General features: G+C 35.2%; 1 protein-coding gene and 2 long non-coding RNA genes across 10 annotated transcripts; 2 read left to right on the top strand and 1 right to left on the bottom strand.

The window, feature by feature from the left end:
- Positions 1–5,941: 5,941 nt before the first annotated feature.
- On the bottom strand, positions 5,942–6,706 carry LOC140035357 (uncharacterized). Its single transcript, XR_011839496.1, has 2 exons — positions 6,566–6,706; positions 5,942–6,272 (listed from the first exon to the last, which is right to left on the bottom strand). It is a non-coding gene; the product is annotated as an uncharacterized lncRNA (long non-coding RNA).
- On the top strand, positions 6,430–11,413 carry LOC113727374 (uncharacterized). Of its 4 annotated transcripts, none has more exons than XR_011839495.1 (3): positions 6,430–6,832; positions 8,305–10,913; positions 11,075–11,413. It is a non-coding gene; the product is annotated as an uncharacterized lncRNA (long non-coding RNA). The 4 variants fall into 4 exon arrangements; XR_011839494.1 differs by having other exon boundaries at positions 8,305–9,152; XR_003457794.2 differs by lacking the exons at positions 8,305–10,913; positions 11,075–11,413 and adding an exon at positions 7,442–7,861.
- A 2,343-nt stretch (positions 11,414–13,756) lies between these two features.
- On the top strand, positions 13,757–44,291 carry LOC140003730 (protein ZINC INDUCED FACILITATOR-LIKE 1-like). 5 transcript variants are annotated; one of them, XM_072076014.1, is made up of 18 exons: positions 13,757–14,124; positions 16,294–16,334; positions 17,284–17,344; positions 17,440–17,542; positions 17,627–17,729; positions 17,896–17,949; positions 18,371–18,433; positions 18,927–18,976; positions 19,068–19,143; positions 26,601–26,807; positions 27,069–27,156; positions 28,657–28,742; positions 28,849–28,956; positions 41,686–41,730; positions 41,848–41,936; positions 42,649–42,692; positions 43,338–43,464; positions 43,837–44,291. In XM_072076014.1, exons 1-17 carry the CDS (start codon positions 13,977–13,979, stop codon positions 43,382–43,384), a joined length of 1,413 nt encoding a protein of 470 aa, XP_071932115.1. In that variant the 5' UTR covers positions 13,757–13,976; the 3' UTR covers positions 43,385–43,464; positions 43,837–44,291. The 5 variants fall into 5 exon arrangements, with proteins under 5 accessions (XP_071932115.1, XP_027107302.1, XP_071932112.1 ...); XM_027251501.2 differs by lacking the exon at positions 43,338–43,464; XM_072076011.1 differs by lacking the exons at positions 43,338–43,464; positions 43,837–44,291 and adding an exon at positions 42,791–43,321.
- The last annotated feature ends 27,798 nt before the right edge of the window (positions 44,292–72,089 follow it).

A 72,089-nucleotide genomic window follows, 5' to 3' on the forward strand; every position in this document is an offset into this window, starting at 1 on the left:
ACAACACGGGTATCAACTCCCACGCATTGCGTGGGACTCTTTCCTAGTCTTACATATATAAAGCACGAATCGCTTGTGAACAGTGCAGAATGGACCGGTTATGCCGTTATTTTTGTGAGCTTGAGGGGCTTTTTGGTCTTTTGCTGATGGGTGGCAGTGGCTCTGCTGGCATTTTGCTTCTGTCCACGGGCTTTTTTGGAGTGGTGAGTGGACCGGTTATCCAGTAATTTTCACCAACTTATAGGGCATTTGGTATTGTTGGTGGGGCAAGAAAACGTTTCCTTTCCTTCTTCAGGTGTGGTTTCCTTTTGCTTCTGTCCGCTGGCTTTTTTGGAGTGGTGAGTGGACCGGTTATCCAGTAATTTTCACCAACTTATAGGGCATTTGGTATTGTTGGTGGGGCAAGAAAACGTTTCCTTTCCTTCTTCAGGTGTGGTTTCCTTTTGCGAGCAAAATTCGTAAATATCAGGCTAGCTTCTGGTTAACTGTCCGATTGTACGAAACATATTACATTCAAATTAGCACCATCAAATTAAAATTAACTCCTCTTACTAACAAAAAAAATTAAATTAACTCCGCTTGCGAAGTCTATTGCATGGAAATTAAGACCGCTTCACAAATTAAGATCAGTGGTGAGTGGGCGATCTAACCTTGCACTTTGCTGCAAGCTGCTGCCCGGTTGTTTCTTCAGTTAAAATGGTTAGAGGGTCTTCCTGTTTTGAAAAAATATATACATAAGGGTCCCATGTAAACAATTTTTTTTTTTTTTTTTGCAAAAGGATAAACTTTCTTCATAAAAAAGTATAATTTAACAAATGGATTATAGTTTTTGAACTTTTACAGTAGACCCAACTTTTTTCTTTTCGAGCATGAAAAAATGATTCAATAAATACATATTTTCTAACCTTAAACACGAGTTTATTACCCCATTTGGTAGAATAGTTCCACCAGTGATTTCTTAGCATTTTATTCTAACCTATCCTTAAACGCAAGTTGATTTGGAATTCACCATTTAAAGTTTTCAACTATCTCTTGATTTTGAATACCACTTTTATTTAAAAAGAAAAATAAAAGAGAAACTCACCTATTTTAGCACATGATTTAAGAACACAAAATAACCTATAATTTTGCAGCTGATGATACAGATTACCAAAAAAAAAAAATCATCAACCAAGTAAGAGAAAGAAACATCAAATAAGTAAGAATTATAAATCCAAAGAACCTAGAAAGTAGAAAAGAAAAATTTTAAACTCAAAAAATTATTAGATATTGTATATATCTAAGCCATTATCTTAGTGAAAATTCAAAGAGGTTCTTCCATGCTCCTCGTACTCACCACATAAAATGTTGCCTCCCATACAAATTATCAAAACCAAAATCATCAAAATCTCCACAAAAAAAAAAAGAGAGATAGACAGCCTAATAAAGGGAAGAACGAAAGAAAAATAAGAAAATATGCATATTCACCCTTGCAAGTTAAAATTGTTCAATATTGAGAGTACAAACTCATTTTCAATAAATGATGTCCTGTCCAAAGAAACCATTGTTGCTCCCGCCATTCTTGAACACTTTTAATCTATCAATCAAACAATCATCTGAATTGCAACAAAAAAAATAAGATCCAATATGAAATCCTGATTAGGAGACATGTATAGCCATATGCCTTTTAGTTCTACCTAATTTTAGGCATTACTTACTGATTAATGCTACATTAAGAATGTTAAACAATCATGCCTTTTAGTTTTGCTTAATTTTAGGCATTACTTACTGATTAATGTTATATTCAGAATGTAAGATAACTTGATTTTAAAGTCATGTTTATTTGTGCAATTAGGGAAAAACACACATGTGACATGACTACTATATCTAACAAAGAAAAAAAAAACACAAATATAACAGCAAAATAATGAGTCTCAGCTACCTGACGCATGGCGTCAGGGCTTAAAAACTAGTAGAGATATAAAGAAAGATAGTGTTAAAGGCACAAACCAATGTGTGCGCAACTCAAGGAATTCGTAAAAATTTTTATAAGCATATTTGTTGAAATCATTTTAAGGAAAATTTTTGTTTTAGGTTGACAATAACTATGTAGAAAATTCACTAAAAATAAAATCTATAAACAGATAATTATTTTGGTAGTAATTCATAACAACAATTGATAGTTGTTAATAAAAATTAAAGTTTCCTAAATAAGCTAAAAAAATTATAATAATAAGAAATACATGTTACTTGATAAAAGAACATATTGATAATGAGGGGTGGCAATTTTCGACACTACCTGAAAACATGACATGGATCTAATATAAAATTAATGGGTTTGGATTGAGGTTTCGCAGGTTAGGATAAAATTCCGTTTGAACTCAATGAACTCGAAAAAAAATAGGTCGAATTCAAGTCACCTACGTTGATAACATGTTTATAAATTAAAAATAATTTAATAAATATAAAAATATTTTATCCAACTAAACTAAGTTATTCTTTTTTCCCCAAAGTCATTAACCACTTAATCCCAAATGAATTTGTTTAACTTGTGTGAAGTTGGAATTATTAAGTTTGGATAAATGATATATAACATTATTTTCTATTTTTATAGTATCTTAATTTATTTTAGATCTAGTTTAGGATAAAACACTTTTATTGTGTTTTAATTTATTTCAGATCTGTTTTGGAATTATTTTATCAAAAATTTTATTATTTGATTATGTAATTAGCCTTGTGTGAAATTGGTTCTGCTAGAAACTAGAATAGTAAATTAATAAGTTGAAATTATGTTTCAGATTATTCGGGTTGACCCACCAACCTGAAATTTTTGGATATAGGTCAGGTATCTTGACCCGTCTTGGGTTGGCGGGTAGTGTTTGAGTCAACAAATTTTTTGTTGTATCTGAGGGTCAACCTGACCAGCCAATTCGTTTCTAACTCGATTGCCACCCCATTGATAATGGATACTTATCAAGAATAGTTTGGCAAGAATATAAAGTATTAGAATTTCTGTGTGTGCATAGACTATAGACTATAGACTATAGACTAATAGGAAGGGCACATATTCTGTGTGTGCACATTAAAGAAAAAGATAATTTCTTGGTGATTATTAAAAATTTTATTCTATAAATATATATATATATATACATCCTCACGCACACGCACACGCACACGCACATACCTATTTACTAGTTGAGAGATTCTAGAAGGTTTCCATAACATGTATCAAATCCTAATATTATTAAATTATTTTATTTTTTTAGTAAATTTGATTCATGTTATCCAATAGTTTTATGTTGGTTTAATTTAAATGTTTTAATCCCTAGCTAGTACGGGACATAAGTTCAAATGTCCAAATCCATGCATTATTCTAAACTTTAAATTATTTTAAATCGTTTGTAGTTCCCGTACTAGTATGTATGTATATATAAAGAAACGACACTACGGATGGTTTTTGTTAATTAGTAGCTTATTAGTGTAGCCATAGCAATTATTACGTAGGAGTGGAAAGTTTGACAAATAAGCTATCGACATATCATGATGAATCTTGAAATAGTAAATTTGAAATAATAAATAATGACACAAATTTTAGCACCTAAACTCAGGGACGGAGCCAGAAATTTATTTTTGGGGGGGCTGAAGTGTATTAAAATTTTTTTTTGTGACGAAATAAATATATTTAATAAGTAAAATTTAGAATCAATAATTATAAAAATAATAAAAACATATAATTATACATACCCAAAAATTTGTTATTGATTAACACTTGAAGTATTGGTAGTTGTTGCACTCGAATAACGAAGAGGAGGCAATTGCATTCTGCGAGTCTTCATCCGTTGAAAACGCTGCAATATTTGCTCATTTTCAATTGTTGCAAAAATATCCTTCTCGATGTATACAACCAGACAGTCATTCATCCACTCGTCTCCCATTTTGTTGCGCAAATCAGTCTTGACAATAAAGCCATATGTTCCCTTGCTAGCACATCCATACATTGCCCGATCAAGTTAAGGTGGTCATAAGAAAAATCATTTAGTATTAAATTACATGATAATGATATGCATCATCACCTGCATAATCAGTCAGTATGTACTAATCTTTTTTATTTTTATTCCTATTTTGTTGGGGGTGCTCAAAAAGGTTATGCAATAATAGTAAATACCTTATTTTGCCCATTTTATTCAATTTCATTGATACGCACGACGGATCTTTTGTGCTACTTTCTGTTTCACTTTTTATCATATTATTTTTTTCTCCTTCATAACATCACATTTTAATTCTTTTTTATTTCCTTAAAATCTAATAACTATTAATTAAATAATACAAAATTTAACACATTTCTATATGTAAATGGCTTAACCGGATGAAGATAATAGATGAAAATGTCTCTGGGTAAGATACCGTATTAAATCTAGGACCTTTTAATCAGTGAGATAAAGGCAGACATTAGACGAATGGGAAAGATGAGGCATCTAAGCTAGGCTAAATGATCAAATCGAATTGGGTAAAAAAAAAAAATCAAGTGAACAAAATAAGAAATTTTTTCAAAACGTTCAGCGGGTATTAGTATAGTTTGCCCAATTTAGTAAGTCTCCTAACTGGGCCGTTGGCAAGGAGCCCAAACGCCCAAGGGGCCCCTGTGTTATTTACGATGGTTTTCTTGGTCTCAGGACATATAAAAAAAAAAATTCTTGAATCTTGAACCTATATATAGGGGGTTTTCCGGCGGCTTGGGGGGGGCTTAAGCCCCCACCAGCCCCCCCTTAAATCCGTGCCTGCCTAAACTCAAGATTCATGTATTGTATATACTAAGCGTTGAGGGCACACTCGATCTCTTTGCAATTTTAAAACAAATTATTTCTTAAATGAAGGAATTTAGTAAAAGGTTTTCAAGAACCAAAAAAAATAAAAGGTCAATAACACTATGCCCTCCTCAATGAAAATAATAAGCACTTTACCTACTTGAGAATATTCTGTTTGGTATTTGTGTCGAGTATTCCACTTGCAAAGGTAGAAAAATGGACTGCTTAAATATGTTGACAATTTTATCATTTTGTTGTAATTTTATCTTCAATCAGCTTGATCCTATGTAATATATGTAATATTTATTAACATATGAAATTCAATAAATTGGTCGTTAATTAATCGGTAATCAAATTTTAATATCCATTCTCAAACTATTTTACCAAGCCTTAAAGGTTGGATATCAATTGGGTTTTTCCAAATTTCGTTTGTATCCGATCTACATAGGATTGGCCCTTTTTTCAATTTTTTTCGAAGTGAAACCTCTAAATATGTGTTTTTTTTTAAAGAAAGCCTCTGATGCTAAATATGACTTCTATTTCTCAATAAATGTCCTTTATATATTATTGCAATTGATTAAAAACACAAGGGTAAAACTGTTAACATATTTAAGCAGTTCATTTTCCTGCTTTTTTCAAAAGGAATACTTGTCACAATTTTGGATAGGAGTTTATTTGGATGATTTATTCGAGATAATTACTGTAGCACTTTTTGTGATATAATATATATGAGATAAAAAGGTGATTGAAATTTGTGAAGTAAATTTTTTTATTTCAAATCTTCCTAATCCAAACACATTATTTTCATTGAAGGGGGTAAAATGTCATTACCCCCTACATTCAAAAGGGTAAAATTTCATTAACCCAAAAAAATAAAACTTTAAATAGCTTTTGGATAGGATTCGCGTTTATTTGGGCATATCTGAGATAGGGGATACAACAGAAGGGAATTGGGGATACAACAACAGGAGGGCCTAATCTAATTGGACTTCTTTAACTGTCAAAATGATTTCTCAGTCTCTTTGATTAAAATTACGAATAGTTATCGGTAACAACCGTCGTAAATGATATAACATTTTTTAAATAAGACATAATTTTATTTAAATTATTTATAAAAGTTAATAATAGAGATACAATTAATATATATGGGATTCATATGAATAGTAATAAAATATCACATATTATAAAATGTATAAACAATTTACATAAAATTATGAAACATTTAAAAAAATAATGCATTGTTCAAAAATTTACACCAACCTCCCTGGCCGCTTCCTTTTTTTATTCCTCCCTCAATCTTGACATCTGTTCACAGATAATAACCGCTGTCAGCTTTTCTCACTGTGACGTGACTTTTAGATTTGAATATCTCCCTCTTGGTTAGTCGGTTACTAGCCGGTGCCTTGTCGCTCCCCAATTAATTGTTGGGATAATTTCAGAAACCTCCCCTGAGGTTTCTGACAGTTTCACTCCCCTCCCCTGTGGTTTCTGAAATTTCACAAACCTCCCTTGTCAGATGGTGAGGTCCCATTTCTTACATCATTGGTGCCAAAAAGACTTAAAGACCCTTACAATTTTGCTAATATTTCGTGATTATCTGAAAGCTATTAGTTAAGTTAGTTATAAACATAATTAATGTAATTAACCATAAATTAGAGTCCTAACAACCAAAATAGAAAAGGGAGTGTAGTGAAATGGAGCCAAACTTAGGCGCCATGATCTTGATCTGATTGACATAACAGCTTGAAAAAAATCTGTGCATATAGAAGCAAGAAACTTACTGGACTCCCAAACATTAACTGGAACTGGACCCCCTCCAAACATTAATTGAAGCCGAGGAAGAAGGGTCTGAGTACGAAGACCAGGAAGAAGAAGACGATGACGAAGACGACGACGATGATCAGGAGGAAGACGATCGGATTCTGCAGCCGCAGCCTGAGGTAAACGGTGACGGCAATAGAGATGGGCCCATTTCTGTTACCCTTACTGACCCGGATGTATTGGATTGCCCTATCTGCATTGAGCCCCTCAGCATCCCTGTTTTTCAGGTAATTTTCCATTTTTTCCCTTATTCAAAAATTGAATTACTTCGAATTATCAGGCATGCTTAGTATCGTTGTTGCTTATGCATTTTGATCAAAGCCCAATTAGGGCTAGCTAAGATAATGGATCAACTTTGAGGTAGCAGTAGTTGCGAAAGTGTGCTGCTGTTGATGTATTACAATTTAAATGTATTTGAAGTTGACATTACGAGTGGATAGGAGAACTTTAACTCTTGGCGTACTTAGTGGTTGGAGTTGGAATAGCAATTTCGAGCTGAATGTGTTCATTGTGTCACTTCTGTTCTATTGGTCCTTGGGCTTTGTATAGAATTGTAGGCTCTGTATGTTATCTGGAGGGTGGCTTCCGGCCGAACTCATTGGAATGGTGTTGATTGAATGCCATGGGTAACGACTACAATTGTAATCAAGTTTTTAGTTTGGACCAAAAAAAGTCAAAACTGTAACTGGAACTGGTCAGTTTCTCAAACATCCTTTTAGTGCAAATTAAGGAGCTTGCTGCTTGAACTTTGAAATGATTCCATTCAATTTGGGATTGTAGCTGCTGATTGAAAAAATTATCTTCTGCAAATATTAAATTTATTGCAATAATGTCAGGATACAGGGAGAGAGTTTTTGCAATCATTGGTGTCAAGGTGTATGCTGCTGGGCTATATGTGAATCAGTCAATTTCACTAGGATAAAACTGTTTGCATTTATCAAACCTGATTGAACAAGGAAAGAGAGGAGGGGGAAAAGTAAATTAAGAAGCTAATATTGATTGGAAACTGCAGCTCCTTTGGAAAAATCTCTGCAAATTGTTCTGGTGAGAGATATGGATGGTAAAACGTTTTGGGATGCCTTAGATGAAGCCATCTCTCCAAGAATTAAATCGCCTACTCCAGTTGATACCTCTGCTCTTTCTACATTTAGTACTCTGTGTAGACACCAAATTTTAAATAATTTTGTATGTTGCATCTAATTCATGAATTTTGTTTCAGATTGTTTGCATTTTAGTTCATTATTGTTTGTTTCGCACTTTTAGTTGTTATTTCATTTTAGTTTTGTTCATTTTTGTTTTTTTAGTTTGTCTAGTTCATTTGCTATTTATTTTTATTTGTCATTTTGGTTTTATTCATTTTTTAGTGTTAGTTTTAATTTTAGTTTTTAGTTTTGCTCTTTTTTAAGTTTAGCATAGAATTTCTCAAAAAGGAAAAGGAAAAACCATTCAAAAATATACTTTAGTTGTTTTTGTTTTAAATTCAATGTTTTTTATTTCTTTTAAATTCAACCTTTTGGCATTTTATTTTATTAAGTTATTTTGAAAAAAAAAGTGAAAAATGAGAAAAATAAAAAAAAAGGAAAAATGGAAAGTTGCATTTTGTTGTTTCTAGTTTATTTATTGTTTTTGTTATTATTATTATTGTTATTATTATTATCAATTTTGTTTAATTAATTAATTAGTTGAAAAAAAAAAAAAGAGGAAACGCGGCATGAAGCTGCGTATTTGCCGCAGCTTACAAGGACAGCCACGGAGGGCTGGATGCGAGGGCAAGGGCAAGCCCTTCATCCTCACCATTGGGGTGAGGGTTTAGGAGATTGGGGAGTTGATATAAAAGGAAAAAGAAAGCATCAGCCGCGGGAGGGAGTTTGAGAGAACAGCGGAAAGAAAAACTGAGCGACCGAGAGGAGAGAATCTGTTGGGGAGTCTGTAATGGCGAGGAGAGTTTTGGTGGCTAGGTTTCATGTGAGAGAGAAAGGGAGAGCTAGCAGGGCTGGGTAAGAGGAAGCAAGAAAGGTCGTGGGAAAAGAAAAAACTTCAAAAAGGAGAGAGCTTGGAGCTTCGGCAGAGGAGAAAGAAAAGAGCTTTGGGCAGGGAAGGAAAGAGAAGAGAACAAAAACAGGAGATAGAGAGAAAGTTGGAGAGGAGAAAGGAGATCTGAACCAGAAAGGAAAGCTTCGGCAAGAAAACCAGAAAAAGGAAAAACGCAAGGAATTCCTCTGCGAAACCCGCAACAAAGCTGATCTTTCAGCCTGCCTTCGCAAAGATTTTCTTCCCCGACCCAGCTTTATTCGTGAAGCCATCAATTTCTGTTCAATCTACAAGGTGATGGGAGCGATTTCTGTTCAGACATCTGGAGGGAAACACCACTGAAGGCTCATCAAATCTGGCCACAAACTGGCGCCTTCATCAATCTTGGAGCACCAGCGACGAAGCTTGCGACTTCATTTCTGGAATCAGTGCGACTTATTGGAAGGCTTCCATGGTCAATCTGCTTTGAAAAGGGTTCAAGTAGTTTCGCCTTGCTAGAGCATCGATTCAAGGGAGGTACACTCTATCCCTTATTTGCACTTCATTTGACCCTACGTGCTCCTACGTGTTATGTGAATATGCATGTCTACTTCGCTTTCCTTACCTTTCCTTAATTCCTTGCATTTATTTCATTTACTTTTGCTTTTTATTTAAGTTATTCATTATGGGGTATGTGTACACCTCTTGGCTTGTAATAGTTAGGGATTTAATTATTTTATTCCTTTTCCCCCTTTTAGATTGTAGTAGGGTCTCCCTAATGTAATAGATAGGGCTTGGAGGAGCATTCGATGAAGACCTATCGAAGTCATGTGCCTAGCTAGCAAATGTAATAGTTAGGGCTTTAATTGTCTTATGTGTCTTGCATGCTTAGTTACTACGTGTTAATTTGCTTTGTTAGGGTCTTACATCTAGTCGAGCATGCTAAATGTTATGTGCTATGTGTTTATAAGTGTTTGGCACGTCTACTCGCTTTCCATAGCCTGAATGAATGTGATGGATGAATGTACGTTTCCACTAGTCCAACGCTAGTCGGAATTCATAGAATGGGCTAGTCCAACGCTAGACCCTTAAGGATTTCCCCTCGTTAGTACATGTTTGCATGTTCATTACATGTCATGCATTCTTTTTAGTTTTATCATTTTACATGCCCCTCGAACCCCTTTTCCCTCCATTTTAGGATTTTTGCATTTCATGCTAGTTATAGGGTTCATTTGCTTGAGAGTCCCCTTAAATATGGGATATAGACGAGTGTGGCTTTTTCTAAGGCTTAGCACGCTTGTATTCCCTCTATAAAAGGGCAAATTGAGTCACGATTTAGGTCTCCCCGTACCCAATATGCATGAATTCCCTAGGCTCATGCATTTTTAAATCCACTCTACCATTTTATACCCTCATCACACTTTCATTTTTCCTCCCATTTTGCACACGTGCACCTTTATGTTTCTTCACTTACACACGAACACTTTTATCATCACTTGCACACATGCACTTCATATTATCATTTCACATACCATATCTTGCCCACTCACGTGCACATTTTCATTTACATATTTATTGTTTTTTTTATTACTTACTTTTTCAAACTCATGTCCTCACATTGCATACATGCATCCCATTCATTTGCATCCCACTCGCATTATTCGTGACTTCTTCAAAGGATCGTTATTGCGCTTCACAATTAATGTGATTGGCACCACTCAACCTTTGAAGAGAAATTTCCCCCAATATCCCTAGGTCTAGGGTTTGCATTCATGTAGTGCATCCAAATGTAATAAATTCTTTGGTTAAAACAAGAAAATTTTTGATTAAATCATGCAACTAGCCTTGGCTAGGTCAAAGGGGTGCCTTGGATTTTATCCTTGTCTTCCCCTTTGTCAAATGTGACTCCCGAACCTTTTTCTTTGGTTTACGTGGACTAGGAGTCGTTTAGAAAGGGTTTCTTACTACTTTTTCCTATTTTTCCTTTAAAAATTCATTTTAGCTGACTTGGTACACCTTAACTCATTACCAAGTGGCGACTCCGATTTTTTATTTAAAAAAATCCCTTTTAAACTATAATTTTGGGTCAAATCGTCGCATTCTCAAAACCCCTATTTAGACCCATTTTTCTTTTAAATCACAATTCATTTTCCAATCACAAATTGAATCAAAAAATACATTTTTAAACCATTTATTTATTTATCAAAAAAAATGGGGCGCGACACTCTGTTTCAAGGAAGGCCTCTTAATAAGGGTACCATTATCTTCTTGACTTGGCCGGACTCTGCCAAAATGCTTGTAAGTTGCATGTAGTAACATTCAATTTTCCTGCATTTCTTTATATGCTGATGGCTTTTTGCTAAAGATGTGTTTCCTCTTTTCTTCTTAGTCTTAAGCTTCTACTGTGCTATTTTTTTTCTTGTAAACATATCAGCTTGACTCTCTTAAAAAATCTGTAGGTTTCTGTATCGAGTGATGGGTTGCCTTCTGGTGTTGATGCAACTCCTGAGTCAACAAATGTGATATCAGCTCTTTTTGATGTATTTCCGGGAAGTGATTCAGTTTCTCCTACTCTTAAGGCTTCAGTGACCAGTGGATTGACAGCATTGCTGAATGGCTGAAGTAAAGAAAACAAGAGAGATTTTCTGCTCAGTTGTTTTAATTCCTGACACTCAATGTTCATCATAGCTTTCTACATGAATGAACTGCTCTAAATCTTGTTTTGTACACTATGAACACTTTGGAAAGAGCATTGCTCCACTAATCTAATAACCAGAAGTAAGAACCCTCCACTAAAACCTCCCCTGACGTTGTGTGCTTGTCTGTTGATTGGTCTCACTTACACCCCCTCAAGTTTCATTCTTCTTAAATTTCCTTCCAATTCTTCACATCAGATTAGCTCTCTAACCCAAGATAATGAGGGCATTTGTGGTAGACACTTGTTTCTCTCTCCAGATACTAATTTTTTATTGTTTGTATTTTTAAATTGGGTCTATTTTGGCATTGCCTATCAAGTTTTAGGGGAGGTTTGTGGAATTTCTGAAACCACAGGGGAGGGGAGTGAAACTGTCAGAAACCTCAGAGGAGGTTTCTGAAATTATCCCTTAATTGTTCTCCAATGCAACGTGACGTGTTGACTTGTCATTTGTCAAGCTTTTGTTCATTTTCCCGTCAATAGGAGAAGTTGTCTACCAGAGATGAACCTCATTTTGGCCCTAAGTTCTGCCCTCCCAGCCATGATTACACAGATGATTGAATTATTGTATGAAAAATATACAATTGAATAATTGTAGGAAAAATGATTGATTCAAAGCACACAATTGGCAGTCCAAGCTAAATTGTAATTTTTGTTCTATTTTGCCCTGATACATCTGCGTGTGATTATATTACTACGTTTATTCCACTTTGATAGTTTTATTTTTCTTATTTATCTGTATCAAATTAAAATTTACTTTTTAATTGAAAATTTAGTTAACTTGTATCTTCTTTAAAATACTCTTATTTAATATATTTTGTTATAACCTATCTTATTCATAAGTAGGTGACCTGAATGAAGTTATTCTTTTTTATCTAACTAAACTAAAGGCCTCGTTTGGCAAGTAAGTTTTTTGAATATTTATCTAAAATTTTACTGTAGATTACTGTAGAAATTTTCAAAAATTTTTTGAAGTGTGTGTTTTTTTTTAAATATTTTGAATTGTATATTTTAAAAACTTTGAAAAGTTTTTTGAGGTTACTGCAACTAAAGTTTTTAAAAACTTGTACCAGATAAACTTGGCAAAAATCTTGGCTGCCAAACAAGGCCTTAGTATTAAGTGTGGATAAATGATATATTACATTATTTTCTAAGTTATTCTTTTTTCCCCAAAGGTATTAATCACTTAATCCTAAATGAATTTGTTTAATTTGTGTGAAGTTCAAATTATTAAGTTTGGATAAATGATATATTACATTATTTTCTATTTTTATTATATTTTAATTTATTTTAGCTATAATTTGGGATAAAACACTTTTGTAGTGTTTTAATTTATTTTAGATCTGGTTTGAAATTGTTTTATCGAAATTTTATTATTTGATTATGTAATTAGCCTTGTGTGAAGTTAGAAATGATGTTTCAGGTCATTCAGATTGACCTGCCAACCTATTAATTTGAATTTTTTGGATTCGGATCAGGTATCCTAACCCATTTCGAGTTGCTAGGCTGTGTCCGAGTCAGCGACCCGACTGCGACCGACCGACTATATATGTTGTTTTACAGCAATAACTTTACAAGGAAGATTAAAAATGGAGCGGTAAGTAAGATTTTTGTATATTGAATTATGGGTGGCCGGCAGTGTTCTGTACATTGGTTGTCCTGATCTTTATGTTGACTACTGCAATCCTATCATGGTCCCAATCCAATCCTAATCCTGACTATTGGTATGTTATCATAATCCCCGCGACGTTACAAATAATGTCCAAGTGTACATATAGACATAATTGAAAACAAAACAAATCCCAATTCAAACTACTTGGAAAGTTGCACATGCATCTAATCACAGTGGTACAAATGTCACCACTATCTTGTCCATTAGCAGAATTTATCTAATTCTTCACAAGTTGAAGGGAAAATAGTTCCTAAACTTTTTACTATTATTGATTTAGTTCCTAATTTTTATTTCTAACTAATTTGATATGTGAACTTATTTTGCAGTTTCAATTAAAGACTTCCGTGATGGCTTCATCACCTATAAAATAATCTGACTTTTAATTGACAAACTAAACAAAGATATTTTAGGAACATCACTTATGGGGTTATAATAAATCAAGTAAATTGTGTAAAAAATCACAATATTAAACTTTAAAAAAGTTTTACTCGGTGATTTTTTACACAATTTAAAAGTTTTATTCAGTGGTTTTTTATAAAATTTATTTGTTTTATTATAGTCTCGTGATAATACCCTTGTTTAATTAGTCAATTAGGAGTTAGATCAGTTTTAGGTAGTGATGCCATTATGGAGGTCCTTAATTGAAATTACGAAATAAGTTCAAATATCAAATTAGTCAGAACTAAAAGTTAGGGACTAAATTGGCACTAATAAAAAATTTAGGGATGAAATTCGCTATTTATCCCAAGTTGAATCTATACAGACTTAAAACTATACCAGACACTTCCTTTGTCGAGTTCCACGTTTTTTCACTTGACAGACAACATGAGAATGACTGCCTTGAAAATGAGAGTTCTGATAAATAATTTTGATCCACAGACCATCCATGGCTAAGCCCTTTATTGGTTCCTATATTTGCGTCTAGTTATTTCATTTGTTTGATTACAGACAGGCGCTGTGGTAGTGGCGGTGGTGCTGAGAATTTGGTAAGAAAATGGCAAACAATGGGCTCCAAGAAACACTGCTGAAGAAACAGTACCATGAGAACTGCCCTGGTTGTGTGGTGGATGAGATGAAGGAGAGGCAGGAAGGTGTGCCCATCAAGAAGCTTTTAACCATGGGGACCATTGTGCTATCTGCAGGTAACTGAAGTTTCTTTAAATTTTGCTCTTCTCTTGCTGGATTGAATGTGAACTAAGCACATGTGATTACTGGAGTTTGGTTTTGGTTTTGGTTTGTTGGTCTGGTAGTTGGCCAGCTAGTCTTATTGGATATTGGGAGCGGGAGCAAATATATGAAAATTGTTCAGGGTGAGACTAGTGATCTGATCTGCCCTGTTGCATTTAGGATTTAATTTTGGTTCACGAGTTCGAGAAGTGGAGAAATAGAACTAGAGAAAGCAATTTCAACTCATGAATCTGAGAGTTTTAATCAAAGATAATTCCTTCATCTCTCGTATTGACCCTCAAGTGGTTTAATATTTTGATTTCTCCCTTCTCTGGCTGCAATAATATAGTCTAGAAGATGTGTGTTTAGTTTCCCTGAATTCTTGTTATCGCAGAAAAGAAACGGAAACGAAAACTCTATCTTTACTATCACTTACTTTGAGCAAGCTTCCGTAGAACATCCTGAAATTGTAGAAGAGAGAAAGCTTGTTATTATTTAAAATTCTGCTGTTCTTTTGAAACATCTCTGTGGCATATTGGATGACTCGTGCTTTATATTAACTGGTATGTTTCCTATTAACTCATGCTTTTCTATTAACTGGCTATAAAATGTCAAGAAAAAGGTCCTAAGGGCCTTAATTTTTTCATTCAAGGATCTTTAGAGATTTTTAATAACTAGCAGATGAATCTTATAGACAATGGCTGGAAAGACATAATATTTGATCCTTTCAATTTGGCCCGCTGAATTAAAGGCAGTCAATGGTATTGACTGAACAAAAATATCGCCGGGGCAGGATGAATGTGAGTGATTATTACAGCCAATGAATGACATTGACCCTTTCAAGAGAAAGGAAGCATTGTTTTCATACGGTTCTCTTTGTGCTTTGTGGGACCATGCATATCTGAATTTTTCAGGTAGGCATATACCAAATTTGTATTGATCTGGTGACATTTCTCTGTAGTGGGTAAAACAGAAGAGTGGACTAGTATTTTAATTGACCAGATGGAGATTCTGAATTCTGCATGGTAGTAAACATTTGTTCTTAGGTTGTGCTGTTGGACAGCTAAGAATGCTAATAAGAACGTCTCAATTCAATACAAGTGTCGAGAAATTGATTCCCATTGCAGATTCATGTGGATTCTGAAGGAAATCTACACTTTTAGGAATAACTTCTGCCTGAAATTAAGAGATCTTCTTCTTCATAGAGTTTGGTTTGGATGATATTAGTTCTGCCATGGGAGTGTTAGACAGAAGCGGGTTATTTTCTCTATTTTATCCTGTAATGGTTTCTTATTACCTTAGGTATGAAGTGGGAACCACTTTCATTTAATTCAGTTACGTTGCAATAACTTTTCTTTGTACGTTATGGGTTATTTTTTAAAAGATCCAACAAAAAAGATATAAAAGATGAACAGCTGGCATGTTTTTGCCTGAACATATGAACAAGCAAAATGTGGTTCGCTACCTCACATGGAAGCAGAAACTGAGATTAGATGATAGAACTGAACTATCAAGTCAAGTGACTTGGTTTGACTAAGCACAAATATCAAGAGGTTGAACTCTATATGAGATTGAAGAGAAATTTAAACCATGTGAGTTCACCACATTAGTTTATTCAAATTGGAGGAACAGAGAAAGATGTGTTGCTACTGCCAATTTTCATGCATTCAGTATTTAAACGAAATATTTATTTAAAGTTCAGACTCTGGTTTATGACTACTGTATTTGGTCACACCAAATTTTATAAGAGATTGAATTTGAACAGAGGAAATGAGACATAATAGTTTACAGCAAATAGTTTGTGTGTACATCATGTCTTTTCTTGGTTGCAACAATATTCTTTACTTACTCCCGTTTGGGGACATATTTTTTATCCTAGATGAGTAAATGGTTCATCTGGGATTTGTGACACAAACAAATACCTCTGGATATCTCTATATTATTGGCTCTTATTGCTTAGTTTTCCTTTTTCAAGTTAAATGTTTGGCATTTTTACAAAACCTTTATGTGTATAGCTTCGTAGTTATTTACAAATGTTTTTAGCACTTACATGAGGATTGGTTATTGTTTTATTGACAATTTCAGTTTTATTGCAAGGTCGTGCTCTGACATCTTTTTCTCTCTGTCTTTGGTTGCTTCCTCAGCACTACCAATTGCATCTCTTTATCCATTTCTTTATTTTATGGTAAGTATATTTTAGCCAAATTTGGTTGCACTGAACTTCTGTTCAATTTCTGTAAATGCCCTTCTATTTAATTGTCCTGAGTAGCTTAGTTTGAGAGTCTTTTGATTTACTTCTTATAAGGATTTGGCATGGGATTCCTTACTGTTTCATGTCAGATATCTTGTTAGTCTTTCAAACTTTCAGTGTTGAAATACCGATATTTTACTATTTCTGCCTCTGGAGAAATAAATTCATTTTCTCCTTTAGATATCCTGACCTATAAAATAAGCTTATTCTTTTAGAATTCTAATAGACCTACAAGAAGCTAGTGGTTTCAGGCTGGTGGCCTTTACTACAAAAACATGATCTGGAGATAACTAGACTTGAAAAACTATTTGCATCTACCTTCTTTTCCCTTACCAAATGGCAGATCTGCTTTACTGAAATTTCATTTTAAAACTTGACCTGTAAGAAATTGGCCAGTCATTGTAGTGTTAAAAGACACATATGTTGGCAATGCTTTGCATTTTTTACTTTTCCACAAATTTTGCAGTCTATGGAAGGAATTATCGAATCTGAACCAAATTATAATGTTTACTTGGAAACAGATACCATGTTGTTAGACACTGGGAGTCTGCACTCACTTTTGTGTCCCTTTAGCATTGATTTTGCTATAAAAACATGGAACTCTGGCAATTCAGACAAAAATGGGATTACATGACATTACTTTGTAATTGATTTTATATATGAATCCCACAGATTATTGGATATGGAACTTGTTTAATATAGGCTTTTGACTGTTAGAAATTAATCCCTTACTGATTCTACGGCTCATGCATTTATCTTTCATGAAGAAATTTCTTCTACTTCTTATTTTCCCTAATGTCATGGATGCATCTGTATTTTTACTCTTGAAAAGAGATTTCAGTTACAGATGTTTCAGTCTTTGATTTTACAATGTAACTTGCAGATAAGAGATTTCCATATTGCAAAGAGGGAGGAAGATATCAATTTTTATGCAGGCTATGTTGGTGAGTTTATTTCCCTCTACTTCAGTGATATTTTTCCACCAAGTATTGCATACTTGTCCTTGATAAATAGTCATACGTTGCCTATAATCATGAAGGTGCCTCATATATGCTTGGAAGAACTCTGACTTCCATATTTTGGGGAGTAGTGGCTGATCGATATGGTCGAAAACCTGTCATATTCACAGGGGTTATCGCTGTGTATGTCCACTTAATCGGTTTCAAATTAAGTTTTCTATTCTAACTGTGAATAGTTCAATAAGCCTTGGTAAATCTTGGTTTCAGATTTGTTTTCAATACTCTATTCGGTCTTAGTTTGAACTTCTGGATGGCAATTGGTACAAGGTTTCTGCTTGGTGCATTGAACGGTTTACTCGGACCAATGAAGGTATTACAAAATTCACGGGGTCCTTTACTCTTGGAAGTTCACAGCTGAACAATGAAGCCGTTATCCTAAGTTTATATGGATGCAACTGTCTTTCTTCTACTGTTCCCTGCATTTGCATTTACATAAAATCTAAAGACAGCAATGACTGAGATGCTGCAATTTCCAGGCATATGCAAGTGAGATTTTCCATCACAAGTATCAAGCTGTGGCACTCTCCTCTGTAAGCACCTCGGATCACTGTATACTTCAGATTTATAACTAGCTACTTAACTAGCAAAATTTGTATTATGCGATATGTCAGTTTACTAACATAATTATGGTGTGAGCTATCATTGACAAGATAGTTATCTATCGAGTAATATAACTTTGTCAAAACAACATATGTAGAACTAAAAAATGCACTATTTGAAAGTCAAATACAATAAACTGGAAGCAAAATAGCAATTAAACGATGACTTTGGACTGAAAGGCTGGAACTTCAGACAGGGTGAGTCTTGACCTGCCCAACTGTATCTTTGAACCATACTGGGATGTTCGATTGAGCCACACCAATGGTCTAGCCTTCATGTTTAAACTAGAATATGCTAAAATACTGACAATATATATATATATATATATATATATATATATATATTTTGCAGATCAGTGCATCGTGGGCCATAGGTTTGATCACTGGCCCAGCTTTGGGAGGTTTTCTTGCACAGGTACTCTAATTTGTTGTTTATGAACCCCCATTTACTTTTCTGCTGCTAATTTATCCCTTATCATATGCATATTAACTATTGGAAGCAGCCTTGACTCAAATACTACTGAAGATTTGGAGACACGTATTGACCAAATCCCCATTGCTAAAGTATCAAGTTTTGCTACCACTGATTTTTTATTCTTTGAATTTCTTTCATCAAGAAAAGATTCTTGCTTTTATTCTCGTTTCTTGATTTGTAGAGCAGTACTGTATGAAAACCGGGTTGGGATTTACTTTGACATAAGTAACTACAGTACAAGATTGGACTTAGTTTAGTGAACATTCACGCATAATGAGCTAAATGCCTACAACTAGAGCTTCCACATTCTATATGTGCAAAAGACTTTCAAATTCTTGAACTTGTGAAGCATGTATAAGTAGAGACTGGTTTATTTTGCACCACATCTTTTCAGTGTCATTAATGTGTTCTAATTTTTATTTCATGTGCCAAGCCCGCAGAAAAATATCCTGCCACATTTTCTCCAAATTCTATCTTTGGCAGGTAAACAATGCTCTGGTTGTGTATTAATATTTTCATAATGTTTTTGGGCTAATACTTTCTTATCCATAACGCTCCAAATATTATTTTTCAGATTTCCATACTTCCTGCCGTGCCTTTGCATATCGCTCTTTGCATTAATTGGGGCAATTTGTTGTTTTTGGCTACCGGTAAGTCTCCAGTATATACGTTGAATTCCAATTAGATTTTCTGTCATCCATATTGTTGATCATTTTGAGACGTGTCTTTATTTGGAACACTATTTTGCCATCACATCGCAGAGCTGATAATTATTTTTCAATATAATTCTTAGCTCTCTCCTACTTGTTGCAGCAGTTTACTCTAGAAAATTTAGTTATTGATATTGCTGAGCCCTTTTTAATGCTTCGCCCTCTAGTGAAAGCACTAAGAATCGTCTTTGCATTAGTCTACATTCCTGCTTGATTTTTTGAATGACCTAAAATCTGCATCCTTTAATCACTATAACTACTTGTGGTATATTGCCACATGTGAACCCTCAACACTTCATAAACAAAAATTAGCCGCATGGACATACTGATCTTGCATGAGAAAATTTAGTCACCATTTCTAACAACTTCTTTTGGAAAAAAATGACAATTAAAGTCAATGTCTCACAGGTTCTAGGATATTGCACTCGAATTTGAAACAACCTTTGTGTACCATTTAATACAAACTTAATACTCTGCAGTTGACTTTTGATCTTGAGGAACAGCCCAATCTGCATACCATTTGATTTGTGTATAAGTATGGCTCCGATACAACATAACTATACCTAGCTATCAGTACATGGAACTACATCCCACTGGAAAGGAGATATCTAGTCTACTCATAGAGTGATAATTGAGCTTTCCAACTTGTCTTACATACCTAGTTTGTTAACAATGCCTAAAGAGAGAGTTTAATGTTGAATTATCTTATAATTATCACCTGTGGTTATCCTATGATCTACTAAAACAACTATTCAACTTTGTCTGGAACTTGTTGGAAACATACTGAGTGGTTCACTCAGCATCTCTTGAGCCCAAACTTATGCAGAATTGCTGATAAAATGAATAAAGCAAGCTCTGGGAGACTGCTTTAGTCAACTCACCAGCTTGGAATCCTCCCCCTGAGCATCAACATAGGAGGTCACTTCATGTAAACCTCCTCATCATTTTATGTAAGCCCCCTCATCTTGTCACTTTTGTGATGAAAACTAAGAAAAAAGGAGAGAAATACTCTTCTTCATATATTTGGACTACATACTATACATATATATATATATACACACAAGTGTAATCTAATTTAGATCCTAAATTCATGCTAATCTAAATCAATCTACTACCTAATTATTATATGATACTATAATCATATGATACCTAATTAATACATGATACTATAATCATATCTTTCCTAATATTTATAATATCAAATCTTTCCATAATATATCTTCAACACTTCCCCTCAAGCTGGAGCATAGATGTTGCTCATGCCCAGTTTGTTACAAAGGTAATCAACTCGAACCCCATGTAGAGCCTTCGTAAAGAGATCTCCCAATTGTTCTCCAGTCCTTACAAATCCTGTAGAAATCAAGCCCTGCTGTATTTTCTCACGAACAAAATGACAATCTATTTCGATGTGTTTTGTTCGCTCATGAAATACGGGATTGGATGCAATATGAAGAGCCGCTTGGTTATCACACCACAATTTTGCAAGCATTGAGGTTTTGAGACCTACTTCAGTTAGAAGTTAATTTATCCACATGATTTCACACATCGATTGTGCCATAGCTTTATATTCTGACTCTACACTCGATCGCGAGACAACATTCTGCTTCTTACTCTTCCATGAGACCAGGTTTCCTCCAACAAAGACACAAAATCCAGTTGTGGATCTTCGATCTGCCCTGGATCCTGTCTAATCAGCATCTGAAAAACACTCAATCCTAGTATGACCATGATTTTTATACAGAATACCATGTCCAGGAGCTCCTTTTAAATAACACAAAATTTATTCTACAGCTGCCCAATGATTAACAGTAGGATTAGACACATATTGACTAACAATACTAACTGAATGCACGATATCTGGACGAGTCACTGTAAGATAATTCAACTTTCTAACCAATCTTCTATACCTCCCAGGATCTTCTAACAATTCACCTTTTGTGAGCTGCAAGTTAGGAATCATTGGGGTACTAGCTGGTTTAGCCCCCAATTTTCCTGTTTCAGATAGTAAGTCAAGAACATATTTTCTTTGGGACAGGAATATCCCCTTCCTACTCTTTGCTACCTCAATACCCAAAAAATACTTTAACAGTCCCAAATCCTTTGTTTGAAATTGACTATGGAGAAAAGTTTTAAGAGATAAAATACCTGTAGCATCATTCCCAGTGATAACAATATCATCCACATATACTACCAACAAAATAATACCCAGTTTCAGACTGTTTGTAGAAAACAGAATGATCAGATTTGCTTTTCTGCATCCCAAATCTTTCAACTGCTAGACTAAATTTTCCAAACCAAGCACGAGGACTTTGTTTCAGTCCATACAAGGACTTCCGAAGATGACAAACCTTCCCAGACTCCTCCTAAGCAACAAACCCTGGTGGTTGCTCCATATAAACTTCCTCTTGGAGGTCTCCATGAAGAAAGGCATTCTTGATATCTAGTTGATGCAAAGGCCAATTATGAGTGGCTGCCATAGAAATGAATAACCTGACAGATGTTAACTTAGCAACAGGGGAAAAAGTGTTAAAATAATCCTCTCTGTAGATTTGGGCATAGCCTTTGGCAACAAGGCGAGATTTCAACCGAGCAACCGACCCATCAGAATTGAATTTAATTGCAAAAACCCACTTCTCCCAATGGCCTTCTTCCCTGCAGGTAAATTTACTAAGTTCCAAGTATCATTACCATCTAGAGCATTCATCTCCTCTATCATAGCATTGCGCCATCCGGGATGGGATAGGGCTTCATGAACAGTTTTAGGAAGGGAGATAGAATCAATAGATGTAATAAAGGAACAAGAAGAGGTGAGTAAATGATTATAAGATACACACGAAGACACAGGATAAGTGCATTGTCGCTTACCTTTGCGAAGAGCAATAGGAAGATCATCACTTGAGACAGGATCTAGTAACGAAGGAACTGGTTCAGGGCATGCATCAGGAGACTTTTGTCGTCGAGAATATATTTGAGTAATTGGAGGTTTAGCAGGGAAAGAACTTGAGGATGTGATAGTATAGATTAACAAATCATCATCCTCCTGACATGAATGAGATGGGGATGGTAAAAGGTGTATTTTCAAGAAAAGTAACATCAACTGACACAATGTACCTGCCGAGATTAGGGCAATAACATCTATATCCTTTTTGGACATGGGAATAACCAAGAAAAATACATTTCAATGATTTGGGGTCTAATTTGGTGACTTGGGGACGAGAGTCACGGACAAAACATGTACACTCAAAGATTTTAAGTTCGATGGGAAACAAAGGTCTATTTGGAAAAAGAGTATTAAAAGGAGTCCCACCATTCAGAACAGATGAAGGTAGACGATTAATTAGAAAGCAAGTTGTGGACACTGCATCAGCCCAAAAATGTTTAGGAACATGCATTTGAAATGATAAGGCTCTTGCAGTTTCGAGCAAATGTCTATTCTTTCATTCTGCAACCCCGTTTTGGGATGGTGTATCCACACAAGAGGTTTGATGAATAATGCCATTTTGCACCATATAAGATTGAAAAGGTGCGAATAAATATTCTTTGGCATTGTCACTTCGCAATATTTGTACAGAACGCTTAAATTGGGTCTTAACCTCAGCACAAAAAGCACAAAAATGAGAAAACAACTCTGACCGATTTTTCATCAAATATAACCAAGTCATATGAGAATGGTCATCGATAAAAGTAACAAAATACTTGAATCCAGTTTTAGAAATGACTGGACTAGGTCCCCAGACATTTGAATGAACTAATGCAAAAGGAGCATCCGCTCGTTTATTGACTCTAGGACTCAGATTAACACGGTGATGTTTAGCAAACTGACAAGACTCACAATCTAATAAAGACAAACTCTGAAATTGTGGACAAAGTATCTTTAACAACGGGAGAGAAGGATGACCCAGCCTACAATGTGCTTCGAATGGAGTTACAATTCCAGAACAAGCTATGGACTTTGGTATCTATGTGTCAAGAATGTAAAGACCTCCAGATTCATGTCCTTTACCAATAATCTGCTTCGTCGTAAGATCCTGAAACAAGCAATAGTCAGGAAAGAATTGGGCAGAACAATTGAGGGCACGAGTAAGTTTGCTCACAGAAATTAGATTAAAAGACAACTCAGGCAAAACTTAAAGACAGATGACAATGAGATTAATGGAGTGGGGTTAACTAAGCCTGATCCAAGAACACGAGATTTTGACCCATCAGCTAAGGTAACTGTAGGTGCAGATGTGTGTGACTGAAAGGTAGAAAATAGACTAGAATTACCTGTCATATGATTTGTGGCACCAGAATTAATTACCCATTTGGAGGACGAGAACACAAGGCATGTGTTTGGTTTACCTGACTCAGCGATGGCAGTTACGGGAGTAGATGAAGACTTTAATGATTCTTGATACTGAGAAAATTTAGCAAATTCATCTGCAGAGATCGTAACAGACTTTTCATGGTTAATAGCAACATTGGTAGAAGCAATATGTGTGGATTGAGTTCTCTGGTTCCTGTACTACAATTTCTTACAATCACGCTTCATATGACCCGGCTTATGACAATAGTGACACACAACCACTTCTGCATTCTATCCCCGAGTGTCAATTCCTTTACCACCACCTTTGTATTGCTGTTTTCCAAGACCAACAAGAGCACTGCTGGACTGAACAGACTGGGTATTCTCTGTGCGAAGCATCCTACTAAACACATTTTGCAAGGATGAGATCTCAGGATTGGAAAGAATTTGAGATTTAGCAGCTTCAAATTCAGGTGAAAGACCAGCCAAAAAACTCATAATTGCCATCTGTTCCCGTTGAGTTTGCTGAACTTTCACATCAGAACTAAACGGTAATAACAGATTAAGCTCCTCATAAGTTTTCTTAAAATCCATAAAATAAGTCATGATGGACTTATCTTGTTTCTCTGCACGATAAAAGGCTCGACACACCTCATATATGCGAGAAATATTCCCTTTACCAGAATTCAAAAATTCTAAATACTCCATTAATTTCTTAACAAATTCAGAGTAATTAATTAAGCTAATTACCTCACTTTCAATAGAATTCCGTATATGCAGGAATAATCTAGCATCTTCCCTTAGCCATGTCTGTCTTGAACCATCTTTTGGAGGATCATCAATCAGATGAGTGTCTTTATCAATGCTTCGCAGATAAAGACGAACCGTTTTGCTCCAATCAAGATAGTTAGAATTGTTGAGTTTGTGGTCCGTGATCTTAGACATCACAGGAACCACATTAGACGTAACGACAGATTTTGTTCTGCCATGAGTTTAGAATTAATAGAAAAACAAAAAAAGACAGATCTGAACTCTTTAAAACAAGAGTGACGAATAGAACACAGATATGTCCTATACAGAACCAGATGAACCGAATGATGACTAATGAATTTTCTGGCAGCGGATAGAGACCCTAACCTTGATGGTAGCGCTCTGATACCATGAAAACTAAGAAAAAGGGAGAAAAAAATACTCTTCTTCATATATTTGGACCACACAATATACATATATATATATACACAAGTGTAACTTAATTTAGATCCTAAAATCATGCTAATCTAAATTAATCTACTACCTAATTATTATATGATATTATAATCATATGATACCTAATTAATACATGATACTATAATCATATCTTTCCTAATATTTATAATATCAGATCACATATCTTCAACATGTGACAAGATGGACTTCTAACATATCAAAGGAATTATTAGGATGTGCTTTTCTTGTATATAGCCATCACAACCAACAATAGCTTTAATTAAGGAATACCAACAATGCAACATCTTCTTCCATAGCTTTTGTCCAACCAGGATGGAATATATTTTCAGTAATGGAATTGAATGAGTTTCAAGCTAGACAACAAAAATACGATTGAAAAGAAATAAAGGAACATAAGCTACTAAGCTAGCAATGGGATACAAAGGGAAGACCTCCTATGTTTCTGTTAAGCAACGGGAAGATCTAAATCAGATGGAGGTGTAACTGTCTGATTTGATGTCAATAAGGCAACTGATAAATCAGTGTCAGAGCTCCATGCAATGGAACAAGTTTTTCATTTTTCCTCCTAGTAACTCCATTTTGGTGTGCAATGCATGGACGAGAATGTTCGACTTGGCCATGAAAGAATTGAATGGGCTGGAAAAGGATTCTTCTGCATTATCATGATGATGGATGATGACAAGTAGGTTGAATTTGTTCCCATTGCAGAATAGAAATGAACAAAACACAAAATGCAAATTACAATATTATTTCATAAGATAAAAATAAGAAACTCTAGAAAAGTCATCAACAATTATTACAAAGTATTTGGAACCAAATTTGAAGTGACAGAGTTCCACTGCTAACTTTGAAATAAACTAACATTAGTGGTGCAGGCTGCAGGTGCTTATTTCTTCAGTCTTGGAGCAAATGAAAGACAACAAAGCTTTGTGTAATTTGAGATGACTCATTTAAAAGAAGACACAGATCAGGGACTAGTTTCTTTAAATTTTGCAAGAATGAATGACCCAAGTGACAGGGGACTTCAAGTGGAGAAACGCCAGGGAGATATGCAACTGAATAATTGAACAGAGTAGTAGAGATGTAGCTTGTGCCCTCTACTAGTAATCCTATTTGTTCCCAGATGTTAACTTTCCACAGGAGTTATTTCCTAAACACTAATTGATTTGTGAGTTTACTAACAGAGACAAGATTAAGCGAAATCAGGAATATTGAGAACATATGAGAGCGAAAATGAGTTGGAGTACCTGCCATGTGATGTAGAAAGATGTCATCAAATTATCTAATTGAGGAAATGAAGCACTGGGAAGAGATGTCCCAAAGAACAGAAAAGAGGTCTGCCAATTATATCAGAAGAATAATGATGAACATGATTCCTTAAATATAATGAGAATTTGACAACTGCAGCCAACTCCACCGTTGACCAATTTTACTTTTAGTACCATGAAAATCATGATTATGGCATAACTTTGAGTGCGCATATCAAGCATGATATCTACATAGAAGGTGAGTAATTGAGACACCCAATGAGAAGTGCCATGCACTAGTAGTGTCATGCGACCACCAATACAGGATGAGCAATGCCAATGAGCACTAATGTGGACCATGCTGCAATGAACAGTGCCACGTAAATAATGCTGATGAACAGTTAATATTTATATATTTTTAACGTAACAATCTTTTCTAAATTTTTGATGTACTATGCAAAAACTTCCTCTTGTACATCCTATGCCTACGATAACATATAGATCCTCCAGTTCTCTTTTGCTTTCGCATCCTTTCCCTCCTGGTCATGAAAATTGTAGTATTCTGTTGTTATTTGTTAACTTAGTCGTGCACTTAGGGAATGCATTGTTGGGATTAATGGTAAATCGTATGACTGCAGGAGACGTTGCATATGCACCCTTGTAATAGTTCACCTTCTGAATCATATGATGCTTTGGAGGCTGCACTACCAAAATTCAATGGGAAAACAGAAACAAAAGATGGAAGAGAAGCTGCTTCTGCAAAAAGTCTCTTGAAGAATTGGCCATTAATGTCATCCATAATAGCATATTGCATTTTCTCCCTTCATGATATGGCTTATTCAGAGGTATAGTTGATATCTGTCTTCTCATCATTTTAATCATTTAAACATTGTTTCTTCCAGCATTTTACTATCAGTTTACACAGAGATGAAGGTAGGAATTTCTGTAGGTTCTTTCAGTCTCTTATTTGATATTTTTGTTGCTGAAACTTTGATCATCTGGCAAGTTATTTTTTAGTCATTGTTTTATTCAGGGACTTTGTTTCTTTTGTTGCTGCTCTTATCCAGTTAAGCATGCACATTATATTACAATTGTTATTTCCACAGATATGTTCATTATGGGCAGAAAGCCCCAGGAAGTTTGGAGGTTTAAGTTATTCAACTCAAAGTGTTGGTGAAATTCTAACAATTACAGGTAGGTTTGATTATCAATATTTTCTGACCTCTACCACAAAGAGGTTTTGTTTTATTAATGTCTGTTATTACATGTTTTCTCTTTCCTCCTTTCTGGTACAGCTGATTGTTGTAGAACAAAGGATGTATTTTATCAGTTTTTCTTCTATGAATAAAATTATCATCTATCATGGAACTTTTCTTTCTATGTAGCTCCATGTGTGGTTTGCTGTCATAAATAGATATGAACTAAGTTAAACAAATGGTTTTATCAATGACGCTCATATTTATCAATTCAACAAGTGAGATGGAAACTCAATGTGTACTGTAGATATAATAAGCATCTCAATATATGATGTCATACCAGTGTTCCACCTTTTGTCATTATAGCAAGTTTTGTGAAATCCAGTAAATTAGAAACAGAGTTGATGTATTGTTAAATTTAGGGCATTACTCTTTGCTGACAGAAAAAAAAAAATCATTTTTTCGCAATATTTTGGTGTCATGTGTTGGGGCTTATTAAATGTGGTTTTCAAAGTGGTTTCTTCTGTTTTCCAAAAGCAAGAATCTTTTTGGGAAATACTTAAATAAATCTATAAGAAGCAATTTTTTTGCAGTATATCTCTCAGTTTGAGAGTAATCTAAGATAAGATGCTTCTTGGATATTCTTTTGGAAATACTGAAATAAAAATTTGTCATTATTGGACTTGTAATATCTGTTATATTACCTCCTTTAGCACAGTAGATGGCTGTGCACATATGATCCTGCCATTATATTTTTTCTGAAGCAGATATGGCCTACATAGACCTACTCCTTGAATCTTTTCTAAACCTACTTCTAATTGCGCTTTTATTTCTAACTGGAAGCTGTATAAATTGTTTTTACTTCCCCGTTTCAACAGTTATTGCTGACTACTTAATGAAGGCAAATATTATATCTAGTGAATCTCAGTGTTGCAAATTATCTATGTGATCTTCCACTTAGCTTTCTGTTTTCTTTCTTTTGTCTTTTGTTTCTTGGTTCTATGTAAAATCATGTCGAGTCATGAAGTTGTTTTCGTGCTGGCGTGATCTTCTTGTACAAATGATATGATCCATGTCCATGAACTATTTTCTCTAGCAGCATAATTGTCTCTTCTCTTGAAGTTTTAACTGATGTATGTGTTACCATTTTTTATATCCTCTGAACTACTGGTTGGAACCTTAATCAAATGCGTTTCACATTGAGCATTTTGTTACTGTCTTTAATCACAAGAAATACTTTAAAATGTTGGTTGTTTGGTTAGATTTTCTTTTGGTTTTTCATTTTCTCTTCATGTCTTTCATGAGGCGAGTGGTTTTGGAGAATCATTTAGGTGCGCTTAAAAAGACCAAATGGTATAGGTAAATTTCTGATTAAGCTCAAACTAATGAGAATGTAATGGTCTTATTTTGCTTTGCATATGCTTTTTCTTCTTTTTATTTCTTTTTTGTGGTGGGATACTTCAGCGTTATACTTAAAACAACTATTCCAAATTTTCAGGATGTGGACTTTTAGTTTTTCAACTGTTTTTGTATCCATTTGTGGAGAAGATGCTCGGCCCAATTAACATTGCTCGAATTTCAGGAGTAAGCACTAAAATGCATATTGATTATAATCACTTTGATTTGAAATAAGGTTTCAATAAAATTTAGCTAATGGCATCTAATAATACATGGAACCTTCCGTTTGTAGATATTGTCAATACCTCTGCTGACAAGCTACCCCTATATAGCGATGCTACCTGGAATTGCCCTCGCAGTTGTCCTCAATTGTGCAATATTGTTGAAAAGCGTCTTATCTGTAAGTTCTTTTCTTATTTCAACAATCCATAAGTGGTCTTTGGCTATTGAATTCTGTCAGTAATTATACAATAAATTCCAGAATATGTTGGTGTTAACATAAAATAAATACATATGCAACACAAAGGAGCTTTCTCAACTTGCTTGATTTGTTTCTTCCACTTCTTAGGTGACTCAGTAACAATGAAAAAATTTTAGACAATTATCATTTGAAGTAATACCTTAGGAAATGGTTGTTACTGTCTTAACAACTTCTACTTTAATGTCCTATTTCCTGACGCTAAATTCAATTGTTTCCATCAGATTGCATGTTGCTTATAGCTGAGATGGACATTGAATTTTATTATGTTAAAAAGACCTGATTTCCTGTACTCCATGCTCTTTTTTCCTTAACTAAAGTTAAAGGATTTTACATGAAGGGACATCCTATTGGTTAATCTCCACAGTAGATTGGAGTTGAAAGTATCTTTCTAGAATTGGTCTTAAATATGATTAAAAGTATGGTGATTTGATCTCTAACTCATTTTTATTTTCCTTCTTCGGCTTCAGTTTCCCATATAAATAACCTCTATCACCATTTCTTATGTAATATAGATGTTAGATTGATTCCAGACCTAAGTATTTTATTGATCATATAGGAGCAGATTGATAAGGCCTTTAGTTAAGCTTCCACTGGCTTGAGTTTTCTCAGTGGGAACTTTTAGAGCTTGTTTGGGAAAAACACTATACAGATTATACATTCAATGTCCAGTTTCCCTTTAGCAGAAGCTAACATTTAATCAATGTTATTCATAGTATTCACTGAGTGGAAAAGGTTTCCACATCCTTCGAGCTGTGTGTACATGTTTGGTACCTTTATGAGGTAAACCATGTATTCATCTGCTTGACAATTGAAAACTAAAAAGGGAGAGAAAACATTCTTCTTCATTGTCCCTTTAGACTACACAATGTACAAATATATATACACAAGTGTAACCTAATTTAGATCCTAAAATCATGCTAATCTAAATCAATCTATAACCTAATCAAATCTTCTAATAGCTGATACTATAATAAAGCAAATCAAATCTTTCCTAATATTTACAATATTAAATCAAATCATATATTTATGATTTCTACAATATCAGATCACATATCTTCAACACTCCCCCTCAAGATGGAGCATAGATGTTAAACATGTCCATCTTGCCACAAATATAATCAATTCTCGGATCATTTAGAGGGTTAGTGAAAATATCAGCTAACTGCTCTCCAGTTCTCACATGACTGGTTGAGATCATGTTTTGCTGAATTTTTTTCACGAATAAAGTGGCAATCAACTTCGATATGCTTTGTTCTCTCATGAAAAACTGGATTTGATGCTATATGAAGGGCAGTTTGATTGTCACACCATAACTTCATTGGAAGTGAATATTGATTCCAACATCATACAATAATTGATGTATCCATATAAGCTCACAAGTGGACTGTGCCATAGACCGGTATTCAAATTCTGCACTAGCGCAGGGTATTACATTTTGTTTCTTACTTTTCCATGATACCAAATTACCTCCAACGAAGACACAATATCTAGTTGTAGATCTTCGATCAATTTTAGAACCTGCCCAATCCACATCTGAGATGCATTCAACATGAGAATTGCCATGATTACCATATAGTATACAACGTCCTGGAGCTCTTTTAAGGTAACATAAGATTTGCTCTAAAACTGTCCAATGGGTGGTTTTTGTTGAGGACATAAATTGACTCACAATCTAACCGGATATGCAATGTTTGGATGAGTCACAGTAAGAAAATTCAACTTCCTCACTAATCTCCGGTACATTTCAGGATCTGAGAATAACTCCCCATCATCTGCTATAAGTTGCATGTTGGGGATCATTGGTGCACTACATGGCATAGCACCTAGCCTTCCTATTACTTTCAAAAGATCAAGGACATATTTTTTTTGGCATAAGAAGATACCTTGGTTACACCTTATAATCTCAATGTCTAAAAAATATTTCAGCATACCCAAATCCTTTGTCTGGAAGCACGATTGAAGAAAATTTTTAAGAGCTGCAATACCTGCAGTGTTACTACCAGTAATAGCAATATCATTAACATAAACAACAAATAGGATAAGACCAACTTCAAATTGTTGATAAAAGACAATGATCAGAATTACACTTCTTTATGCCAAACTCTTGAACCACCTCACTGAATCTCCCAAACCAAGCATGAGGACTCTATTTTAAGCCATATAATGACTTTCGGAGCCTACAAACCTTACCAGACTCCCCCTGAGCAACAAATCCCCGTGGTTGCTTCATATAAACCTCCTCTTGCAAATCTCCATGAAGGAATGCATTCTTAACATCTAACTGGTACAAAGGCCAATTATTAGTAGCAGCAAGGGAAATAAATAATCGAACAAAGGTGAGTTTTGCTATGAGAGAAAACGTGTTTGAGTAATCCACCCCATATGTCTAAGTATCCTTTTGCAACAAGACGAGCTTTGAGACGAGCAACAGAACCATCAGGATTGACTTTAACAGCAAACACTCATTTACAACTAATAGGTTTCTTACCTGTTGGTAGATGAACCAAGTCCCAGGTACTGTTATTGTCTAGAGCCATCATTTCTTCCTCCATAGCAGTCTGCCAACCAGGATGTTCCAAAGCCTCAGATAAGTGTTGAGGAAGAGATATTGAATCTAAAGAAGCAGTAAAACAACACAAGGAAGGAGACAAATGATCATATGAAGCAAATGATGAAATTGGGTAAATGCACTGTCTTTTACCTTTTCTTAAAGCAATGAAAAAATCAAGATTGGAATCTGGAGACTAAGGAAGCAGTGGATCAAGACTCAAATCTGTAGATGGAGAAGGTGGTGGAGGATGTGAGTTTGTGTTGAGAACGATGAGAATATACTTGAGCGATTGGTGGTCTTGTAGGAATAGTTGTTATAACAGTGTAGACTAGAATATCATCTTCATCCCCCTTACTACTGTAGACATTAGACTCGAGAAAAAATGGATGTCTCAAAAAATGTAACATCAGCAGAGACTAAATAACGATCTAAAATTGGAGAATAACATCTATACCCTTTCTGAAGACGTGAATAATTCAAAAACACACTTGGGAGATTTGGTATCTAATTTAGACACATGGGGACGGGTATCACGAACAAAATAAGTACACCCAAATATACGTGGTTCAATGGGGAATAAAGATTGGGTGTGAAACAAAATTAAATAAAGAATCGCACCAGCAAACACAGAAGATGGCATGTGATTAATTAAGAAACAGGCTGTTGAAACAGCATCTGCCCAAAATTGCTTAGGAACCTTCATGTGAAATAGGAGGGCTCTAGCAACTTCTAATAAGTGTGTATTTTTTCTTTCAGCAAAATCATTTTGTGGTGGTGTGTCAGGACATGAAGATTGGTGAAGGATTCCATTTTTTTGACATATATGAGTTAAAGGGGTTAGAAAAGTACTTTTTTGCATTATCACTTCGCAAAATGCGGACAGACACATTGAATTGTGTTTTGATTTCAGTACAAAAGGAATAAAAGACAATAAATCTGAATGACTTCTCATTAAATATAACCAAGTAACACGAGAGTAGTTATCAACAAAAGTGACAAAATATTTAAAACCAAATTTAGATGCTATTGGACAAGGGCCCCATATATTAGAGTGCACTAATTCAAAGGGGGATGCAACTCGTTTATTGACTCTAAGCACGTAAGGCAAACGATGATGCTTGGCAAATTGACATAACTCACAATCTAAATGGGATAAATTTTGAAAATTTGGAAACAACTTCTTAAAGGTGGATTGGATGATTGAAACGACAGTGAACTTCAAGCGGATTCAAGGTGGATGAACATGCAACAGGTTTCGACACTTTTATTGAAGGGGTTTCAGGTGTATACAGGCTGCCAGATTCATGTCCTTTACCAATAATCTTCTCCATCATGAGATCCTGGAAAATACAATATTTAAGAAAGAATGAGATAGAGCACTTGAGAGCTTTTGTAATTTTACTGATTGAGAGTAGATTAAAAGAAAAATTAGGTAAGCATAAGATTGAAGATAAGGGGATAGATGACATAGGGATTGCTACGCCAGAACCCACAACTGAAGCACACGACCCATCAACCAAAGTAACATTCGGATGATCTTTGTTAGGATTAAAAGAGAAGAGGATATCTTTATTACCGGTCAAATGATCTGTTGCACTGGAATCGATGACCCATTTGTTAGAAGATGACATCATGCATGTAGTAAGTTTACCTGAGTGATCAATAGAAGAAGGGTTAGCAAATTTTTGTGAGACCTAGAACTCAGTAAAGCGGGCAAACTCATCAGCAGAGATGAGTATGGATTTGTCAGAAGGCACATAATTGTTCTCCTGGGTTGCGAAATTTGCAAATGAAGGATGCTGTTGAGGTCTACGATGAAGGTCCCAACACGTACGTATGGTATGGTCTGATTTCTTACAGTGATAACAGACTCATTGATTTGAGTTGAATTGTCCATGACCAGCAATCCCACCAGTTTCATTTTTGGCAATGTTTCTACTATTATTTCCTCGACAAGCTTCACTTCGTCTCGCGAGAGCACTAGTAACATTGGAAGTAGACAAAGATTTCTTGATTTTCAATACTCGTGTGAAAGTGTCATGAACGGAAACAATCTCTGGATTAGAAAAAATTTGTGTTCGAGCAGCATCAAACTCAATTGGTAATCCTACAAGAAAATTCATTACAGCCATTTGTTCGCATTGAGACTGTTTAGTTTTTATATCAATACTAAAAGGAAGGAGATAATTTAATTCTTCATTTACTTGTTTAAAATTCATAAAATATTCTGTAAGAGATCTCTGCTGTTTTTCCGGACGCTAAAATTCCTTGCAAACATCATATATATGATTTAGATTACTCTTACCAGAATACAAGAAAGCCAAATAACTCATAAGATCTTTAACAAATTCACAGTGATTGATAAGACTGACTATCTCATTATCGATAAAGTTTTAGATCTGCAAAAATAGTTTTGCATCTTCTCTTAGCCAAGCCTTCTTTTCTTCCCCATCAACGGATGGGTCATCAGTGAGATGATCATCTCTATTGATGTTGCGCAGATATATCCGAATAGTTTTACTCCAATTCAAAAAATTTTTTCCACTCAGTTTGTGTTCAGTAATTTTTGATGTTGTAGGAATAACATCAGAAATTACGGTTATCATTTCTCTACTACTATCTTTCATATCTACCATTATAATTCACATAAGAAGGAACTAAAAGTGACTCAATAGGATCACGTCAAAAGACAAATTGATAACAAAGTCTAAAGCACTAATACCATGAAAACTAAAAAGGGAGAGAGAACATTCTTCTTCATTGTCCCTTTAGACTACACAATGTACAAATATATATACACAAGTGTAATATAATTTAGATCCTAAAATCATGCTAATCTAAATCAATCTATAACGTAATCAAATCTTCTAATATCTGATACTATAATCAAAGCTAATCAAATATAATCTTTTCTAATATCTACAATATCAAATCAAATCATATATCTATGATTTCTATAATATCAGATCATATATCTTCAACAACAATATTTAGTTGATTATGGATAAACTCTGGAAACTGAGAGATCAGAATCAAGAAAGCCTTGATCATATTCTGGTTCAATTTGGAGCAATAGTCAGTCCCACAAAGACAGTTTTCAACCTGGATGAGACTATTGCAATGGTGAATTTGTAGATATAGCCCCTAGACTGTACCCTTAGTTTTGTTTGGGAAAGATACAGCAAACTTTGTCCCCAAAATTGGTCTTTGATATCATCTTGAAGCCCAGAAGTTTTGATAGGTCACTTAAAAGACGAAAACCAGAGTATTTTGGTTTCATAACATTTTTAGTTAAAATCAAAACTCAAGTATATAGAAAGGCCAAAAACAAACGGTTACAAACCCGTTTACTCATGAAATGCATTATAATTGGAGAACTCTATGTTCCTGGCAAATTGGGAATGCTTCATGTCAAAGTACTCCCACATTGAATTTATGTTAATAAACTTTCTTAGCTATTCAGTGGATGGCTTGACATTCTTTTAAGATTGAGAACAGGTATCTTGGAGGGAAAACATCTAGTCACTGTATTATGAGTGACTAACTAGTATTTATAGGAGTAAAAATCTAACAAACTATTTACAAGAATACCCTTACTAATTTATTATTTACAAAGAATACTTATATTCTCCTAATACTCCCCCTCAAGTTAGAGCATATATATCATAAGCACCCAACTTGTTACAAATGTATTTCATCCTAGAACCCCCTAAACTCTTGGTAAACAGATCGCCAATTGATCTACAGACGGTACATGAGATGTCTTGATAATTCCGTCAAGCAATTTCTCTCGAATGAAATGACAATCAATTTCAATATGTTTTGTCCTTTCATGAAACACTGGATTAAACGCAATATGAACAGCCGCCTGATTATCACATACTAAATTCATAGGCTGTTTATGCTCAAACACAATTTCAAGTAACATGCTCTTCAACCAAATTAACTCACATATAGTGTGTCATAGCACGGTATTCAGATTCTGCACTTGATCTGGAGATAACTGTTTGCTTCTTACTCTTTCACGACACTAAATTACGACCAACAAACACACAATATCCTGTGGTCGATCTTCGATCTGAAGTAGAACCAACCCAATCTGCATCATTATATCCTTCAACATCAGTTTGTCCATGATTTTGATACAACAATCCCTTTTCAGGAGCACTCTTAAGATACCTGAGAATCTGTATAACAGCATTCCAATGACTAGTACGAGGGGTATCAAGAATTGACTCACAATACTCACTGCAAATGAAAAATCAGGTCTCGTTACAGTAAGATAATTTAATTTACCCACAAGTCTTTGATATTGTTTAGGATCATCTAGTAATATACATTGATCTCCTACTAATTTTACATTAGGATCCATAGGAGTATCCACAGGTTGGCAACCTAACATCCCAACTTCACTTAGCATATCGAGTACATATTTCCTTTGACATAAATAAATCCCATATTTAAATCGAACTACCTCAATACCCAGAAAATATTGTAGATGATCTAAATCTTTTGTCTGAAAGTTTGCCTGCAGATTGGATTTAAGTTTCTGGATCCCCACTGTGACAGCCCCACCTCACCCTAAGACGAATCAAAGGGTTCGACGAACCGCCTGCCCAACTCTCACCAAGACTAAGGAGTCGAATCACCCAAACCCAATATAGCACGCGCGATAGGACCCAAAGAAAACGAACAAATAAAACCATCACCTGTAATAACAATATCATCCACACCCACAACATCATCACTTGTAATCACAATATCATCCACATAAACAACTAATAAGATTTTACCAGCATTAGAATGTTGATAAAATATAGAGTGATCTATTCCACATCTTGTCAGACCGAATTCCATGACAACACTACTAAACTGGCCGAACCAAGCCCTCCAAAATTGTTTCAATTCATATAAGAATTTTTTGAAACGATAAACCAACCGCGAATTTTTTCCCTAAACAACAAAGTCAGGAGGTTGTTCCATATATACCTCTTCTTCCAAATCTCCATGTAGAAATGCATTTTTCACATTTAACTGATGCAATGGCCAATTATAAGTTGCTGCCAAAGAGATAAGAAGACGAATCGAGGTAATCTTTGTAACAGGAGAAAATGTTTCTAAATAGTCTATTCCATGCACCTGAGTAAATTCCCTAACTACTAGACGAGCCTTCAATCTATCAATAAAACTATTAGGCTGCACTTTTATAGTGTACACCCATTTACAACCAACAACAGACTTACCAGAAGGAAGAGAAACAAGATCCCAAGTACCATTTTGTTCCAAAGCAGACATCTCTTCTTGTATAGCTAATCTCCAACCAGGATGATTAAGCGCATGGGTAATAGATTTAGAAATGAAGACAGAATCAAGGGAAGCAACAAAAGAAGAGTAAGACATAGAAAGACGAGAATAAGAAACAAAATTAGGGATAGGATGAGAAGTACGATACCTTACCTTTGCGTAAATCAATAGGAAGATCTAACTCAGAAGAGGGCGTCATACCTGGATTTGAAGATTGAAAGTTAATTGGTGAAGTGCATGGCATATCAGGAACTTGCTTAACCATGGAACGACAAAAATAAATTTGAAAATTAGGACGAGATAATCGAGCTATAGAATTTGGTGGATTAGATAACTCAGGTAATAAAGAGGAAGGGATTGGTAAAACAGGAGAGGAAAAAGAGGGACACTGGTCTAACTCACAAGGCATATCGTGTTTCATAAAATATGGAGTGGATTCAAAGAAAATAACATCAGCACAAGTAAAAAATCAATTTAAAACTGGACTGTAACATCTATACCCTTTTTGCGCTTGTGTGTATCCTAAGAAAACACACTTAATAGCACGAGGATCTAATTTATCCACTCCGGGAGCAAGCTGATGAACAAAACACACACATTCAAAAATACGAGGAGGTAATTTAAACACAGATTCATAAAAAAAAGAACGGAGTGAGATAATTGGCTTCCAAGAATATTAGATGGCATGCGATTAATTAAATAATATGCAGTGAGAATTGCATCACTCCAAAATTGTTTGGGCACATTCATGTGCAAAAAAAGTGTCCGAGCAACCTCGATTAAATGTCCAATTATACTTTCAGCAACTCCATTCTGTTGTGGAGTGTGAGAACAAGAGGATTGATGAATAATATCGGACTTAATCATAAAGATATTAAAAGGAGTGAAAAAATATTCTTTCGCATTATCACTGCGAAGTATATGTACAGGCACACCAAATTGATTCTTTATTTCTGTAACAAATGCACAAAAAAATGAAATATAATTCTGAACGATCTTTCATTAAATAAAGTCATGTAACTCTTGAAAAATCATCAATAAAGATTACAAAATATTAAAAACCTAACTTTGAAGCAACTCGACTAGGACCCCAAACATCAGAATGAACTAGCATAAAGGGTTCAGAAACCCGTTTATTGACTCTAGGAGCCAAAGAAACACGATGATGCTTTCCTAACTGACAAGAAACACATTCTGACGAAGACAACTGACTCAAAGTAAGAACCAACTTTTTCAAATTATGTAAAGATGGATGACCCAAACGACAGTGAATTTCAAGAGGAGAAACAGTAGCAGGACATGCAATCGGACCATTGAAGTTGAGAAAATAAAGACCATTATGCTCATGCCCTCCACCAATCGTTCTTTTTGTCTTCAAATCCTGAATGACAACAAAATCAGAAGAAAAAGTAACTGAACACTGTAGAGATTTAGTGAGCTTATTAACAGACATTAGATTAAAGGGCAAATTGGGTACATAAAGAACAGAAGAAGTAGAAGAGATGGGTTAACTTCTACAGTGCCTAGTCCTTTAACTTTAGTGGTAGATCCATCAGATAAAATAACATGAGGAAAGGAAGTAGATTCTTGAAATTATCAAAATTTTTAGAGGTACCTGACATATGATCAGTAGCCTCGGAGTCAATAATCCATGAGTCATTACCTTTTTGTGCTAAAGAAGCAGAGGGAAGAGATGCGTGATTTGTAGTTTGGTATTGTAGGAATTTAACATAATCTTTCTCGGATATGGTAAAAGTCTTCTGGGACCCATGTGCTGAAGAACTTGATTCAACTTGGTTAGTGGTAACCGCATGAGTAAAACTTTCAGCCATAGCAAATAACACTTCAAACCAAAAAAAGGGTCAAAACTCGAGATGAACGCGCATGAACAATAGCGATGAACAGTATTTTGAACAGTATGAGTAAACAGTACTCAATGAACAGTATCTGTGAATAGTACCTTTTTTTGAGCAGTCGCGTGAACAATATGCGATGAACAATAACGCGATGAGCAATATCGCGTGAACAAGACTCTTGCTAGATGTTTAACCCTAACACTAGGACTTTAGCTCTGATATCATGAGAGCAGGTATCTTGGAGGGAAAACATCTAGTCACTGTATTATGAGTGACCAACTAGCATTTATAGGAGTAAAAATCTAACAAACTATTTACAAGAATACCTTTATTAATTTATTATCTACAAGAATACTTATATTCTCCTAACAAATATGACTTATGAAAATAATCATTTCAGAACTTTTTTGATGGTCAAGAATCTCACACTCCCGTCCACTTTACAAATTGCAGCACTCATGATTTGCAAAGGTCATTTCTGCTAGTTTTCAACAGCTTAGTTAGGTTTTGTACTGAAAGAGTTGCAATAATAAGAACACATCTCTGTGCTAATTTTAAAAGATCAAGAACTTTCTCATTAAATGTTCTATATTTTGTTCATGATGGGGCCTTTGGCATACACCATCTGTTCCATCAACAAACTTCAAAATAACTATAAGTCAGAGGGATATATAGTGCTACCTCTCATAGCTATGAATGACAACCACCACCGGAAGGGACTATATGATTCACCTTGCAATCCATATGAAAGTCTTCAGAGAATTTTGAGGAGACCTCTATAATGTATTACATCTTATTGTGGCAGTATTATTAGAATCAGCCTCATTTTTTTCCTGTTAATGATTTAGAAGGCACCATGATGACCTCTACAATTAGAGAATTGGGCCAAACTTTTACATAGTCAAACTCCATACCTTGAGTTTGAAAGTGCATTTTTTTATTCAATTATAGGAAAAGAAAGCTTTATGCTATTGTATCACTTAAAGAACTCAGGTTGAAAGCTTCCTTTGTTAAGTGATCCCTGTAGTTTCTGGTCTTCTATATTATTCTCACTGCTGGGTAATTTCCTGGCATGTTTCCGTCAAAGAAAATCATGTGGTTTGTATGGTCATTTTGGGTTTGAAGGGCCTCCATCATATCCATGATCAGGTCATGTGTTGGAGCTGTATCAGGAGTGTCAACAATCTGGCTGTTTAGTAGAGCAATTTTTTGAGTCTTGGCTTGCATTTCAATGTTGCCAAACTTTTTGTGGACTGTAGGATATGTCACTTTCATAGGACACATTTTACCTGAAATCTTCACTCTCTAAGAAATTTTTCGTGACATCCAAATGAACCATTGTAGATTCAGGCAAAGGGGATAAAAATCTACCTCAATACAGACTCTTGTCACAAGGGCTAGGGTTAGGAATTAGGGAGCTGCATCCACTTTTGGTGGCCACTATAGGGCATGTCAGAGAAAATACATGATTTTCAAAGAAAGGATTGGTAAAGTCTACATATTCACCCAGACAGTTGTCTTTAGCAGTCTTGACATTGTTGTGGAAGCCTGGTGACCATTTAAATTCCTGCATGTTATAAACTCCTTTCACCAAAACAATGTGGGATCCTTCTTCTTGGTGAGATTTAGTCTTCTATTGTTACTTCCCTACTAAAGCAAATTTGGAGGCAAAGGGAGTGACTCATCTCAGAATTTTAGGGAAAAAAAAAGAAGTAAAGAAAGGTTTGGAGTCTCCCCTCGGTGCATGGAGAGAGGCTTGACAGATGGTGACAAGATACATTAGCTAATGACCAGGAGACTTTAGCTTTAAAATGCGTATCAGACACTATAGTAGCAAAGAATTTAGTACTCCAGGCTCCATAGGATGGAGCAGCAAGAAGGTTGGTTAATTTCGAGCATGGTGTGCTGTTTTCCTCCAGTAGAAGGATGGGGGGCTGCAGCAGCATCCACGAAAGAAAAGTCTTTCTGTGAAGATGAATTTGGGAATTGTAGGATACATAGTCAAGAATCAGTAAAAGAATGAAAACTCTGTGTTTTTTCTAGAAGAGATGTTAACTTTCTTAAGAAACAGACTTAAATAGATAATCCTCCAGCAATCAACTCAAAGGGAAGAGACACGAAATTCTATCCGTTAATCAAATGCTTTCTGTATAATTGATACATATATCTGAACATGCTTACCTGTAGGTAAATCATAAACCTAAGTCCTTTGTGGAACAGATGATGTCAAATACTAATACGAGCTAATAATACAATTAAGTTTAGGATGCATTTATAGGCTTCCATCCATTGATATGCTATTGCATGAAAATGGTCATTCAAGGAAGTAAGGTTCCATGATGGGCAAATGTAGATTTTTGATGATATGAAGATCTAGCTGGGAGTGTTACGATGACTCGTAAAGAGAACCAGGATTATCCAATCATTCATCATAAATATGATATAGAAGTGATGATGGGTTAGGTTGATGTGATTGCTAGTATCTCACATGTTAAGTATGTTTCAGGACCAATTTCGATGCTTATGTGAACCCACTAATTTACTGATTAATATATCAGAAGACCATAAAACATTAATTTAGAAAATGGCCATCAAGTTCACACCTAGGATGACATGTACGGGGAAACAAGATTACCCAATCATTCATCATAGAGATGATATGGAAGGGACAACAGGATAGATTGATGTGATTGCTAGTATCTCACATGTTAAATTTCTTTCAGGACCAATTTAGATACTTATGTGAACCGACTAATTTACTGATTAATAAGTCAGAAGATAATAGTACATTAATTTAGAAAATGGCCAACAAATTCACATGTATTTGTGTGATTCATTTCTTTTGACAAAAATATTTGATCAAATTCAAAATATTGAATTTTCACTGTTCTTGCTATTCATGTCCTAACATTTTCTGGTAAAATATCACTGTTACAGACCTCCATTATCACTGGTTTGTTCATACTTCAGAATAATGCTGTGGTAATTTCTTTTTCACTTGGTCTCAGATTTCTATTATTCTGATACTTCATTGTGTGTCAGGAAAGAAGCATGCTTATTCAGACTTTTATTAACTTATGCCTGATACTATCATCACAGGAACAACACCAAAGAGGTGCTGCTAATGGCATTGCCATGACAGCAATGTCATTGTTCAAAGCTGTAGGTCCAGCTGGTGGAGGTGCAATGTAAGTGTCTCTTATTTAAGATCAATTTTTCAGTTATTGTTTTATCTGATACAAAAAACATTTTCATGGTGCATCAGCTTCTGCCAGTTTGTCTGATCTGAACTGTCAATCATGTCAAAAGGCTCCAGTCAGCTGACCATAAAATATTTTCTAGTAGAATAATCAGCATTTCTTACTGAACCATGCAAAACTAAATAAAAGATATTTGGCCATACAAAAAATCTCCTTGTTTTCATATTGAATCCAAAGTCAGTGAATATCATGACTGTCAGTTACTTTCTGAATGACATGAAGTTGTTACTCAAGCCATATTAAGATTCAGTTTCCATCTCAGACCCCTCTCTACCATGTCCTCCCAAAACAGAATGGAATCAAATGGTGCACCCATTACCTCTGACAACTTATACTCCATTACCTACTTATTCTTTACTTTCATTGGGTGCCAGAGAATAATTCAAATACAAATATATACCATCTAAGGGTTAGACCTAAGTGCGGTGGTAAGGTCACTCTGTTTTCTGTTGGACTTAATTAATTTTATAAACAGAAACAACTGCTCAATAAAATAAATCTGCATACTGTTAGTAGTTATTAGCACTATTATATTCCTCTGCACTTGGTCTGCCCTTGATAATAGTTGTTTTCTGCACAAAGTAATGAATTTCAGCATCCTTTGACATTTGAATCAATCTTGTTCTCTCAATTTATGCAGCCTTTCTTGGGCACAAAAGCGTCAGCATGCTGCCTTCTTTCCAGGTAGGACATTTGCAAATTTTGCTGGTTTTGTATTGTTTGATCTAATACAAGAAAATTCAGTTTTCTAGTTGTCTGAGACAATGTCCTCTTGTTTGTAGAGGACAAATGGGCATCTCCATCTCTGTGCATAATCTTTGGACTCACATGTTGCAATTCATTGTTTTCCACTAAAACAGATAATCTTGGAATGCTTTGATTTGAGTATGCTTGGAATGTTTAGTTCCAATTGAAATTTAGGCTCAAACTCTGTTTGCTCCTTCTGGCAAAGCCATTTGGAATCATAATCTTGGATGCGAGCTGAAACTATTGTTACTATTGAAATTCTCATCTTAACAAGATTATTAAAAAAAAGTAAAGAAAAGAAAGTAAGGCTGCTAGATCTGGTTCTGTTATAAAGCTTCCTGAGAAGATACGATGAATGTTAAGGAGAAGTTCTCCATGAGTGTTTTGCAGCAACAGGACCTTGAATGCACCAGATGAAGGAAATGTTCACCGGAGTTTTGAATGTCATTAGTTTGATTATTTACCCGGTGGCTAGTTAGATATTGGCCGAAATCATTAGTTCTCTCTATCTCTATGGGAAAACCCCTAGTTGAAAGGACTAATTCATATGGAACAATGGACATCTGATCATTCTGTTTGCAGATTTCAGGAATCTTCTCAATCAGAAGCAGCAGCCTTATGGGTGCTAGTATTCTCTCTTCATAATGATGGGATAATAAAAGGAGTCACATTATTTGCCTGCGAGTATCAATTATACTTTGTCTACTGTGTAATGATGCTGCTTTCTCAACCTCATTTTACTCGTTTCTTTTGTATTTTCCCACCCAAAAAAGAAAGCCAGACAACAAGCAAGGTTTGGAATTGTATTGTTCTAGATATTTACTATTGCAATGTAAATTCTAGAAGGCTTACCATTGACTTAGCAGCTGCTTATTGCAGTGTAAACTCTATTTGGCTATGCCTTTGTTCTTCCTAGAAAGTCTTAGCAGCTGCTTACTATTGGCTTTGCTACTGTTATCCCTTGAACTTTTCAACATAGTAATATATGCATGAACATTTTATTTGTATAAAAGCCTCTGTTCACCAATTTTTATTTGTGTATAAAAGCCTCTGTTCACCAATTTTGTTGTCTTCAATGCAGGTGTACACTTAGTCTTCTTCATCTTGAATGTAATTGAGGCAATCGGAGTATTGATGACCTTCAAACCATTTTTAGCTGACTGGAGTCAATATGAGTCGCAGAATTGAAAGTCATGATTCAGTTGAACTTCCATAATGCAATGAATCAAAGCGCATATTAAGCATGATTCTTTTGCACAGTAGTTGGTGCTGAATCTGGTGGCACCAGAATCAGAATGCTCATACTAACTGGTAGAGAGAAGGTAATTGCTGCCGTTGTTGGGAGGGGAATCATTGTCATAAGGTCATTCATCACTTGGAAGCAATTAGCATTTCGAAAATGCAAAGTTTCAGTTTACAGGTCAGATATAGATATAGGACATGCATATGAAGATATAACACTGTTGTAATTAACTTTGTATAACAATGAATTACCAAAATAAAATACATATGTGTGTCTGTATGTTAGTATGTTAAGTATTTTTGTCCAATCAGTTAGGCTTCAGCTACCAATCAAGTTTGTCTCCTCTTTGCTCCCTTTTCAATCCGTGTATTGGAGAAAAAGCAGGTCATCTGTTGTGGCAGATCGAATACATATGTTTAGTTTGGTAAGGGTTTTTTTTTTTTTTTTTTTTTTTGTGAGTTTTTGTTGTTGCCTACAATATGGACGCCGTATGAACATGAGCAAGTTTTTGTATGGTCATTGATGTTATCTTTAGTTTTACGTTTTTAGCTTCAAAAATTGGGAGGATTTCTCCTCTAAGTGGCATAGACTTCTAAATTGATTAAATCCAATACCTTTTTTAATTGTTTAATGTTTTCACTAATTGTATTGGGAGGCAAATATTGTACTATAAGTTGAGCAAATTTACAAATTTTTTGTTGTTTTTTTGACATTCCAAAAGTTGAGGGTGGCAATTCTAAATTTTTTAACCTCGAGAGTCCAAATAGAAGGGTCACTCAAACTATTCCAGTAAACTCAAGTTACGAAACAATTTGCAGCAAAACATGAGAGTGCAAAACCCAATACAAGGAAGAAACATGTGAATCTAGTTGCAAAAGTACTTGCAATTGCTCTTGGTTGTAATACGTAATGTAACAAATGTATAGTCTGTGCACCAAAGCAGGTGATATTAACGTGAATAATTAACGGTAGTAGCAAGGAGGTGTTTTATACGGAGAATCATCGAATTCCATATATCGAGATATTGGAAATATTATTCTATATGATATACGACTTATATGACAAACACACTAAAGTAGGTGATATTCATGTGAATAATTAACAATAATAGCAAGGAGGTGTTTTACTGGGAGAAGTATCGAATCCTATATATAGAGACAGTGGAAATACTATTCTAAGCGACATACGACTTTTACGATAGATGCAAACTAAATGATGACCCACCTTTTTTATTTCAAAAATTTTTATGTTTGTATTCATTGTTTAAATATGTTGTGAATTTCAATAGTTTTTTTTTTGTAGGTGAACTCTTTTGGAAATTGGAGAAACTTCAACTATTGAGCCTTGTAGTGTATGAAATCCTTTATTTAAATCACGTTTTGACTCTTCAAAAAAAAAATTTTTTTTAAGAGAGTAAGAGTATTCTTATAGATAATAGGTTAGTAAGCGTATTCCTGTTAATAATATATTTATAGATTTGTGATACTCTTATAAATATCAGTAGGTCACTCCAATGATATGTTTTCTCTCAAACACATATTATCATGGCATTACAGCTATACCAAGAAGAAAGTTTATCCTAGGTTTAGGGTTACATATTTAACAAGTCCTATTCATGCGATTACTATTCATTGCTATTCACGCGAGTATTGTTCATGCAATTCCTATTCACAGAGTACTGCACATTGCGCTATTGTTCACGTGATCACTATTCACCAACTGCTATTCAATAGTATTGTTCATCATTGACTTGGGTTTATTTTTGGCTTTAAGTCCTATTTGTGAGGACTTGGAAATTCACCTATATTTTTCTTATAATTCTCTTATTTTGAATAAATTAATTTATAAATTCCTTTTACTACTTATTTACTCCCTCCATAGTTGTAATAAATAATAGAATTAAAAGTTTTACCTTTAGTTTCATAGTTATGGTAAAATAGGGTTTTTGCGTATTTTGGTAGTGTGATTAATTGGTGAGGTGTGTGTACTAAATTTGGTGGTTAATAGTAAGTTTTAGATAAGAGAAAGTGTGTGATTAGAAGTGCTATTAATAAGTTGGTGAATCATAAGTTAAAACACAGTACGCGAGAGTTAAGGAAAATCGGCTTAAACCAACGTGCACCGTTTGCTACCGATTGAGTATATCACTTGAACACTACTTCATTACCCTAATTTCCTTACTTTTATTTCAGCAAAATCAGCCTCAAAATATCCCCCTAGCAGCCGAAATTATTGACCCAAGAAAAGAGAGAAAAGAAAAAAAAAAAGAGATGGAACCATAGTGTGACATTTGGTAGAAATCAACTAGCTTTGACCAAGCAAATTTTCTTTCCTTCTTATCTTCAATTTGGCTCACTTTCTTCTCCATTTCTTCTTGGTTGGCCGAGAACAAAAGAGAAAAAAAAGAGTGAAGAAAACTTTCCATTTCCAACCTTGAATCAAGCCTTGTTTGAGTGAAATCAACAAAACTAAACCGATTAAAGTTTCATCTTGGTGCTTAGGAAGCTAGGAGTGGTGGAACTCTTGGGAGAAAGTGGTTGGTTCTTCACTTAGCAACAAGTATTGGAAGGTATAAGATGATCCACTCCCTTTCTCTTTCTTAATCTTACTAAATATGGTATAGAAGCTTGTAATCTCGGCATATGATGAATGATTTTCTAATTTTTGGTGGTGTAGTGAAAATTTCAGCTAGGGTTTTATATTTTCTAGCCATGATTATGTTGTTTAACTAGCCAATGTTGGTATTGAGTTTGGATATGAAATTTGTGAGATGATTAGTGGCTTGATTGTGATTTTTAGCCTTAAAAGTTGAATTTCCAACATTTGGTGGTGAGTTTCAGTTTTGCCCTGTTTTTGGAATTAATTTAGGCCAACTTGGGCTGCGAATTTCTCCATGTTTTAGACTGAATCAGCTTTTGGACAAAGCATGAAAGTTATAGGGATTTGAGTTAACTTTCTACCTGCAAAATTTCAGATCAATTGGATCATTTTAGCTTATGATTTGGCCAGAGCACTCCAGACTGCGCAAACACTCTAATTTTCCTGAACTATTTTTCATGTGCTTCTGACTATCCATTTTTGACCCTAAAAATGCGAGAACTGGGTGTCGATGTCCACATAGGAAATGTAGGTCTATGTCTTAGCTTAGAAATGCCATAAAATTTACCTCGATCCGATATACTTAGTTACAGTTATGACAAAACACTGAAGGATGACAAATCTGCCACTTATAATTTCTTCTTTAAACTGGTTTCCAGCTTTGATATCTATTGTGATAAGTTTATTATTTGGTTTGTTTGGTTGGTTGAGGCCTTGAATAGATGTGTGTTACTGGTTATCACTTGTGGTTGGATTGGAGGTTTGTTGGCTTGTGAATCTAAGTTGTACTTGGATGGGAAAAGTTAGAAATAGGGGAAATGTTGCCCAAATTTCTATTACTTGTTCTTATGAATATTAGTAAGATACAAGATTTGATTTTGAGTTAGTTGGATCTTAAGTTACATATGTATCTGTGAATGCACTTCAATAGTAGTATATGAGTTGTTTTTGACCAAGATTTGGTATCAACTAAAATGAAAAGTGTTAGTTTTATCTCGAAAATTTTGAATTATATTTTCTCACTTCAATTTGAGATTGGTTGTTCTTTCAACTACTAATTTTTGGAATTTTCTTTCGTTATATTTGAATTTGAGAAATGACTCAAGATTTTCATGACTTGGAAGCTTAAATGTTATTATTCACTCTAAAACTGTATTTTCATATTTGCACTAGTAATTTCTGGATTTTTGATGGTTCATCTAGATTTTGATATTTTGACTGATCTAGATTTGTTTGGTGATCTGGAGTACAACTCGGAAGGAAACTTTTGACATATCTCTTGCTTATATTGGTGAGTGTTCCAACTGCATGTTACTTGCTCATTGTTGCTAGAAATTTACTAAATACCTGATTTGACATTTCATAGGTGAGTGTGTCCTTATTCGCACTCGTCCTCCCCTTCTTGAATGATCTTATACTTGCTCGAATCTGATTGACCTGTACTTGTATTTGTATTTATGATTGACTTATAAGTGCTGAGCTGCAGCATATACCACACTCAATCCGAGTGGGAGGTGCCTCTCATTCTGTCTCCGTACTTTTCTCTTGATTAAGTCGATTGATCATCAACTATACTGACTACTTGGGAACCCAAACCCCACTAGCCAGTTAATCGAGTCAAGCCGACAAGGGCTTGGACGTTTAGATAATGAACCATGGGTCTCTAGTTTGTCGAGTGGAGTGTTATCTTCTCGACTAATCGGTATGCTCGAGTATTACCACCAGCGTTTATCTCGGAGTTCTGGCCCGGTAAGGGGTTTAAATGGTGAGTGAATAATTATAGTGTTCAAGGAATTACATTTGGAGGTTTAGTGCACAAGTGGAACAAACCCGAGAGGAAACGGGCACGAAACGCGCGCGTACACGTACTATTAAGAGTTGACTTTGGTAAAGCTTTTGGGCCACAATTCTGGTAAGCTTCTAAGACAAGATTCAAAGTACAAAATACTCTTTCTTCCTCCTAGTATCAGCTGACCAGCAACCCCAAGGAAGAAGAGAAGCAAAGCTCTCTTCATTTGTTTCCAATCTTGCTTCCAAATCTTCCACAAATCTTCATACAACACCTAAACTACTTGGAGATTCACCTTGGCTTGGAGGAGGAGGTCTTCTAGCCGAGTTTCTTGGAGCTTTTGGTGACCAAAATTTCTCATTTTTCATCAAGAATTAGGAGGTAATCATTCGGTCCCATAATCTTAGTTCTAGTTCGTAAAATTTGGCCTTGGAGCTTGTAGCTTCATGTGGGTGTTGTTATTTGGTTGTAAATGATTGGAGTGGACTCTATGAAATCCCACAATGGATATATTGGACTGATATGGTGATTCTAAGTGTGGTTTGTGTTAATTAAGTGATAAACAAGGTGAGATTAGTTGGAAAATTGAAAGGAAAGTTGAGGAAAATTTCAGTTGGTTGTTGACCAATTCTGCCCTATTTTTGCCAAAGCTTTGATTCGAATTTTTGGTTATCAAATGACTTTGAATCTAATATAAATATGTTATATAGGATGTGTGGAATGTTTCCACCAAAAATCACTTGATTTGGTTGAAGAAAAACAGAGTTTTGGTATGAATGAAACCGGAAAATCGTATAACAGGGGCTCTCTGGCAGTAAAATTTGAACGATGATAACTCTTTGCTCAGGTGTCAAAATCAGGTGCCGTTAGCAGCATTTGAAGCTAGACATCTGTAATTTTATAATGGTGTATCATGAACCTTTTAATTCTAAGTGAGTCATCTGTAGTGACTAATCAAAGTCGACTGCTCTGTTCTGCCAGTGCAACCGAGAAAATTGTACTGACTAATCTGTAGTGACTGCTCTGTTCTGCCATTTTCTCTTATTTTCAAATTGAATTTCAGAATGACTCCTTCTGATGAAATGTAGCCTATTGAATCTAGTTTCCAATGCCACCAACAATGTCCAATTCCAAGTTGAATTGAGTGAGATATAGTCCAATTCCCAAACTGTACCAAATCTGAAAAACCCTAATTTTGGCTAGCTGAATGGCCTAGCTTGAATTGAGACTTGTTATTTTGAAAATTTTGGTGTCAATTACCTGCCAATGTGTGTTGGATATTTCTCAGACTTTTGTTTCATAAATGAGGCAGATTTGAGTGGTTTTCATTGGGCAAAATGTTTGAAAAGGAAGAAGAAAGCAAAAGACAGATTGGTCTTGGGATTTTCTTGAACTTGGGTAGTTTGGTTCACTACCTTCCCATGTGAAATTTCAAATGAAATTTGGTAGAGGAGTAGTACTCATATAGAAGTTGGGTTGTACCAATTTTGGTGTCAATCCAAGACTATTTCGATACCTAAATGATGGGCCAAAGTCGTTTTCCAAATCTGGAAAATTGACCCAACAGTCTTTGTTTTTGGCCAATTTTGAGTTACTATATCTTGGCGTTCAAAACTCCAATTCTAGTTTAGTTTGTTGTGTTTAAAACTTTGATTGGAACTCTAATAGTGCTGTGAATTTTAGAGGCTAGTTCACTTTTTGTGAATTTTGCCGAATTTTCAAAGTTTACCGAAAACCAAGACCGAAACAGTCTTGGGAGTGTAAGTCAACCACTTTGAGCTGAAATTCGAATATCTTCCATTTAGAATATTGGAAAAGTGTTTTTTAGAAACTTTTAGTACATTGAAACGAGATTCCAACGGTATAATATTTTCCAATTTTGGACCTACTGAGTGCAAGATATGATTTTTCTAGGCTTGACGCACAAGGCTGCAATTTGCCGATTTCTTAGAAAATGAAATTTTGGAAACTTGACTTCTTATCTTGATATTAATCTATTGTTTTGAACCCGATTTCGTGGAGGATATAAGTTTCATCAGTAACTTTAAAATCCACACTTTTGAATCTTAACTTTCGATAAAATGAAACCCTTATGAAGACATTGACTTGAATTCTAAAGCAACTGTGCAATTTTTCTGGTTTGATAAGGAATTTGTGAAATTGTGAGGGTGATTATTGGTCACTTTTTTTCAGGCAATCAAGAAGGTCTGTGAGATCCCAATTCGTCCTTAATTTTGAATAAGGATTATTAGTGCTAAATTTTGCTATAAAATTTGATTTTAAGGATGATGGTAATTCTTTACATGTGATTTTGCTTTTAGAATCGAAAAACCTTAATTTGGAATTTTATTAAAACCCTAATTTTGCCAATGTTATAAAGGTTGTTGTTTTATTGTTTTTATTATGGAGAAAGTATGATTAAGTATGGGAGGTTAAGATAGGAAGGTGATTAGTGAAATGATTAAGTGTGATTAAGTATTTTAGACTAGATTAAGTGTATGACCTATGGAGTTAATTCAAAGCTTTTATATAATTGTGGGCAAGAGTGTAAGAAAGTTAAACTAAGGTTGTAAGGGCTTGGGAGCAAATTGTAATCTTTTATATGATTGGTTGGGTGCAAAATATCCTTAGTGGTTGATGACTCACCTTAACTCTAGAATATACAAGAGGAATCAAGACATAAATGAAACCATCATCAAGGGAAAAAGCAAGAGAAAGGGCCGAAATTTTGAGAGCAAAAGAAAGGGAAATTTCCTCCAAAGTTCATCAATTTTTAACCATCCATCTTGCTTTTGAAGCTTAGGGTAGCAACTTGAGCACTTGATTGTTGTGGTTTGATCATCTACAAAGCTTATTTGAAGGTATGTCTTCTTATTTGGAAGTTAAATTTTGGGGTTTTAATCTTGAAGCTACGGAAGTGATGCTTTTGTTGTGATTATGCATTTTTATGGGTTGAGTGATGACTATGGAGTAGTTTTATGGTTTATTTTGATGATTATATTGCTGATTTTGGTAAAGGCTAGGAGGAAAAAGTAGGGTTTCTTGATTCATGATTCATAGAGTTGGTTTGGTTGGATTTTGGCTTGTTAAAGGCATCTTTGATGTATTAATTTCACTTGTATGGTTGGTAAGTAAAAAATTCCAGATTAGTCATGAAACCCTAAGTCAAAGGAAAGTTAGTTTGGTTGGGTTAGGGCTTAAGTGATTAGAGTTTAATTGATTAGGTGGAGAAACCAGTAAAGTTAGTAGGATTAGCACCTAGATTATGGTTAGTATTGGGTAAGTCTTGGGATGAAATTGGGAAAGGAATTTCAATTTTTCTTGTAGGGCAAATAGGAGGTGGTTTATGTGTGTTTATTTGGTATGAGTTTGGCTCGAAAGTTTGTATGAGAACCATAGAAACGGATTGTGCGGTTGCGGCGCACGAAACCGGCAAAACTGGAAACAGGACAGTCCACAAATCCGAATTTAAGCTCTGTTTTTCTTTATGCTAAGAGCTGATTTGGAAGCTGCTCAAAACACAAAAGTTGTAGCTTCTTAAGTCCTTAATGTGGCTACAAAATTTCAGATCAAACGAATCAGTGTATCCCAAGTTATAGCCAAAACACTTGCACCTGTTTTGAACACTGGATTGTGTTATGCTTTTGGATTTAGCCTCTGACCATGCTTGGTTCGCCTGGATAACGTGCGAACTGGGTGTTGACCCCTTCATAAGAAATGTAGATCTTAGTTTTAGCTTTGAAACAGTATAAAGTGTGTCCAAATCCGAGTTTCGTAGCTCCAGTTATAACCAAAACAAGGTCAGTTGTCAGAACTGCCTTTGAATTTGGACAGTTCTGACAGGAACTTTGGACCCATTTTTCACCATGTTCTGTATTGATTCAGGTTTTGGCCAAAATATAAAAGTTTTAGCATTATGACATAGCTTTCTAACGCATTTAGAATTTCTTGATTTAGATTTTCGAGCTGTGAGTTATAGTCCGGCAAACAGACCCTGTCCGTCACCCTAAAGTGCAAACTTCTGGCAATGTTTTCCATAATTTCGACCTACTTCCATTCAGATCGAGATTAAGATGCCTTCATACAAATTGTATCCCTTCCTCTTAGCTTCGTAACGGTATCTCATACATTTTAATCCGACATTTTTAACCCAACTTATGATCAAAACAGTTTGGGAAAGCAACTATGCCCATTTCCGTTTGCCGGCCGTTTCCATTTCCGGTTGCCGATTCCGCACATGCATGTGCCAATTTTGCCGTTTTACTTAATTTGCGCACTTTAGTAGTTGTTTGTGTGATAATATGGCTCAACCTTCTGCTACAGGCGGTGACGGGCTAGACAGAGCCCGTGGGGGCCACTAGCTGACGACTTGAATTCATTTTGCGTACTTTCTCTCGTTATACTTGCTCTTTAGGTGAGTAATCAGGGTTTCTATGTAACTCAATACTAATATGAGTTTACTATGAAAAATGGGCACTTAGGCGAGGGTGTACTTTATTGCACTCGATCTAAACCCCAATAGCTGCTCTTGATACATGTGAAATATGATTTTGTGTTTTGTTATGGAGCATTTATTGCTTGTGAAATATTTGCGGAGCATTTATTGCTTGTGACGCAGTTTGAGAGCATTTATTGCTTGAATTAGAGCATTTATTGTTTGAACTAGAGCATTTATTGCTTACACTAGAGCATTTATTGCTTGAACTACAATTTTAGAGCATTTATTGCTTGAAAAGAATATTTTAGAGTATTTATTGCTCGTGACTTGAGCTGAGACTCATGGTCTCTCTATCTGGGATCCTTTAAGAGAAGCGAGCTGTGTGGTTCAAGATCTCAAGGGTCAACCAGTGATCAAACTCGACAAATGAGTTGGCTTGGGAGCCACCCGTATCCTTACCATGTGGTGTTACTTTTCTGCTTTTGCTTTGCTCTCACTGTGCAAATGTTGATATGTAAAAATTACATTTTTACCCCTGGTTAGTCACTAAGCTTCTAGCTTACCTCCTTTTCTTTTGTTTTTCTTAGCAGGGCCGACACGGGGAAATTTTGGCACCATCACTAGTATAGTTGGGTTTTGTTTGTAATCACCGAATAGTTAAAATGTTTTCCCTATTATAGTGATCCGTGTAAGGACTCTTCTTAGGGTCTACTCTTTGGTTTTGGTTATAATCATCAGGATGTAATGATATGGGTAGTTATTTTTGGGGATGTAAATTGAACTCTTTTGCCGATGTATATAATGTGAATAGTACTCTTTTGGTACTTTTAGCTTTTATTTGCTTTTGACTTCGAGTCCTGGCGCGAGTTGGGCAGGCTGTCCGCCAAACCCTTTGGTTCGCCTTAGGTTGAGGTGGGGCTGTCACAAGGTCTCGAAGAGAATCCCGAAGTGGATCATTGACAACTTTCTTTATTCACTTATTTTGATTAGTGAGTGTTCCATATAGGAGTACGTAAGTTGAAGAGTTTTACGACATGTTTACTCCATGGTCATTACGTGTTTAACTGTTAAGTGCTACCAATAACTGCTCTTATGAACTTTTCCACCATTTTAAGACGAGTGTGTACTTTATCTCACTCGACCTACTAAAATGACAAATTACTACCGTTTACCGATTTACTTGATTACTTGCGCATGTTGTAAGCTCTAAGCTGAACTGGATCCTTCTCTTGGTTACTAACCTGCTCGAGCCAGGACTGGGCTCGGTCGGGTAGGTTGGAACCCTGGACCACCATTTCAATATACTCAAGTATTACCACTGGAGGGATAAGGTGATGGCTAGACAAACCGAAGGGATCTGAAGTTATGAGGTGAAGTAGATCGAAATGGTTTCACTGGGATACCGTATCCTTCAATATGTGTTTATTTCTGTATAATGATAACTGTTTCAGGTTAATGTGCCAATGTGTAACCTTGAACCATACATGTGTTATGCTCAAATTACTTGATTTATTAGAACTATTAGAGTGTATTGGAACCTCACTGGGCTGTTTAACTCATTCCACGCTTTTATTTTCCTTAACAGGATTTAAGACCGAGAGTGCTCGCGAATAGTACTAAGTTGCTTTCTTTTGAAGATCTTAAATTGTATTATAGTAGACGACTGTAGTACATATTCTTTTAGATTGTATTTAATCTTGAAGGTTAACTAGTTGTGTTCTGAAGTATTTTAAATGTATATTGAAATTATTCAAAAAATTTCTAGATTTGTATTATGGATCGTAGTGAGTCCCGACGAGGGTTGGGCAGGTGTTTCGCAGATACCCTTGGGTTCGCCCTTGGGAGAAGTGGGGGCGTCACATTTGGTATCAGAGCTTAAGTTTCAGATCTTTGTAGTGTATCCTAGGCTTATAAGTTTAGGATGCCGAACTGTGGGACTGGTTTGAAAGACTTAAGTGCCCTTCTAGAGCGAAGCTATGAATCATAAATGTGATAGGTATAAACCCTTTATCTTGATATTTGGAGAAAATTAAATATGTATGTTGGGTAGGAATCTCAAATGTGGTGATTTACTTTTGGGACCGGCCGGCTCGAGTTGTGAATTACCTTGTTTTGGATTCTTGCACTCGAATACTTAAGAGTTGAGTTAAATCCTAATGACTTGAGATCTCCATTTGTGGGGAATAAGAACGAATTGATATTTCACGTGAATAGTTACAGGAAATCAATAATCGTTTGGCTAGGATGGTACAATAATTAAGAGCGAGAGGTGAAGAAGATCATAGTCCAGAAGATCCTGGTGTTGGGATTGAAGTTGAACGTGTTAGGGAACGGGAATCATCTAGTTCCAATTAATCTAGTAAATCACTACTTGTGATCTTTTGTAGTAGGGCGATGGGAATAGGACTTAAGAGTTTGCACCTTGGAGATGCATGTACCTTTGCTAATCACATGTTTACTTTTGTTTATTGACCTTGGCTTGGTATGTACTTTACTTGACTGTAACTTATGTTATGATCTAATGAACTCTAGTTTGTGTTTGACTTGTACGCTGATAATGTTATTTGTGTAAGTGATTTCATTTCTTTAGAATTGTTACTGATATGTGTGTGTAGTTTAATTATGGCTTAGTGTGAGGTTTATGGATATGCATATAGATTAGCTGTGAACATGGAAATTAGAGGACAACGAAAGGGACGTCAACCTAGACAACCTCGAAATCAAAGAGTAGATAATGGGTCTGATATTGATCAAAATGCCGAGCCAAGGGCTGGGGAAAGGAGATGACCAAATGGCATTAGTTTTAACTCGCATGACGGATGTACTAGAGTTCTTAGTAGCTTAACAGGGTTAGGGGGTTGGACAAGGAAACCAACCTAGAAACCAAGAGATAGGGGAGGATCGAGCTTTGGAGCGGTTTCAGAAATTCTTTTCTGGAGGATTTGACCCAGAAGTGGTTGAGAATTGGTTAGAAAAAATAAGGAATATATTCGATGCCTTGGACTACACAGAGGAAAGACAAGTCATTTTTGCTGTATTTCAACTTGAAGGAGTAGCCCGAGCTTGGTGGAATGTTATGAGAAACAAGTGGGAAAGAGATCAAACTCTAAGGATTTGAATAAACTTTGTACGAGAGTTTAATGAGAATTTTCTTCCTCCACTTGTCCAAGAAAAGATAGAAGATGATTTTATAAAGCTTCGTCAAGAAACTTTGAGTGTGACTGAGTACGAAACACGATTCACGAAATTATCTACATATACTCCAGAATTGGTGGCTACGGAACGGAAGAGAATAAGACGGTTTATCCAAGGATTAAATTTAGAAATCCAAGATGCCCTTACCGCAGCACAGATTGAAACATTTAGTGACGCTCTCGAGAAAGCGCAAAGAGTGGAAAGCACAAAATCCCAACTGTGAGCCTTTCAATCGAGGAAAAGGGATGCATCCGATAATAGACTAAGAGAAATTGGACCACCACCCAAAGTTAGAAAAGGAGTGGATGGAGTAAGACTATCACTTCTTTCACCACTCATGATAAAGGAACCAGAAAGGACTACGTCATGAAGAGCTCCAGTAGGACAGATACAATCAAAGAAAACCTCGCAAACAAGCCAAGTCACAACGCCTCGTCCGACCTGTGGATATTGTGGAAGGACGAATCATACCGAAGAAAACTGCTGGCTAAAGGGGTGAAAGTGTATGGGATGTGGGAGCACAAACCATAAAGTTCACAACTGTCCAAAGAAGAATCCACGAGAAACTACTACTTAACATGGGAATAGAACTATCTCTCGACAAATCAATGGAGGAGGAAATCGACCAGTGGCATCTGCAAGAACATATGAAATGATCACACAACAAGATTCAGGGTTATCTGAGATTATGGAAGGTATGAATTTCGAGTACGAAATTCATTTTAAGGAGGGAAGGTTGTGAGAACCCGAGTTTTCTTATTTTTATTTTATTTTTTTGGTTTAATTAATTATTTACTCACCCGTTTTCTCTGAATAATTTATTTCAATCATTTTAAACTTATTTACATGGAATAATGTCTCAATTATATTTTTAACACGTCTCGTTAGTAAAATTAATTTTTCTAGGGCTCGTTTAGCGAGAAATAAAGAGTACACATTTTTCGAGGCTATGTTCGATCCGAGAGTACATTAGTTTTGGAGAATTAAGAATGATCAATAATAGATTAAAAAAATTTAATTGAGAGATTAGATATGAGTAAGTTAAAATTAAACTTATACCGTGCGCGCGTCGAAAGTTTTCCGAAAGACGCGTTGGCACAAATTAATTGGAGATTTGAGAAATTAATACTAGACTCATGTGAGGACTCATGTTTTTATTTTTAAAATAATTATTTTCATGATTATTTACCCAAATATTAGTTAGTTATATCATCGTTACAAGAATTTCTTTGAAATTGCGCTTTATCGCACACGAGTCGGAAGTTCGCGTTTTCACGCGCGCAACTAATTGATGGACTTTAGAATTTTATTTTAGACTACTAAGAGTGAATAATTATAGTGTTAAAGGAATTACATTTGGAGGTTTAGTGCACAAGTGGAACAAACCCGAGAGGAAATGAGCACGAAACGCGCGCGTATTCGTACTATTAAGAGTTGACTTTGGTAAAGCTTTTGGGCCACAATTCACGTAAGCTTCTAAGACAAGATTCAAAGTACAAAACACTCTTTCTTCCTCTTAGTATTAGCTGACCAGCAACCCCAAGGAAGAAGAGAAGCAAAGCACTCTTCATTTGTTTCCAATCTTGCTTCCAAATCTTCCACAAATCTTCACGCAACACCTAAACTACTTCGAGATTCACCTTGGCTTGGTGGAGGAGGTCTTCTAGCCAAGTTTGGTGACCAAAATTTCTCATTTTTCATCGAGAATTAGGAGGTAATCATTCGGTCCCCTAATCTTAGTTCTAATTCGTTAAATTTGGCCTTGGAGCTTGTAGCTTCATGTGGGTGTTGTTATTTGGTTGTAAATGATTGGAGTGGGCTCTATGAAATCCCACAATGGATATATTGGACTGATATGGTGATGATAAGTGTGGTTTGTGTTAATTAAGTGGTAAACAAGGTGAGATTAGTTGGAAAATTGAAAGGAAAGTTGAGGAAAATTTCAGTTGGTTGATGACCAATTCTGCCCTGTTTTTGCCAAAGCTTTGATTCAAATTTTTGGTGATCAAATAACCTTAAATCTGATTAAATATGTTATATAGGATGTGTGGAAATTTTCCACAAAAAATCACTTGATTTGGTAGAGGAAAAATCGAGTTTTGGTAGGAACAAAACTGGAAAATCGTATAACAGGAGCTCTCTGGCAGTAAACTTTGAACGATGATAACTCTTTGCTCAGAAGTCAAAATCAGGTGCCGTTAGTGTTATTTGAAACTAGACATCTGTAGTTTTCTAACAGTGTATCATGTACCTTTTAATTCTAAGTGAGTCATCTGTAGTGACTAATCAAAGTCGACTGCTCTGTTCTGCCAGTGCAACCTAGAAAATTGTAGAAGCTGCAACTTGTGGCTCCATTTTCTCTTGTTTTCAAACTGAATTTCAGAATGACTCCTTCTGATGAAATGTATCCTATTGAATCTAGTTTCCAATGCCACCAACAATGTCCAATTCCAAGTTAAATTGAGTGAGATATAGTCCAATTCCCAAACTATACCAAATCTGAAAAACCCTAATTTTGGCTAGCTGAATGGCCTTGCTTGAATTGAGACTTGTTATTTTGAAAATTTTGGTGTCAATTACCTGCCAATGTGTGTTGGATATTTCTCAGACTTTTGTTTCATATATGAGGCAGATTTGAGTGGTTTTCATTGGGCAAAATGTTTGAAAAGGAAGAAGAAAGCAAAAGACAGATTGGTCTTGGGATTTTCTTGAACTTGGGTAGTTTGGTTCACTACCTTCCCATGTGAAATTTCAAATGAAATTTGGTAGAGGAGTAGTACTCATATAGAAGTTGAGTTGTACCAATTTTGGTGTCAATCCAAGACTATTTCGATACCTAAATGATGGGCCAAAGTCGTTTTCCAAATCTGGAAAATTGACCCAACAGTCCTTTTTTTGGCCAATTTTGAGCTGCTATATGTTGGCGTTCAAAACTCCAATTCTAGTTTCGTTTGTTGTGTTTAAAACTTTGATTGGAACTCTAATAGTTCTGTGAATTTCAGAGGCTAGTTCACTTTCTGTGAATTTTACCGAATTTTCAAAGTTTACCGAAAACCAAGACTGAAACTGTCTTGGGAGTGTAAGTCAACCACTTTGAGCTGAAATTCGAATATCTTCCATTTAGAATATTGGAAAAGTGTTTTCTAGAAACTTTTAGTACATTGAAACAAGATTCCAACGGTATAATATTTTCCAATTTTGGACCTACTGAGTGCAAGATATGATTTTTCTAGGCTTGACGCACAAGGCTGCAATTTGCCGATTTCTTAGAAAATGAAATTTTGGAAACTTAACTTCTTATCTTGATATTAATCTATCGTTTTGAACCCGATTTCGTGAGGATATGAGTTTCATCAGTAACTTTAAAATCCACACTTTTGAATCTTAATTTTTGATAAAATGAAACCCTTATGAAGACACTGACTTGAATTCTAAAGCAACTGTGCAATTTTTCTTGTTTGATAAGGAATTTGTGAAATTGTGAGGGTGATTATTGGTCACTTTTCTTCAGGCGATCAAGAAGGTCTCGAAGAGAATCCCGAAGTGGATCATTGACGACTTTCTTTACTCACTTATTTTGATTGGTGAGTGTTCTATATATGAGTACGTAAGTTGAATAGTTTTATGACATGTTTACTCCATGGTCATTACATGTTTAACTGTTAAGTGCTACCGATAATTGGTCTTATGAACTTTTTCACCATTTTAAGGCGAGTGTGTACTTTATTTCACTCGACCTACTAAAATGACAAATTACTACCGTTTACCGATTTACTTGATTACTTGCGCATGTTAAATGGTTTCACAGGTACACCGTATCCTTCAATATATGTTTATTTCTGTATAATGATAACTGTTTCATGTTAATGTGCCAATGTGCAACCTTGAACCATACATGTGTTATGCTCAAATTACTTGCTTTATTAGAACTGCTAGAGTGTTTTGGAACCTCACTGGGTTGTTTAGTTCATTCCACGCTTTTGTTTTCCTTAACAGGGTTCAAGACCGAGAGTGCTTGCGAATAGTATTAAGTTTTTTTCTTTTGAAAACCTTAAATTGTATTATAGTAGATGACTGTAGTACATATTCTTTTGGGTTGTATTTAATCTTGAAGGTTAACTAGTTGTGTTTTGGAGTATTTTAAATGTATATTGAAATTATTCGAAGAATTTCTAGATTTGCATTATGGATCGTAGTGAGTCCCGGCGAAAGTTGGGTAGGCGTTCCGCGGATACCCTTGGGTTCACTCTTGGGAGAAGTGGGGGCGTCACAAGTGGTATAAGAGTTTAGGTTTCAAATCTTTGTAGTTTATACTAGGCTTATAAGTTTAGGATGCCAGACTGTGGGACTGGTTTGAAAGTTAAGTGACTATTTGTAGGGATGAAAATCAGAGCTGCTTCGCATATTCTCTGCATATTCTCTGCGGAGGGTGAGCTTGGACCAAGCAGTGTTATGGTTCTTATTATGTGGAGGAGTAAAGACTTAAGTGCTCTTCTAGGGTGAAACTATGAATCATGAATGTGATAGGTATAAACCCTTTATCTTAATACTTGGAGAAAAATAGATATGTATGTTGGGTAGGAATCTCAAATGTGGTGATTTACTCTTGGGACCGGTCGGCTCGGGTTGTGAATTATCTTGTTTTGGATTCTTGTACCCGAGTACTTAAGAGTTGAGGTAAATCCCAAGGATTTGAGATCTCCATTTGTGGGGGATAAGAACGAATCGATATTTCACGTGAATAGTTATAGGAAACCAATAATCGTTCGGCTAAGATGGCACAATAATTAAGAGCGGGAGGTGGAGAAGATCGTAGCCCAGAAGATCCTGGTGTTGGGATTGAAGTTGAATGTGTTAGGGAACGGGAATCAACTAGTTTCAATTAATCTAGTGAAACACTACTTGTGATCTTTTGTAGTAGGGCGATGAGAATAGGACTTAAGACTTTGCACCTTGGAGATGCATGTACCTTTGTTAATCACCTGTTTACTTTTATTTACTGACCTTGACTTGGTATGTACTTTACTTGACTGTAACTTGTGTTATGATCTAATGAACTCTAGTTTGTGTTTGACTTGTATGGTGATAATGTTATTTGTGCAAGTGATTTCATTTCTTTAGAATTGTTATTGGTATGTGTGTGTAGTTCAATTATGGTTTAGTGTGAGATTTATGCATATGCGTATAGATTAGCTGTGAACATGGAAACTAGAGGACAACGAAAGGGACGTCAACCTAGACAACCTCGAAATCAAAGAGTAGATAATGGGTCTGATATTAATTAAAATGCCGAGCCAAGGGTTGGGGAAGGAGATGACCAAATGGCATTAGTTTTAACTCGCATGACGGATGCACTAGAGCTCTTAGTAGCTCAACAGGGTGAGGAGGTTGGACAAGGAAACCAACCTGGAAACCAAGAGATACGGGAGGATCGAGCTTTGGAGCGGTTTTAGAAATTCTTCCCGCTCAAATTTTCTGGAGGACCTGACCCAGAAGTGGCTGAGAATTGGTTAGAAAAAATAAGGAATATATTCGATGCCTTGGACTACACAGAGGAAAGACAATTCACTTTTGCTGTATTTCAACTTGAAGGAGTAGCTCGAGCTTGGTGGAATGTTATAAGAAACAAGTGGAAAAAAGATCAAACTCCAAGGACTTGGATAAAATTTGTACGAGAGTTTAATGAGAAATTTCTTCCTCCACTTGTCCAAGAAAAGAGAGAAGAAAATTTTGAGTGTGGCTAAGTACGGAACACAATTCACGAAATTATTTGCAAATTGAATTTCAAAACTACTCCTTCTGATAAAATGTAGCCTTTTGAATGTAGTTTCCAATGCCACCAACCATGTCCAATTCCAAGTTGCATTGAGTGAGATATAGTCCAATTTCCAAACTGTACCAAATCTGAAAAACCCTAATTTTGGCTAGCCGAATGGCCTAGCTTGAATTGAGACTTATTATTTTGAAAATTTTGGTGTCAATTACCTACCAAATGTATATTGAATGTTTCTCATACTTTTGTTTCATAAATGAACCAGATTTGAGTTGTTTTCATGCGGCAAAATGTTTGAAAAGGAAGAAGAAAGAAAAAGACAGATTGGTCTTGGGATTTTCTTGAACTTGGGTAGTTTGGTTTACTACCTTCTCATGTGAAATTTCAAATTAAATTTGATAGAGGAGTAGTTCTCATATGGAAGTTGAGTTGTACCAATTTTGGTGTCAATCCAAGACCATTTCGATACCTAAATGATGGGCCAAAGTCATTTTCCAAATCTGGAAAATTGACCCAACAGTCTTTGTTTTTGGCCAATTTTGAGTTACTATATCTTGGTGTTCAAAACTCCGATTCTAGTTCCATTTGTTGTGTTAAAAACTTTAATTGGAACTCTAATAGTGATACAAATTTTAGAGGTTAGTTCACTTTCTGTGAATTTTTGCCGAATTTCCAAAGTTTACCGAAAACCAAGACTGAAACTGTCTTGGGAGTGTAAGTCAACCACTTTGAGCTGAAATTCGAATGTTTTTCATTTAAAATCTTGAAAAAATGTTTTCTAGAAACTTTTAGTATTTTGAAACGAGATTCCAATGGTATAAGATTTTCAAATTTTGGACATACTAAGTGCAAGATATAATTTTTCTAGGCTTGACGCACAAGGCTGAAATTTGCCGATTTCTTAGAAAATGAAATTTTGGAAACTTGACTTCTTATCTTGATATTAATCTATCGTTTTGAACCCGATTTCGTGGAGGATATGAGTTTCATCAGTAACTTTAAAATTCACACTTTTGAATCTTAACTTTCGATAAAATGAAACCCTTATAAAGACATTGACTTGAATTCTAAAGCAAGTGTGCATTCTTTCTTGTTTGATAAGGAATTTGTGAAATTGTGAGGGTGATTATTGGTCACTTTTCTTCAGGCGATCAAGAAGGTTTCGAAGAGGATCCCGAAGTGGATCATTGACGACTTTCTTTACTCACTTATTTTGATTGGTGAGCGTTCCATATAGGAGTACGTAAGTTGAATAGTTTTACGACATGTTTACTCCATGGTCATTATGTGTTTAACTGTTAAGTGCTACCGATAATTGCTCCTATGAACTTTTCCAGCATTTTAAGGCGAGTGTGTACTTTATCTCATTCGACCTACTAAAATGTCAAATTTCTACCGTCCAACTGATTTACCGATTTATCGATTACCAATTTACTGTTCAACGATCTACCGTTTAACGATTTATTTGATTACTTGATTACCGTAAATTCCATGTTCATATGAAACTGCGGCATATTTCTTACGTGTTTAAGTGTTAAATGTTTCCTATAATTGCTCTTATGAAATTGCCACTGTTTTAAGGCGAGTGTGTACTTTATCTCACTCGACCTACTAAAATGACAAATTACTACCGTTTACCGATTTACTTGATTACTTGTGCATGTTGTAAGGTCTGAACTGAACTGGATCCTACCCTTTGTTACTAACCTGCTCGACTCAGGACTGGGGTCGGTAGAGTAGGTTGGAACCTTGGGCCACCGTTTCGATATACTCGGGTATTACCATTGGAGGGATAAGGCGATGGCTAGACAAACCGAGAGGATTTGAATTTATAAGGTGAAGTTGACCGAAATGGTTCCACTGGAACACCGTATCTTTCAATATGTGTTTATTTCTGTATAATGATAACTGTTTCATGTTAATGTGCCAATGTGCAACCTTGAACCATACATGTGTTATGCTCAAATTTCTTGATTTATTAGAACTGTTAGAGTGTCTTGGAACCTCACTGGGCTGTTTAACTCATTCCACGCTTTTGTTTTCTTTAACAGGGTTCAAAACCGAGAGTGCTCGAGAATAGTACTAAGTTGCTTTCTTTTAAAGACCTTAAATTGTATTATAGTAGACGACTATAGTACATATTCTTTTGGGTTGTATTTAACCTTGAAGGTTCACTAGTTTTGTTTTGGAGTATTTTAAATGTATATTGAATTTATTCGAAGAATTTCTAAATTTGTATTATGGATCGTTGTGAGTCCCGATGAGAGTTGGATAGGCGTTCCGCGGATACCCTTGGGTTCGCCCTTTGGAGAAGTGGAGACGTCACAGGAACAAATGCTTGTGGTTAATTTCTTGGCTAGCCTTAAGCCAAAATTTGAACCAATCAAATTTCAAATCTTAGCAAGTGAACAATTACCTTTCTTTGCTGAGGCATATGCTCATATGCCACATTCTAAATTTAGGAATAAGGCATAGGGTAATGGTGCTATAGTTAGTGAAAAGTTTGCTTTAGTTGCTAACAACAATCGGATTGAATGGCTTGGTCTTGGACATAATTCTGGGGCTAATAATCATATGTCAGGTACTTTCAGAAATTTTTTTAGTTTTCAAGAGTCTACTTGATTTCCTCATGTCACTTTAATTGATAGGTCTACAAATAAAGTTAAAGGGATAGATGGAGTAGAACTTAATCCATCTTTTCCGCTGTCCTCTATTTTTTACCTACCCAATTTATCTTTTAATCTAATATCTATTGGTAAATTGACTAAACTTCTATAGTGTTTAGTTACTTTTTCTCCTAATTGTGTTGCCATTCAGTATTTGAAAACAAAGAGGGTGGAGGGCATGCGCATAATAGTCTTTATTTTCTTAATTCTAATGATTTGGTTGCGCGTCCTGCTACTATTTCTCCTTTTGGAAACAAAGAGGATGATTAATGGAAAGTATGAGCATAATAGTTTTTATTTTCTTAATTCCAATGGTTCGGTTCATGTTCTGCTACTATCTATCCTTTTGAAATTCACTACTGTTTGGATCATCCATCTCTATAAAATTTGAAGTTAGTTCCCACATTTTTAGAGTGTGATTTTTGTCAGTTAGGAAAGTATCATCATGTTTCTTTTCACCTAGAGTGTCACTAACGGGTTTTTGAACCCTTTTTGATGTTTGGATTCCTACTCATGTCACTTCAAAGTTACCATTTAAATATTTTGTAATCTTTGTTGATGGCTTTTCCAAAGTTACATCACTTCATTTAACAAAAGATTATTATAAATTATAATATACTTTTTTGTGTATTTGTTATAGAAATCAAGATGCGCATACTTCACAGTGATAATGCAAAAGAATAATTTTAACTCTTGATATTTTTATGGCTAAATATGGCATTATTTATTAGTCTTTTTGTCCCTGTACTCCTCAACAAAATGGAGTGGTTGAGAGAAAGAACAGGCATCTAGTTGAGTTGCTTGAACACAGTTGTTGCACATGAGTTGTGATTTTTGTCAGTTAGGAAAGTATCATCATGTTTCTTTTCACCTAGAGTGTCACTAACGGGTTTTTGAACCCTTTTTGATGTTTGGATTCCTACTCATGTCACTTCAAAGTTACCATTTAAATATTTTGTAATCTTTGTTGATGGCTTTTCCAAAGTTACATCACTTCATTTAACAAAAGATTATTCTAAATTATAATATACTTTTTTGTGTATTTGTTATAGAAATCAAGATGCGCATACTTCACAGTGAAATGCAAAAGAATAATTTTAACTCTTGATATTTTTATGGCTAAATATGGCATTATTTATTAGTCTTTTTGTCCCTGTACTCCTCAACAAAATGGAGTGGTTGAGAGAAAGAACAGGCATCTAGTTGAGTTGCTTGAACACAGTTGTTGCACATGAACATGCTTAAATAGTTTTGGAGTGATGCAATTTCAACTGCCTGTATTTAATTAATCATATTCCATCTAACATTCTTAGCATCCAATTGCCTCATTGTATATTTTTTTTCCTTATGAACACATTTTTAATTTACCTTCTCATATTTTTAGATATGTATGTTTTATTGATCAGTTTGCTCTTGGGATTGATAAATTAGATCTTTATACTATTAAGTGTATTAGGATATGCATGACTGCAAAAAAGATATAGATGTTATAACCAAGTGTTAAATAATTCTTTCACCTGGGTTGATATTATTTTCTTTGAGTCTACTCATTACTTTTGAAGCAAGGTATATCTAATGAGTCAGAACAATGTTCCTCTTCTTCTTCTCTTGTTTTAATAGCTCCCTCGTCTTCATTAATTGAGCTATATAGTCCATCAAACTCCACAACTCAATTATTTTGTCCTGACCTTAAGTTTATCCTTGTTGTTCCAAATTGAGTAGGCTTCTGATTTACCAGATGCTTTGCCAGTTAAATCTCTATCTTTAGATCTAGTTGTCGCATCTTCTTGTGAGTTAGATAGATCTTCCTATTGCTTTACACAAAGGTAAGAGGTCTTGTACTTCTCATCATACTTATAATTTTGTTTCTTATTTTTATATTTCTCCATCATATTATTTTTTTGTTGATTCATTTGACTCTGTAGCCCTTCCTATATCTGTTACACATGCTCTAAATCATGTGGGCTGAAGATTAGTTATGCAAGAAGAGATGCTTGCTTCAGAGAAAAATGGTACTTGGAATCTTATCCCTTTTCCTTCTAGTAAGCTTGTGGTTGGTTATAATTAGGTGTATATTACAGAAGAATAACCTAATGGTTCTATTGATAAATTGAAGACTCGTCTAGTTGCTAAAGGATATATTTATGTATATGGGATATACTACTTGGAGACCTTTTCTCCCATTGCAAAAATTACCTTTGTTCATCTACTTATCTCTTTGGCAGTGACTATAATTCACCATTGCAACAATTAGAAGTGAAAAATATGTTTTTACATGGAGATTTGGAAGAATAGGTGTATATGGCATAGCCTCTTGAGTTTGTTGCTTAGGAGAGAATTCAAAGTTGGTTTGTCATCTAAAGAAGTCTTTAAATGGATTGAAACAATCTCTTAGGGTTTGGTTTGTTCGATTGAGTAGTATTGTCATGGAGTTTTGTCTAACAATATGTAAAGTAGATCACTTTATGTTTTATCACCATTCTAATGCTAGTAAGATTTCATTAATTGTTTATATATATATAATATTATAATTATAGGTGATGATAGCATGAAAATTTTGGAGCTTAAGTCCAATTTCCATGCAAATTCTCATAATATTTTTTAGGTATTGTGGCTTGGTTTATAAATGGAATTTATTTATGCCAAAATAAATGTGCACTCCTTCCCTTCCATTTTATTACTCTTGATTTCTATTTTGGGTTGTTCCAAATTATTTGTCATGGTTTTAAAAAGAAAATGAAAAAGAGTAATCTTCCAAATTTACCCTTCATTCAATTTTCAAAAGAGCATTAAAATTATGTTTCAAAATTAAATGCTCAAACAAACTAATGTAAAATTCAAAAAATTCAAAACAACTAACAAAATTTGAATTTAAGTTAAGGGGTAATTGTGAAAAAAGTTATTTGATGATTGGTCAAAGAGTCAATTTCTTAAACTGTATGCAAAGTTGATTATGACGAGTAAAATGGGATGGAGGAAATACTTGATATGCTAAGTGAAATTGGGACATTAAGTTGCTGACCTGTGGATACTCATACAGATTCTAATGTGAAATTAGTAGGAGATGAAAATATATTACTAGATGATCCTAGACAATGTCAAAGACTTGTGGGCAAGATAAATGTTATTCTTGATTTTGATGATCACAAAGCACTTTGAAATGTTTATCTAATTCTCTTCAAATATAAGTGTTTTGCTTTTAAGAGAATCAGGTACAAAGGTGTCAAGAAAAGAAAATCAACCAAAAGAAGAAGCAAAAACAGGGCACTCATGTCGGACGTCCTAAAGGAAGCTGTCGGACGTTCGAAAGAATGAAAAACATCAAGAAGGAAACTCTGTCGGACTCTCGTAAGGAAGCATCAGACGCCCGGGAGGATCGGACGCACGCTTCGGATGCACATCGATCGCATCGGACGTCCGAGAAATTTCGCAAAGTTTTGATGACTCTCTGACGACGTTCGGACGCAGATGCTGTCGGACGATAATATCCCATCGGACGTCCGAACGACAACTTGGCTGCTTTTCGGACGATGGGATCGGACGGTGATTAATCTGTCGGACGTCCGATGGCCCCAACGACTAGCTGACTCTTTATCTGCCTACTATCCGTTGGAAGCATTATTGAAACCCATTTTTGGTTCCCTTTAAATACGAACGATTATGAACCAGTGAGGGACTTTTGCACACTTTGTTTACAAGATCTCAAGAGATATTTTAGCTAGAAAATAGTCTCCTAAGCAAGATTTGTTCTCCAAGTGGTGTGAATTTCTTGTAAGCACTTCTCCTGTGTTTGAAATTTCAATTGTGTAGCTTTGTTGAGGGTTATCTGAGTGATAGTAAAACTTCCTAACTTGACTAAGTGAGGCTTGGGGCAAGGAGGAAGTGATCCCTCCATAGTACATTGAGTTGATTATTGTTCATCAAAGAGAAGGTGCTCATCTTTGTGATTGGTCTTCAAGTTTGAGGAAACTTGGTAGACAATCGGTTTGATACTCTATCTTATTCTTTTTGTTTAATAAAATTCTCATTGCTTATATATACTCTCTTTTCTGATCAACATTGCTCTCTTCTTTAAATTTACTTGGCTGGTCACTATTAGAAAAGAAGGTAAATTTTTATTAAAGAAAAAGTGCATAAACTAAATCAAGTAATTTTAATCAACCTAATTCACCCCCCTCTTAGATTGTCTTTAAGCCTTACAATTGGTATCAAAGCTTGGTCTCCTTGAGATTAAGCTCAAGCGGTTTGGAGTAAAGATGACAACCAATCATGCCATGTTTGTTGAGGGGCAATCTGTCACTAGGCCTCCCATGTTTATTGGTTCCAATTATGTTAGTTGGAAAGAAAGAATGATTATCTTTTTGCAATCAATTGATATTGAGCTATGGTTTATTGTGAATGAAGGACCGCATGATGCTAACATTCTTGATGCAGATACAGGTTTGTTTCAGCCAAAAATAAGAGCTGAGTTGAATGCTCAAGATCAAACCAATCTCACATTGAATGTCAAAATCATGAATGTTCTTTATAGTGCCTTAGACTCAAATGAATCCATTAGAGTAAAAGGATGTAAATCTGCCAAAGAAATGTGGGATAAGCTACGAGAAATTCATGAGAGTAGTGACAACGTGAGAGAACAGAAAAAGTCTATCTTGGTCACAAAGTATGAATCATTTAAAATAGAATCCCTTGAGAATATTGACAAAATGTATTGCAGGTTCAATAACTTGATCAAAGATCTCGAGGTGTTGGGCAAAAAATACACATTGGGAAAGAAAAACAGGAAAATTCTCAATGCATTGGGCAAAGAATGGGAAAGTAAAGTGACTGCAATAGAGGAGACTAAGGATTTGAATTCTGTGCCTTTTGAATCTCTCATTACCTCACTAACCTCCTATGAGTTGAAGTTGAAAACTAAAGTGCAGGAGGAAGAGGATGCGAGAGCAAAGAAAAACATAGCTCTAAAGGCAGCCCAAGGTGATGATGATCTAGCTCTATTGGATGATGAAGACTCGGATGGTGATGACAACGATCTTGCTCTCATCACAAAAAGCTTCAAAAGAATGTTGAATAAATGGAAGTTTAGAAGGGGAGGACCTAGCAATCAATTCCAGAATCAGTCTTCAAACGCAAAGAACAAGGGAAAACAAAAATTCAACAAGAAACAATTGGACAAATGCTACGAGTGTGGACAGCCTGGACACTACGCAAACGAATGCTCTCTAAAGAAAAAGAAAGATGGAAAAACTGATCGAAGGCCAAGGTTCAACAACTTCCAGATTACATGGAATGAATGCAACTCCGAAGGCGAAATTGAAGAAGAAGAAGAATCAGCTCAAATGGCTTTCATGGCTATTGAAAATAATGAGGTAACTTCCATACACTCTCAATCTGATAGTGATGATGAAGATGATTATGATCTTGAATCCTTTGTTGAAAAATTGCATAATGCCTTGAAGGAATCTTGTGATAAAAACAAGCAGCTAAAACAGAAAATTATTTTTCTCATTCAAGAAAATGCAAGACTTTTTCACCAAAATAAACAACTAAAGACTGACAATGAGTGTCTTGTAAGAGCCGGATGTGATGTTCAAAATAAACTTGATAGAAAGACAAGTGTTTGTGAAAAACTAAAGGAAAGACATGGTGATTTGAATAAAAGGATGGACATTGGATGAGATCTTAAAAGCTAGAAAACAAGGTTATCTCAAAAAGAACATGTCAACCACCTCTCTTATTGCTCATAAAAAAACATTAGCACACAACAAAAATGCATATAGTTTCACAATATATAAAAGGAGTTGATTGAGATTTATCAAACCATTGCATACTAAAGACTCTTCCATTGTGTATAGTTTTTGTTGTCAAAGAGGGCATTTGAAAGGAGATTGTTATGTGAAAAGAAATCTGAACAAAGGAGGGAAATGCATGTGGGTAGTTAGACACAATGCTAACTAATGAGAACCCAAAAGTTAAAGGGTACCAAACACTCTCTCTTTTCAGGGAAAAGGCTCAAACAAGTCAAAATGGTTCATTGACAGTGGCTGTTCAAGGCATATGACCGGTGATCCTTCGTTGTTCATAAAGCTAAAATAAAAATCAAGTGGAAAGGTGACATTTGGTGATGACGTGAAAGTTTAGACAATTGGAATAGGTGATATTGGTAAGGATGGTGAAACTTTTGTTCATAATGTGCCCTTAGTTGATAAGTTAGGTTATAACTTACTTAGTGTTAGTCAATTATGTGATAAAGACTTGAATATGTTGTTCAAAAAACATGAATGCATTTTACTTGACTCTAAATATAATGTTGTGTTCAAAAATAAGAGGTTTAACGATATTTATATTGTTGTTCTTGATAAACTTGATTCATCTAGCTTCCAATGTCTTAAAGTTTCAAATGAAGATCCTTGGTTGTGGCATAGGAGACTTTGTCATTTTAACATGGATTTACTAAAGAAAATTTTAAAAAAGAAGTTGGTTAGAGGCTTGCCAAAAATCAGTTTTGAAAAGGACAAAATTTGTGATGCATGTCAATTTGGGAAGCAAACAAAAATTTTCTTTAAACCAAAGAAGTGTGTATCAACTTCTAAACCTTTGGAACTCTTGCATCTTGATTTATTTGGTCCTACTCAAATTACTAACTTGGGAGGTAAGAGATATTATTTTGTAATTGTTGATGATTATTCTAGATATACTTGGGTGATATTTCTTACTCATAAAAATGATGCCTTCAAGAATTTTACTTCACTGTTTGCTAAAGTGCAAAATCTACTTGGTTTAAAAATTGTTAAGATTAGAAGTGATAATGGGACGGAATTCAAATTTTGTGGTTTTCCAGAATTTTGTGATCATAATGGCATAACACATGAGTTTTCTATTGCAAGGATTTCACAGCAAAATGGTGTTGTAGAAAGGAAAAATAGGACACTCCAAGAGGCTGCTAGAACTATGTTGAATGAATGTAGTTTGCCAAAATATCTTTGGGTTGAACCGGTAAACACCGCATGTTATGTGATGAATAGAATTCTCTTGAGATCTATTTTAAATAAAACATCTTATGAACTGATTTTTGATAAGAAACCTACGGTTGGATATTTCAAAATTTTTGGTTGTAAATGTTTTATTTTGAATTTAAAGGAACATCTTGGTAAGTTTGATAAAAAGTCTGATGAAGGAATATTTTTGGGGTATTGTGATAACAAAAGAGGATATAGAGTCTTTAATAGAAGAACTCTTGTGATAGAAGAAGCTATACACATAACATTTGATGAAACTAATGATGATAATTCCAAAAGTTCGTGTGAGAATGATGATGTAGGTGTTCGTAAAGGAATGGAAAAGCTAACAATTGGAGATAAGGAAACTCTAAACTAGCAGCAAAGGAAATGGAGGATGAAGCTCATGATGATCAAGAAAAGGAAGATGAAGAAAAGAATGATGATTCATTCAAAAACCTTCCCAATGCTTGTAAATTTAGCCAAAATCATCCAAGAGAGCTTATAATTGGTGATCCATCCGAGAAGTTAAAGACTCGTTCCTCATCTAAGAAATTGATAGACAATTTTGCTTTAGTCTCTCTTTTTGAACCCAAAAATATCAATGATGTTTTAAAGGATGAAAACTGGATTT

This window comes from Coffea arabica, chromosome 2c, assembly GCF_036785885.1.
Source record: "Coffea arabica cultivar ET-39 chromosome 2c, Coffea Arabica ET-39 HiFi, whole genome shotgun sequence".
NCBI classification, from domain to species: domain Eukaryota; kingdom Viridiplantae; phylum Streptophyta; class Magnoliopsida; order Gentianales; family Rubiaceae; genus Coffea; species Coffea arabica.

What these genes read in the sequence shown, in the direction of transcription:
- LOC140003730 (XM_027251501.2), top strand. Translation starts at nt 13,977, where the DNA reads ATGGCAAACAATGGGCTCCAAGAAACACTGCTGAAGAAACAGTACCAT. An exon ending in TGAAATTCTAACAATTACAG is followed by an intron (nt 27,157 to 28,656) that starts GTAGGTTTGATT and finishes CCAAATTTTCAG; the next exon opens with GATGTGGACTTTTAGTTTTT. An exon ending in TACTTCAGAATAATGCTGTG is followed by an intron (nt 41,731 to 41,847) that starts GTAATTTCTTTT and finishes CTATCATCACAG; the next exon opens with GAACAACACCAAAGAGGTGC.